General features: G+C 39.8%; 2 protein-coding genes and 1 long non-coding RNA gene across 13 annotated transcripts; 1 reads left to right on the plus strand and 2 right to left on the minus strand.

Annotated features, from left to right (window-relative positions):
• Nucleotides 1-11,318: 11,318 nt before the first annotated feature.
• Nucleotides 11,319-11,962, minus strand: LOC307015417. Its single transcript, XR_013801520.1, has 2 exons — nucleotides 11,875-11,962; nucleotides 11,319-11,824 (listed from the first exon to the last, which is right to left on the minus strand). It is a non-coding gene; the product is annotated as an uncharacterized lncRNA (long non-coding RNA).
• Nucleotides 11,818-20,686, plus strand: LOC307015416 (uncharacterized protein). Its single transcript, XM_079643997.1, has 17 exons — nucleotides 11,818-12,029; nucleotides 12,220-12,340; nucleotides 12,719-12,793; nucleotides 13,093-13,482; nucleotides 13,709-13,807; nucleotides 14,040-14,131; nucleotides 14,258-14,436; nucleotides 14,600-14,693; nucleotides 14,789-14,876; nucleotides 15,148-15,273; nucleotides 15,387-15,501; nucleotides 15,615-15,677; nucleotides 16,165-16,282; nucleotides 16,424-16,525; nucleotides 16,621-16,791; nucleotides 16,965-17,141; nucleotides 17,506-20,686. Exons 1-9 carry the CDS (start codon nucleotides 11,979-11,981, stop codon nucleotides 14,843-14,845), a joined length of 1,158 nt encoding a protein of 385 aa, XP_079500123.1. The 5' UTR covers nucleotides 11,818-11,978; the 3' UTR covers nucleotides 14,846-14,876; nucleotides 15,148-15,273; nucleotides 15,387-15,501; nucleotides 15,615-15,677; nucleotides 16,165-16,282; nucleotides 16,424-16,525; nucleotides 16,621-16,791; nucleotides 16,965-17,141; nucleotides 17,506-20,686.
• Nucleotides 20,687-35,224: 14,538 nt separating this feature from the next.
• LOC307015781 (uncharacterized protein) lies at nucleotides 35,225-59,907 on the minus strand. 11 transcript variants are annotated; one of them, XR_013801639.1, is made up of 8 exons: nucleotides 59,852-59,907; nucleotides 58,713-59,133; nucleotides 57,781-57,952; nucleotides 43,477-43,992; nucleotides 42,809-42,873; nucleotides 37,403-42,421; nucleotides 37,195-37,238; nucleotides 35,786-35,911 (listed from the first exon to the last, which is right to left on the minus strand). XR_013801639.1 is itself a non-coding variant. In XM_079644611.1 (7 exons), exons 2-7 carry the CDS (start codon nucleotides 58,761-58,763, stop codon nucleotides 35,278-35,280), a joined length of 1,101 nt encoding a protein of 366 aa, XP_079500737.1. In that variant the 5' UTR covers nucleotides 58,764-59,133; nucleotides 59,852-59,907; the 3' UTR covers nucleotides 35,225-35,277. The 11 variants fall into 11 exon arrangements, 5 of the variants coding, with proteins under 5 accessions (XP_079500737.1, XP_079500740.1, XP_079500738.1 ...); XR_013801641.1 differs by having other exon boundaries at nucleotides 37,195-37,268; XM_079644611.1 differs by lacking the exons at nucleotides 35,786-35,911; nucleotides 37,403-42,421 and adding an exon at nucleotides 35,225-35,530.
• Nucleotides 59,908-63,313: the final 3,406 nt, after the last annotated feature.

Raw genomic sequence — 63,313 nt, forward strand, 5'->3', positions numbered from 1 at the left:
CACTACATTACGTTACACTGCATTACACTACACTACACTACACCACACTACACTACACTACACTACATTACACTACACTACATTACACTACATTACACTACACTATACTACATTACACCACACTACATTACACTACACTACAATACATTACACTACACTACACTACATTACACTACACTACATTACACTACATTGCACTACACTACATTACGTTATACTACATTACATTACACTTCACTACACTTCACTTCACCTCACTACACTACACTACACTACATTACACTTCACTTCACTAGACTACATTACATTACACTACATTACATTACAATACACTACATTACATTACAATACACTACACTTCACTACACTTCACTTCACTATACTACTTTACATTACACTACATTACATTACAATACACTTCACTACACTTCACTTCACTACACTTCACTACACTACACTACGCTACAGTACATTACAGTACATTACACTACATTATACTACATTACACTACACTACATTACATTACAATACACTACACTTCACTACACTACATTACGTTACACTACACTTCACTACACTACATTATGTTACACTACATTACATTACACTTCACTACACTTCACTACACTTCACTTCACCTCACTACACTACACTACACTACACTACATTACATTACAATACACTTCACTACACTTCACTACACTTCACTTCACTACACTTCAATACAATACACTACACTACACTACATTACAGTACATTACACTACATTATACTACATTACACTACACTACACTACATTACACTACACTACACTACACTACATTACACTACACTACATTACACTACACTACACTACATTACACTACACTACACTACACTACATTACACTACACTACATTACACTTCACTACACTACACTACACTACATTACACTTCACTTCACTACACTACACTTCACTTCACTACACTATACTACACTACACTACATTCCATTACATTACAATACACTACACTTCACTTCACTACACTACATTACGTTACACTGCATTACACTACACTACACTACACCACACTACACTACACTACACTACATTACACTACACTACATTACACTACATTACACTACACTATACTACATTACACCACACTACATTACACTACACTACAATACATTACACTACACTACACTACACTACATTACACTAGACTACACTACATTACACTAGACTACATTACACTACACTACATTACACTACACTACATTACACTACATTGCACTACACTACATTACACTTCACTACACTATACCACATTACACTACATTACATTACACTTCACTATACTTCACTTCACTACACTACACTACACTTCACTACACTACATTACGTTAAACTACATTACATTACACTTCACTACACTACACTTCACTACACTATACTACACTACACTACAATACATTACATTACACTTCACTTCACTACACTACATTACGTTAAACTACATTACATTACATTACACTTCACTACACTGCACTACACTACAATACATTACATTACACTTCACTTCACTACACTACATTACGTTAAACTACATTACATTACATTACACTTCACTACACTGCACTTCACTTCACTACACTACACTACACTACACTACATTACGTTACACTACATTACACTACACTACATTACATTACAATACACTACACTTCACTACACTACATTACGTTACACTACACTTCACTACACTACATTACGTTACAATACACTACACTTCACTACACTACATTACACTTCACTACACTTCACTACACTTCACTTCACTACACTACGTTACGCTACATTACAATTCACTACACTTCACTACACTACATTACGTTACACTACATTACATTACACTTCACTGCACTTCACTACACTTCACTTCACCTCACTACACTACACTACACTACACTACATTACACTTCACTTCACTATACTACATTACATTACTATACATTACATTACAATACACTTCACTACACTTCACTACACTTCACTTCACTACACTTCACTACACTACACTACACTACAGTACATTACAGTACATTACACTACATTACACTACATTACACTACACTACACTACATTACACCACACTACATTACACTACACTACAATACATTACACTACACTACACTACATTACACTACACTACACTACACTACACTACATTACACTACACTACACTTCACTACACTACACTACATTACACTTCACTTCACTACACCACACTTCACTTCACTACACTATACTACACTACACTACATTACACTACACTTCACTTCACTACACTACACTACATTACACTACACTACACTACATTACACTTCACTTCACTACACTACATTACGTTACACTACATTACATTACACTTCACTTCACTACACTACACTACATTACACTACACTACACTACATTACATTACATTACACTAGACTACATTACACTATACTACACTTCACTACACTACACTACATTACACTACACTACATTACACTACACTACAATACACTACATTACACTTCACTTCACTTCACTACACTACATTACGTTAAACTACATTAACCTACACTACATTACACTTCACTACATTACGTTACACTACATTACATTACACTTCACTTCACTAAACTACACTTCACTTCACTACACTACACTACACTTCACTACACTACATTACGTTAAACTACATTACATTACACTTCACTACACTTCACTACACTATACTACACTACACTACAATACATTACATTACACTTCACTTCACTACACTACATTACGTTAAACTACATTACATTACACTTCACTTCACTACACTACATTACGTTAAACTACACTACACTACACTTCACTACACTTCACTACACTACATTACACTACACTGCATTACACTACAATACAATACACTACATTACACTTCACTTCACTTCACTACACTACATTACGTTACACTACATTACACTACACTACATTACACTACACTACAATACACTACATTACACTTCACCTCACTTCACTACACTTCACTACACTACATTACGTTACACTACATTACATTACACTTCACTACACTTCACTTCACTTCACTACACTTCACTTCACTACACTACGTTACACTACATTACACTTCATTACACTTCACTACACTTCACTACACTACATTACGTTACACTACATTACATTACACTTCACTACACTTCACTATACTTCACTTCACCTCACTACACTACACTACACTACATTACACTTCACTTCACTAGACTACATTACGTTACATTACATTACATTACAATACACTACACTTCACTACACTTCACTTCACTATACTATATTACATTACACTACATTACATTACAATACACTTCACTACACTTCACTACACTTCACTTCACTACACTTCACTACACTACACTACACTACATTACACTTCACTACACTACACTACATAACACTTCACTTCACTACATTACGTTACACTACATTACACTACATTACACTACACTACAATACATTACACTACATTACACTACACTACAATACACTACATTACACTTCACTTCACTTCACTACACTACATTACGTTAAACTACATTAACCTACACTACATTACACTTCACTACATTACATTACACTTCACTTCACTAAACTACACTTCACTTCACTACACTACACTACACTTCACTACACTACATTACGTTAAACTACATTACATTACACTTCACTACACTTCACTACACTATACTACACTACACTACAATACATTACATTACACTTCACTTCACTACACTACATTACGTTAAACTACATTACATTACACTTCACTTCACTACACTACATTACGTTAAACTACACTACACTACACTTCACTACACTTCACTTCACTACACTTCACTACACTACACTACACTACACTACATTACAGTACATTACACTACATTACACTGCATTACACTACATTACACTACACTACACTACATTACACCACACTACATTACACTACACTACAATACATTACACTACACTACACTACATTACACTACACTACATTACACTTCACTACACTACACTACATAACACTTCACTTCACTACACTACACTTCACTTCACTACACTATACTACACTACACTACATTACACTACACTTCACTTCACTACACTACATTACGTTACACTACATTACACTACATTACACTACACTACAATACATTACACTACACTACACTACATTACACTACACTACATTACACTTCACTACACTACACTACATAACACTTCACTTCACTACACTACACTTCACTTCACTACACTATACTACACTACACTACATTACACTACACTTCACTACACTACATTACGTTACACTACATTACATTACACTTCACTACACTTCACTACACTTCACTTCACCTCACTACACTACACTACACTACACTACATTACACTTCACTTCACTAGACTACACTACGTTACACTACATTACACTTCACTACACTTCACTACACTACATTATGTTACACTACATTACATTACACTTCACTACACTTCACTACACTTCACTTCACCTCACTACACTACACTACACTACACTACATTACACTTCACTTCACTAGACTACATTACGTTACACTACATTACATTACAATACACTTCACTACACTTCACTACACTTCACTTCACTACACTTCAATACACTACACTACACTACACTACATTACAGTACATTACACTACATTATACTACATTACACTACACTACACTACATTACACCACACTACATTACATTACACTACACGACACTACATTACACTACACTACACTACACTACATTACACTACACTACATTACACTTCACTACACTACACTACATTACACTTCACTTCACTACACTACACTTCACTTCACTACACTATACTACACTACACTACATTACATTACATTACAATACACTACACTTCACTTCACTACACTACATTACGTTACACTGCATTACACTACACTACACTACACCACACTACACTACACTACACTACATTACACTACACTACATTACACTACATTACACTACACTATACTACATTACACCACACTACATTACACTACACTACAATACATTACACTACACTACACTACATTACACTACACTACATTACACTACATTGCACTACACTACATTACACTTCACTACACTATACCACAAAACACTACATTACATTACACTTCACTATACTTCACTTCACTACACTACACTACACTTCACTACACTACATTACGTTAAACTACATTACATTACACTTCACTACACTACACTACACTTCACTACACTATACTACACTACACTACATTACATTACATTACAATACACTACACTATACTACACTACACTACACTACATTACGTTACACTACATTACACTACACTACATTACATTACAATACACTACACTTCACTACACTACATTACGTTACACTACACTTCACTACACTACATTACATTACACTACATTACACTACACTACACTACATTACATTACATTACACTTCACTACACTACATTACATTACATTACATTACATTACACTACATTACACTAAATTACACTACATTACACTACATTACATTACACTTCACTTCACTACACTACGCTACACTACACTACATTACATTACACTTCACTTCACTACACTACACTACACTACACTACATTACATTACACTCCATTACACTACACTACATTACATTACACTTCACTTTACTACACTACACTACACTTCACTACACTACACTACACTACATTACACTACATTACACTACATTACATTACACTACACTACACTACATTACACTACACTACACTACATTACATTACACTCCATTACACTACACTACATTACATTACACTTCACTTTACTACACTACACTACACTACACTTCACTACACTACACTACACTACATTACACTACATTACATTACACTTCACTACACTACATTACACTACACTACACTACATTACATTACACTCCATTACACTACACTACATTACATTACACTTCACTTTACTACACTACACTACACTTCACTACACTACACTACACTACATTACACTACATTACATTACACTACACTACACTACATTACATTACACTACATTACACTACACTACTTTACATTACATTTCACTTCACTACACTACACTACACTTCACTACACTATATTAAATTACACTAATACACTACACTACACTACACTACATTACACTACATTAAACTACACTACACTACATTACACTACACTACATTACACTACACTATATTACGTTACACTACACTACATTACACTACACTACACTACATTACACTACATTACACTACACTATATTATACTACACTACACTACATTAAACTACATTACACTACACTACACTACATTACATTACACTTCACTTCACTACACTTCACTACACTACACTACACTACATTACACTTCACTACATTACGTTACACTACACTAAATTACACTTCACTACATTACATTACGCTTCACTACACTTCACTTCACTATACTATACTACACTACACTACACTACATTACATTACATTACATTACACTACATTACACTACACTACATTACACTACACTATACTACATTACATTACACTACATTACACTACACTACATTACACGACACTACATTACATTACACTTCACTACATTACATTACATTACACTACATTAAACTATACTACATTACACTACATTACATTACACTTCACTACACTTCACTACACTACACTACACTACATTACATTACACTTCACTAAACTTCACTACATTACGTTACACTACATTACATTTCACTACATTTCACTACACTTCACTACACTACATTACGTTACATTACACCACACTTCACTACACTACATTACGTTACACTACACTTTATGTTACACTACATTACATTACGCTTCACTACACTTCACTACATTACGTTACACTACATTACATTACACTTCACTACACTTCATTACACTACATTACGTTACACTACATTACATTACGCTTCACTACACTTCACTACATTACTTTACACTACATTATATTACACTTCACTACACTTCACTTCACTACACTATACTACACTACACTACACTACACTACACTACATTACACTTCACTACATTACATTACATTACACTACATTACACTATACTACATTACACTACATTACATTACACTTCACTACACTTCACTTCACTACACTACACTACACTACACTACACTTCACTTCACTTCACTACATTACACTACACTACATTACATTACACTTCACTACACAACACTACAATTCACTTCACTTCACTACACTACACTAAACTACATTACGATACACTACATTACACTTCACTTCACTACATTACATTACACTACACTACATTACACTACACTACACTACATTACACTTCACTACATTACATTACATTACACTTCACTACACTTCACTTCACGACACTACACTACACTACACTACACTACACTACACTTCACTACACTTCACTTCACTACACTACATTACACTACATTACATTACACTTCACTAAACTTCACTACATTACGTTACACTACATTACACTTCACTACATTTCACTACACTTCACTACACTACATTACGTTACATTACACCACACTTCACTACACTACATTACGTTACACTACACTACATTACGTTACACTACATTACATTACGCTTCACTACACTTCACTTCACTACACTTCACTTCACTACACTATACTACACTACACTTCACTACATTACGTTACACTACATTACATTACACTTCACTACACTTCACTTCACTACACTATACTACACTACACTACACTACATTACATTACATTACACTAGACTACATTACACTATACTACACTACACTACACTACAATACATTACATTACACTTCACTTCACTACATTACATTACACTACATTACACTACACTACATTACACTACACTACATTACATTACACTTCACTACATTACACTACATTACACTATACTACATTACACTACATTACATTACACTTCACTACACTTCACTTCATACACTACACTACACTACACTACACTACATTACACTTCACTACATTACACTACATTACATTACACTTCACTACACTTCACTACATTACATTACACTACATTACACTATACTACATTACACTACACTTCACTACACTTCACTACACTACATTACACTACACTACATTACATTACACTTCACTTCACTACACTACACTACATTACACTTCACTACACTTCACTACACTACGTTACACTCAACCCGATATCACGGCAAGACGTGAACATGTGACGATTAACCATGCTGGGAGACGTGAAGATGTCATGATTTCATCCCTTCAAACGTGACAGTTACACGGTATTGTTAACCCATGTTAACCATTGGATAAATAACCGGAAATGCAAAGCAAATGCTACCCCGACGGTCGGTTGTTATTGTCAATATTAATATAATAATGATTTATTTTGTAATAGTCACACTCGATTACGCCAATTTTCTTGTTGCCCCAGCTGGTCGACACCTCTTTTAGCAGAAACAAAGGCTACATTATTGATGCGTGTTGATGTGGAATTAACGGACGTGACGTTGTGCGATTGAGTTGCCAGGCAACAGCTTCGGTTCATGTTAATTTACAAACTCTTCAACTACAACCGTAGTTATATTTAAAAGCATGTTAGAAGGCCTCACGAAATACTTTAATGCAAATTCAAATGTAAATGTGAAGGAATGTGTGTATAACAAAATACATCGGTCAGAAACGAAACCGGAAACAGACGTAGGCAAGATCCTCAGCGGTTAGTGCTAGATCGTATATCTCCTGGGTTTTGGGCGGCGGAAGTGACGTAATCGTGGATGAGAAATCGGCAAGTTTTGCAGCAACTGACAGTTCATCTGGTAGTAAAAGTAGACACATTTAATTTAATTTAGCATGGGCTCTTCGCAACTATGGAGTCCTACAGGAATCCGGAGGACAGTGAACAGGAGTGAGAGGGAGCACACTCCTAAAAAAATCTCCCCCCTTTTTTTAAATAAACCTCGTACTGTGTGTGTCACTTGTAATCCAAAATCAAATGCACTCGTGGCTTTCTGAGTGTTAAATCCCATCTGTGCTTTTCTTATTGTGAGATGTCATTTAAAAAAAATATTGGTATTGCTGTCCTCCAAAAGTTATGAATTCTCAAAATATTTTATGATATTTCTGTGGAAAGATTCTGTATTTATGCTCGTCTCTTGTCCTGGGTGGCAGGTTACGTCACTTCCGCCTAAAACCCAGGAGGTATACGATCTAGCACTAACCATCCTCAGCTCAATGATTGGATGGTTAGCCGCAATGCATGCTGGGATTTGGCCTTTATGTGATGGGAATTCTGAAAACGTTTTTTAAAAATAAAATAATACTTTATTCCGAGTGTGCTTGCTTTTTTCTTTGAAAGTCATCATTTAACGGCATTGTAATACACGGTTCGGCTGCATTAAATATGACATATCTGCCGTAGTTCTCTATTTATAGAGCCCTGCTGAGAAGACTATAGACAAACAGGAGAACTGCCGCCAAAACTGAAAACGTGCCGTGGATCATAAATATATAAGCAATTAAACAGCATCTTACATTTCTTTTCCCACAATACGTCTCCTGCAGTATCAACACTAATTCGGCTGACTTTTAAATTTGATCCAATTGGTAGATAGGCTGTATTTACACCATAACGGTGCAGAGCTGATAGAAAGGGACACCTGGTGGTTATAGCACGTTATTGAATTGTATTATTTTATTATTAGATATTAATAGGAGGATGTGCAAAACAGACAAACTAATAAGGCTTAATTTAAGCATTAAAGAGTACTTTAGGTTAAGGTCTTCTTTTGAATAAGAAAAAAGCATTGTATTCTATTAACTGTAAAGCACTTACTCATCACTGTACCCTGTATGCCAAGGCAGGTCTGCCTTCACTAACTGTACGGAGGCTCAGTCATTGGTACATGTTAATTTACAAAGCCATGTTGGGTAAACTACCTTTTTATATTTGCTCTCTGATGTCTCGACAAACTGAAAGTACTTATTGCCTGAGATCTCATGATGTGGTTTTATTAAATGTGCCAAGTGCTAGGACTATCTTAGGGAAGAAAGCTTTTTGTTGTGCAGCTCCACTAACTTGGAACAGTCTGCAAACATGTTTAAAACAACCTGATCTCACCAGAATGCGTGACTCCTCCACGACTCCTTAACACCGCATTGCGTGGTGGAGTCACGGAATCTTTTATCTTTGCGTGTCGGCACCACGCAAACAACCCCAATGTAAGGTGAATGAGGCTCCTTTGTCGTGGTGCACACACACCATTTCTACAACTTCCAGCACTGAGCTTTTATTCTATAAAACGTTTTTAAAATCTACTTTATAGCTTGTAGTAACTCACGGCAGGCTTCTTTTATTTTATTTGTATTCATAATAATTTTTATTTTTCGTCAGAATGTATTATGGTGCATTATTTACCAATGTTTGTTCTCAGAAAACGGTGCATTTTTATTAAATTAGTTATTTTATAAGGAAGGCCAGAGCTTCAGCTGTGTCAAATAGATTGTTCCCTTTAGTTTCCGTTATTTAAAAGACAATTACATTCATATTTGATCATTAATAGTAATAATAATCATTTTTTTTATAACAACGATAAACCAGAAGAAGATGCCGTCGTTACCACGGCAACGTTATGTCGCGCTTGACGGCATTGACGTAGCCACGTGAGGTTGCCCACGATCAAGTCCCTTTAATTCATTTCATCTCACAACGGACTACAGTAAGTATCTAAAATCAAGGGGAGTTTATTTCTTTAAAACACGAAATGATATTACTTTTATTTATTCCAATGTAGCACAGTCTCTATAGCGTTTCATTCCTGGATGTTATGTTGAGTTTTGTAGTGTGTTTAGCTTTTACAATAGGCTACGCGCAAGCTAGCTGCCACGTTCAGCTAGCCTCCGGCTTTCCGGTCAAAGTTTGTAGCTGGGTAGCATTTATAGTTTATACAGCTAAATGACATTAGCTGTCCCCGGCACAGTAGGATAGTGGAGGTGCTTGCTAGAAAAATATGTTTCAATGCTTGTATTTGCCCATGTGTTATAAAGACAGCTTTCAACACAGAATTGTAATAGTGGAATCGGCGATGGAGTGGAACAAAAATGTGGACCTGGAGTTTTTCCAGAAGATTTGACTGGCCAGTGGGGACATTGGGATTGTTACATTGTAGAATTAAAAATATATAGTAGAAGATATAAGATATATAAATTATACTAAATTATTATAGAGTAATGCACAGATTAATTATTATTGCACTCTCTTTATTTTGTGTATTGTTTGTATATTGTGTCTGTATTGTTTGTATGCCATGTCCCTCATAATATAACAATATTCACAGTATAAATTATACTAAATTATTATTGCATAATAGAGTAATGCACCGATGTTACTGTTATTCTAAATAATCCTAATCATGTTTTTATTTTTCCTGTTTGACAGCTTCTTTACAACTCTTATCACCAACACACACATATCCACACACACACACACACACACACACACACACACACACACACACACACACACACACACACACACACACACATATAAAACCAACGGCACTTTTAAGAGCCACTCTCTCTCACTGTCTCTCTTTCTATCACTCTCTCACTTTCTCTTTCAATCACTCTCTCACCTTCTCTTTTTCAATCACTCTCTCACTTTCTCTTTCAATCACTCACTCACCTTCTCTTTTTCAATCACTCTCTCTCACTTTCTCTTTTAATCACTCACTTTCTCTTTGTATGCCATGTCCCTCAACCATGAAGTGAGGATCTTTGAGGATCCCAATGAGGCCAGGATGCACATTGATAAGCGAGGCTCTTGTCCATGAGGCCAGGGTGAGGCTTTTCATGATAAGCAAATACCCAAGTCTGTAATATAATCATTGCTATTGCTTTTTATTGATGTAATGTAAAGGGTCCGTTAGACCTTTTTATGCAACCGTTAAATAATTGCTCAAATATAAGTGCTGCTGTCTTATGTTGTATTACAACTTTGTTGTTGATCTCAACCTCTGAAAAAATATAGGCTACTGAAACCCCTGCCATCCCTCCGAAAAAGAAAAGAAAAAGCAGGAAGAGACCCCTTTCTAATCCAGTGGTCACACGCAGACGTGAGAGACAACGGGAAACTCAACGCTCCGCATCAGGTTTGTTCTTTACTATATCATGATTTCTAAATCTAAGAATAAAGATAATTTATAACAAAGTTATTTTGGTGTACACAGTAAGAAATTATGTAATGTAAAGATACCTCTTGACAAATCTGTTGCAATGTTTAAAACATTTTCAAATTAAATCAAGATATTGTAAGAGCCTGTGACTGATAATCCTTGCTTGTGTTGTATTTTTGAACTTGTGTACCTCGATTTGGATAAAAGTATGGCAAATGTAAATTGTCATTGTGATGCTGTGGTAATATGTTGAGTTTCATTACCTGCAGTCCTTACAGAGCATTTTCATATTACAATTAATTGGTGTAATTTTAGATTGATTGAAGGGTTAAGCAAAAATGAGTGTCTCTGCAGCTTCACAAGCCAGAAGAGACGATCCTGTGCATGAGGAAGGCCTTCAGCTAGAACATCAAGAGTTCGGTAGTCTTGGTGAGTATATTGATTATAACAGCAGTTGACTGGCACTACAGTTTTTCCCAATTTTTCAATTTTTATACTCATCTAGTTAATCATAATAAAGTATTGAGTGTTGACTGTTTCATGACAAGTGAATGCATATCTGGTATAAGTATCACTTGCTAATATTGCTTTGGATGCATATAATGATTCATAGCATGTCGCTATTATTAGTCCGCATATATTTTTCCAACTCAAAAGTGTTTCAGTATACTACCTTAATATCCATCATACCAGTTGTAGGGTGTCTTAACAGCTGTTTTATTTTTTAGAAACGTATCTCCAAGAGTTAAGAGACACCCTAACTGCAGTCCAGGTCCTGGAGGCAACAGACGGAACGGTTTCTGCCTGGGCACAAAGGCAGCTTCTCACAGATGTGAGAATGAAAACTGCTAGGCCAATGCTTTTTAATGCAAAACTTTCAGCTGAGAGAATAGCCATTCAGAAGTGCCACAGATGCTGTGCAGAAGAAGCGGCTATTAGGTGCCTGGACTGTGTTCCACTGGACATGGAGTTCCTCTGTGCAACCTGTGACATTGAGGCCCACAAGAGGAATATCTTCCATGACAGAGAGGCTGTGTTCAATGGATTTCTGGAGCCCATTCCCCCTACAACTGCTGTGGTGGTGGATGAAAATGGCCAGCCTCAGTTTTGTGAACAAATTATGTAAAGATTAACATTACATTACAATGTCCCATTATAGTGTAGTTCCCAAAATTAAGTGTGAATGTGAAGTGTACATAGCTGATTGAAAAAAGTATGATTGGTTTTGACTAGGGCTGCAAGATATGTGGAAATTATGCAAAATGTTATTGAATATCTTGATAATCTGGAGAATTAAGGAAAAACTGTAAATACACCCTTCCTAACTTATTTTCTATATTGCAGTATGTCAACTGCCTGTTCCTACTCCAAGGTCAATCTGTGAATGCTCTGATGACGTCACAGTTACTCCTTGGAAGCATATTTCTGTGGTCACCATCAATGGTATGTTGTTCTGAAAGCCCTTCTTTTTGTACAAGTAGTATTGTACAGCAGAGTTTTACCACTTTGTGCAACGCAAAGATTTTTATCACCTGGTCATTTTCAGACAACACCCAAATGCCATGTCAAATAGCTAATATATCATATATGCACATCTATGTATAAAATACAATATGTTAAGGCAAACTCACAGTTTGATGACCGAAATACCTTTACTTTGTCCATTTGTTCACAGGACGATACAATGTCATGAAGGTGACAGCAACAGCCATGTCCAGGCAGGCATTTCTGAAAATGTTGGAGCACAGATCTGTTCAAGCTGGACGGGTAAATCTGCCTGAATCACACGGAAACATACAAAAAACAATATCATATTACTGTATACCATATCATTAATTGTTGGCATTGCTTTCAAAACATTTACTAATCCACTTTTTTTAAATCAATATTCAGACAGGTAGTATCTGTGCTGATACATTTCAGCGAAGCTTCTTCGAGTTTTGCTTCTGTCAGTACAAACAAGAGGATATGTGCCAGGTCCATCACTTTGTTTGTCCAGCATGTTCTCCAGACATGTTGGCTGTCTGCTGTGATGGAAACCGCAAGCATTACCGCTTTTCCAAGTCAAAAGGGTAGGTATGGTATTAATGAAAATGATAACGAACACACCGCAAATACAAATAGTAGCCCTTGGGGTTGTGTTTGAGTAGCCATAACAGACATTAAAACAAATCATAGTAATGTAGTGCTTTGTGATTTTTATTATTGACTTGTATGTTAACTTATCATGGACAGGACTGAGGAGCCGCCAATCTATGAGGGCTTGTTCCTGGCCAAGGATGAGGAAGTCGCAACATTTGTTGACCTTGTCAGAGGCAACATGAAAAGTGTACGTTTTTTTTCTTATTAAGATAGTTGCAGTTACACCTGTGGTGTTCTTTTTTATATATGTCAAAACTTGTGTGTAATAAACTGACTTTATAGGGAAATGACAGTGCCGTCTGTGGAGAGAGATGTCAAAAAGGTCTGGTGCCCAGATAGACGAGGAGGGCATTCGAGTGGCAGTTTGCAGGTATGTATTTGTAAGTGTGTCTGTGTGTGTATATGTGTTTGGTTCTTGAGTCCTGTCTCATTATTTCAGTTTTAATAGCAATCAAAGTCTAAGTCTTTGTAAGAATTGGAAGCATTAAACACTTTTGATGGTGAAGCGGAATTTATCCATCATTTGTAGCATCCAAGTGTTTTTTTTGTTATAGCCACCTAGATGACAGAGATGAGTGCTTAAGCCAGGCCTTGCTGTGTCAGTTTATTATTAACCACTAGATTTTCTTCTGATTAATCAGACATGGGTTTCTCTTACGAGGACTGAACCACTTCCGTGGAGAAATATACGCTTACCCAATGTTTCTCCAAAAAGAGATGTCGAAGAAGGCAAATGTTGACTTCTTCTGTATGGATGTAACATGCAGGTAATCCTCACTGTCATATTGCACATCCACAACAATGTTTAAAATGGCCTATGCCTCAGCAGTCATTTTAGATGATATTGATATTGTCACAAAATGCTGCTCCTGCTTCTTAGGTACTGGCCATACCTTAACAAAATAGCCGAGGGATTACCGGAGCTTCTGCCGTTGACCGAAATGAGGCCATTTCTTAGCGTGATGCATGCTAAAGCCCATACAGCAACATGCGAGGTACATAACATCTTTAATGCAAAGGATTTTTAAATGTTGTGCATGGCATGCCTTATTGGATATCAAACACTTCTAAGGAAATGCTACATAACACTACTTGCGCTGTTTTGCAGGTGAGATGGGGTGACAGAAGTCAGGACGGAGCAGGAAACACAGTGGGAGAGGAAGTAGAGCAGGTATGTTATTAATGGCATTATTGTAACTGTATGGTTGAAGAAGTCTTAATAGAAAGCAGTACAAATAGGTATGTGTCATCTCAGTGACAAGCCTGTTGATTAGTTGAAAGCATATCTTTTATGTCTGAGTTAAAATGAAAGATAGGCAGTTCATATGTTCAGCAACACTACATGCATGCATATTGTAGGAAGTCAGTACACAAGTTTTCAACCTTCATCAAGTTTTAGCCCACAGATATGTCAAAGTAAGGGCAAATTACAATTGTCTTCTCATCTGACATTACATATTTATGAAGGATGTCTGCAATGTAACCTCATAGCTATATACATGATGTTCTCCCTTATCCACACTTCCTCTTGCAAGTCAGATGGTGTCATGTAATGTTTCAACTGTTCTTCTGAAGGTCTTGTACTGAAAACTGGTGTTCTTTGCATTATGGTGTTGCATGGTGCTTTTGGTGATGGTGATTTTCTTTTTTTTGTAAAGATCACAGAGAAGGCAAAGGTGGAAGCTGCCAGCTTCAGCGACTTCAAAAAGGAGCACAACTTTGATCAGGAGACCATACAGCAGTGGGTGTATGATGTCAGGCAATGGGCGGTCACAGGTAAGACATACCAAAGGTTTTCCATATATACATCTGTTCATTACTGTAAGTTAAGACACACAATATAAGTTGGCCATATGTTGAAACTGAGACTGTCACTGATTGTATCTCTTCTCCAATTGTTTTTTTGCAACTATTTAGAGAGAGTCTACGCCCCAGGGTGTACTGAAGGACTGAGGGTGGATATTGAGAACATCACCCTCACTCTTTTGCGAAGGAAGCAAGATCTGTATCGTTAGCATGGTTTGTTGTCAAACGTAGTTATTGAAATTACCTTTCGAAAACAACAAAAACATTCTGGCACCATGACACAGTTTTGTTTCCGTTTCACTTTGCAGACAGCAACCAGACAAGGCAAAGGAAGAGGAAGAGAATGAGAGAGCTGAAGAAGAAGCTTCGCGAAAAAGTTGTGCAATACAACACAGGAGTGCAGGAAGAACAGATCGACGAGGAGTTGGCTTGCAGTCTGACAGAGGGCTACATCCTGCCATGGGAGAGGCATGCAAATGGTAGGATAATTGCTAGTTTGGCTTGTTGTTTTTTTAGTCTATACCAAAATATGAAAGAACCAATGCTATCGCTACAAAGATTTGTGTCTCAGAAATGAAAATCATTCTGTAATAATATAATATATGAATAAATATTCCTTGTCCACTACTCCATTCCTTTCCTCAACCTAAAGGCAACACCTTCAGGTTGAAGAGGTCTGTCTTTGACCAGGTAATGCTGGTCAGACGTTTGGAGGAGGAGCAGAGCATCCTGGTGAAAGAGATGTCGCAGCACATCATGTTCCTTCTGAAGGAAGTGCAAGAAGTGGAAGCACTCAGAGGACAGACTTTGGAGGGCATCAAAACCAGCAGTATGTCTGAGATCTTAACATTTGAATATTTTCATCACCTCTTCAACACATTGCTTGTCTTACATAAGTAGAACACATCTGTCACTGTGTCAGGCTGAAGTGAAATAATCAATTACTGAAACTATTCATTATCAAGATCATAATCGATTATTTTCTGTCTATTGACTATTTGTTAAGCACTATATAAGCATTAATCAACATGTCCCATTTGGCACCCGATATATAGTAACATCCTTCAGTTTAACATGGATTTACCTATTTTGTAGTGTTTTTACATATGCAGCATTGTACAATGCAAAGAGATTTGCAATTGTCATGGTTTGTTTACATTCAGCCCTTTTTCTGTGTGATTATTCCTCGACAGATTTCGGTGACCTGACAGAGGATGCTGCACATGGGCTCAAGAGTGTCCTCAGTCGGAGGTGGCACTTCCTCAAAAGCCAACACAAACAGGCTGTACATGCGTACAGCGGTGTAGCCGCTTTGGAATGCCATGATCTTCAATTACAGCAGGACATTGAGGAGTCGGATGGCAATGGCTACACTAGCCCTGAGTCTGAGGAAGAAGACCTGTAAAGGTTTCTGCCAAGCAACACAGAGGCACTGGAGAGCTCTTTCACAAGCGACGTGTCACGTCCACATGCTGGTGCACGCCATAATAATGACAAAACACATTTAAAACACACTTAAAGACATACAAAATAAAGACAGAATGCAGCGGCTCGTCTGGTCTTCAACCTTCCAAAACATTCCCACACCACGCCGCTCCTCCGCTCCCTTCACTGGCTTCCAGTAACTGCCAGAATCCACTTCAAGACAATGGTACTTGCGTACCATGCTGCGAATGGATCTGGCCCTTCCTACATCCAGGACATGGTTAAACCGTACACCCCAGCATGTGCACTCCACTCTGCATCGGCCAAACAGCACGCTGCACCCGCACTGCGAGGGGGACCCAAGTTCCCATCAGCAAAAACACGTGGGTTTGCTATCCTGGCTCCAAAATGGTGGAATGAGCTCCCCATTGAAATCAGGACAGCAGAAAGCTTACACATCTTCCGGCGCAGACTGAAAACGTATCTCTTTAGACTATAATTATTAACAAAGAATTACTAACAAAGAATTACTAACAAAGTACTAACAAAGGGCTGGCTTATCTAAAGCCAGTTGAGTAGCAGTTTAAATGTTTTGGTTCTATGAAACCTGATGTACTTATATGATTCTGTTTTCTTCAAGTTTGTATCTTCCTGGTCGAATGCACTTATTGTAAGTCGCTTTGGATAAAAGCGTCAGCTAAATGCAATGTAATGTAATGCAGTGGCGGCTGGTGGAAAATATTTTTGGTGGGGCTGTTGATACAGATGTAGCACTGAATTTCAGACTCCAGCTTATAGCTTCCTGCCTACGACCTGCCTAAGACCAGTATAGAGGAATGTTCAGCCCTCCCACTATTTTCCAAGAGGGCGTTGCCAGATTTTCAATTTCAGGTTTTAACCAGGAGATGGCGCTTCATTCACAAATACAGAAAGACAAGTTTCATGGACTTTCAGTCAAGAGCATTTGAACACATCAATATTTTAGATCAACTAAAGTATATCTAATCTTGTAATTCAATAATATATAGTCTTTATATATTAAATTTATATTTATTTATATTAAATAATCATAATTATAATGTAAATGTTTACATTACACTTCTTTATTTGTTATGCTCATACTTTTACCTTTACAATCGTTTGCTTTAATATGCAGTATATTTGTTGTATATTTTTGTGTTTGCTTCCTCCTGCTCCCTTTCGGACACATACTGTATGATTTATTATTATTATGAATATGAAGATATTATTAAGATAAGATAAGATAAGATGTTACTTTATTGATTGAACATTTTAGTTTAGAATGTACTGTCCCACGGTAATTCAGAAGGCTCACAGGTCACATTCCGACCATTATTTAAAACAATAGGTGCTTTCACACCGTCTACAGTTTGATTTGTATAGAGGAGGGGTCTGCAACCTTTTTGACCAAAAGAGCCATTTTGCTCCTTTTTCCCCAAACATTTTTTGTCTGGAGCCGCAAAACATATTTCATAGCTTGATAGCTAATAAAGTTGTATTTATTGTTATATCAGACAAAAACTACAGTTTTTTTGCATTTATTAGGCTATTTATTAGATTATATAAAACTGCTAACCTCTAATAAGAAGCAAAGAACTCCTATAAGGAGAATTACAAATAATACACAGGCCTACTTTAAAATAAATTAAACACAGCACTTGGGGAGTCCTCTGCACATTTGAAGGGAAAAAAAAAATTATTAAAATGTGCCCACTTCGAAATAAATAAAACATATAGCTGCACCCTAAAAAGAGTTAAAGGTAGGGTAGGTAAGAATGGAGAAACCAGCTCGAGTGCGCTACAATTTGAAAATACACAACCGGAAAAAATCTGCCTCTTCCTTCAGACTTTCTTACAGAGTCCCTCCTCCAACACACACGAACACGCATCATCAATGAGGCCACGAGATAAGTTTGTGCACAGATGGAAGGCTGACAGGCAGTTAGGCCATCCAGTTATTTTAGCCGGGCCTGCTAAAATGATTGGTCGTGCTTTTTACAGCGCTACGGCTTCCAGAGATTAATTTTTGTATGTATTTATTGTCAAAGCATTTAATATATTCATTGCTATCGGGACGTTAAGAGCATTCCATGGAATATAACAAAAAGTGTTTTCTGAAATAAATGACATACCCCATTGAATTATGACTGAAGATTGTCAGCTGTCTTCCTCACCCGTGTTGTTCCTCGATACGTAAAGGCTGCAGCACCTTTGACAACTTCTCTCTACATATCAAACATACCGGTAAACCAGCATCGTTTGCTGTGAAAGCATATAACTCTGTCCACACAGAATTAAATCCTGTGTTCCTCCGGTACTTTTCTTTGATTTATCCATAGTTCGCTCATCGAGCCGGGGGTCCCCGCGCGAGCACCTCCAAGAAAAGGCGCTCGTGCGGGACCGTAGCAGGATGTGACGCATATTTTAGTTGACCTAATTAAAACCGTTTTGTTTTTGATTTATGTGTCACAGTATCACCTCAAAATACAAGATACGAAACATTTTCAACCATGCAACAAAATATAAATAGTCCTACAAATACTTTTATTTTATTTTCTTCTTATTTTTGTCTAAGCTCAAGGGAGCCAGAGCAGAGGGCTTAAAGGGCCGCATGCGGCCCGTGGGCTGCGGGTTGCCGACCCCTGGTATAGAGGGACCTCTGTGGCTGAATGGCCAGATTAGGTGTGACACATTTATCATAGGTGATCAGAGCTAACTGCCTGCCGTCAGATTTCATTTAAAAAACAGATCAGATTTTAAGACTACTTCAGCGCTCATAAAGAATGATAAGAATAAGAATAATGCGTATTGAACTGGTTTCATTAATTAGTGAGTTTATTTAACACAAGAACCGCCAATCGGGTCAATTTGTGTGATGTGTGTTGTGTGTGTGCAATGTAACTTTTTTTCAATAAAATATTAAAGTCTCCCAGTCCCTGACTTTTCCTGAAAGTGTGTTATGTAGCACCCTATTTTGTTAAAAATTGCATTCTAATAGCGGGATTTGACGGGTTTAGGTAGGCCTATACAAAAACCTCTGGCGGTTCCAGTGTTAATGTAATTAGTAGAAGCCCTTTTTTATCAGTAACGAATTTAGCAGTTGAACATAAAAGTCAACTAACTGAGGGTCACTTGCAATGACAGTGTTGTGTCTAACTGTAAGCTTGTCACTCAGAGTAACCTACCGTTAATTTAGCTGCTGGAAAAGAAAGATCAGGGGGGGAGGGGGGGAGAGAGCTGTGGTTGATTGGCCATTAGCTGTGTAAATACACAGCTGAGAGCTGCCGTTTCATTCAGACTGTTTAAAAAACGGTAACAACGGACTATTTTTCTTAGCGGATGCATGTCAATTTAAATCAATACATACAACTATTTTTTAAATCAATACAACTATTTTTTAAATCAATAAAAACATTTTCTAAATCCATAAAAGCATTTAAATGAATATTGGGAGTCATGTCGTTACTTTGTTGAGAATGTGGCCGTGTAATAAGTGGGATAATTTGCAGCGACTTGTTCCTTATGGGGAAAATAACACCCGTCATGTGTGTGTAGAGGTGTGTGTGGTTAAAACACTTTCATGAAGTGAAGGAGGTTTTCCTTCTATAAAACAGCTGTGGGCAGCAGTGAGTGTCACGGACATGAATTCATAGATCAAGGCAGACTGGTGCACACACTCTCCTGTCCTGCCAGGCGACACGCCCGTTCTAAGCCGTGTCCCTCACTCCTCACATCCCAAGCTGCATCCCCACAAGTGTATTATGTTGTTACATCGTTTCAGATGTTATGTTTCAGTTGTGCTCTGTCTATGTTCAGTGATGCAAACTTGTCACCTTTCGGCGAAATTCGCCGTTTTGAATCCAAAATAGGTCGTTTCTGTGATTCATGTAGATCTGCAATACAAATATTTTTGGGGTATGGGGGGTCTGGGACTTTTGGAGATTTGGAGGATGTTTAAAACCAACCTCGTCTCCGCGTGTCGTTTGATAAACTGGGTAAATTGGTAAAAAGGAAGGGATTAAGAAACACCAGAATGCAAGTGAAACAATAATCTTGTTTTAATGATACAAGGTAACAATACAAATACAAAGGAATCACGAAGCACTCTGCAGAGTACTCCGGGCTCAGGTTCTACCACGTGTGAGACAGGTCTCAGGAACGGCCGGTCAAAAACAAGAGCGCGAACCAAAGGAGAACACAGGCTTTCATACTAAAACACAGGAGGAGGTGTGTGCGTGCTTTCCCCCAGAGGTCATCTTATTGGGAGAGACCAACACATGGCCTGTCGCACCCAATCAGTGCGACACAGCAGAAGAAACCCGGAAACAAAAAGTCTCTTTCAGTTTGACGAAGACCAGACACCTTTTGGTGTCTGGTACGAACCTGCTCTAAACAACAAGTTTCCTTATCTTATTTCACATCTTGTAGCCAGCACACACACATCCCCTTTATGGCCCTTTGTCCATCTTCCCGCCTCAGGCTGCCACACACAAGTTACAAGTATGTTTTAAGATATAGTTGTTATAGTTGGCTAAATATACGTAATACATGTTAATTACTTTCATATCAATAATAACGAGGAACACATTACCTATGCTCTTAAGCAGTATTAGAGATGCTTTTCAAATAGTCAAACTTCACACAGGCCTAATATAGAGAACACACTCATTTGTCCTACCGCCTTTCCATTTGTTTGAGCTATCGTTCACATCTTTACTTCAATTAAAAAGGTTTCACATTGTATATTTCCAGCTTCCTTTACACATACTGTTATTATTCATACAAAGTAACCAACCACACACATCTATTGAAAACAAGTAGATTTCCCTGATAATTGACATGCTGAAAATGCTCTCTCGTCCCTATCATAAAAGCTGCTTCCATTTCATAGAGTAATAAAAAATGTTTAAGCTAATTTCTCCACAATGTTTGTAGCCATTTAGTACCCACACATGAAAGAATAAGAACAGAGGTATAGTTGAACAGTAATCATGCAGCACATATATTTACTGCAATGAAAACACACATATTTGCCCCAAGCATGTTGTAACGCACACTCTTCTTTTACGAGGGAAACATTCCAGAGTCTTGGAGCTATCCCCAAATTAGGATGTCCCCTGCTCCCATCCTTCTCTAAACACAAAGACTTCACCTCAATATATTGGGGAGGGAAAATATACTTTGTCCCTTCAAATTTAACACACATGAATATATATAAGGTGACATTAAAATGAATATACCAGATTGAACTTTCCTGCCATAACACGTTACTTTAATCCTTCAAATAATTCAAATAATCCTTCAGGACCCGGAGTAATCTGCGGCCGTGAGCTGTTATGTGCCATCATGACACGCATGGTGTTCTTTTTTATATATATTATAATGAAGTGCGAGCTGTTTGCTCGAGTCTTCCTGCCTGTCGGCTCTGCTCATGGTGGATGTATAATAAGGCTCTGCTGCTCCGACATGATGGTCTAGCTTCAGCAGCTACATTACCTACGGGTGCGTTCGTTAATATTAACTGTGCGTCCGGAGTCACTGTGGCACAGACTGGACCGCTGGTGAACAGCTGTTAGAACGGGCCGTTCAGGTGTTCATAGCAGAGCTCCCTGTTGGAGCGGCAGAGCGTGATGTGAACTGAAAAGTTTTTCTGTGGCAATATTATTTAAGGAATCGTTGAGCTAGCTAGCTAGCATACATTGTCACTATCTGCTAACGTTAGCTTTAGCCTTCTATTTCTAATAGTTTTTTTCATAGGCTATAAACAGAGGTGGTATAAGTATATATATATATATTGTACTTGAGTAAAAGTAGAAGTACTCAGATCTTGTACTTGAGTAAAAGTAGAAGCACATAGATCTTGTACTTGAGTAAAAGTAGAAGCACTCAGGTCTTGTACTTGAGTAAAAGTAGAAGTACTCAGATCTTGTACTAGAGTAAAAGTAAAAGTACTCAGATCTTGTACTTGAGTAAAAGTAGAAGTACCAGAGTGTAGGAATACTCTGTTACAGTAAAAGTCCTGCATTCAAAATGTTCCTCAAGTAAAAGTAGAAAAGTATTCTCATCAAAATATAGTGAAAGTAGCGACAGTAAAAGTAGTCATTATGCAGATTGGTCCATTTCAGAATAATAGATATGATATGTTTTATAATGATTGATCATGAAAGTGTTTTCAAAGCTGCTAAAGGTGCAGCTAGTTTGAATGACTTTGTATACTGCAGGGTAGCTTGTGGATTTGCTCCAGGTGGAACTAAAGTCTGATTTAACACTTGATTATATTTCACATCATTCATCCACATCTGTAAAGTAACTAAAGGGAATACATACATGTAGTGGAAGTAGAAGTACACCATGTACCTCTGAACTGTAGTTGGGTAGAAGAACAAAGTAGCAAAACATTGAAATACTTAAATAAAGTACAAGTATCTCAAAATTGTGCCAAGTATAGTACTTGTTGAGTTTATGAACTTAGTTACTTTACACCATGTGGCTATAAAGATAGAAAGACTAAGCCTTGCACAGAGGCATGAAAATACATTTTCAAAATGCTCAACAGTGCTGCCAAAATTATAAACTGACTGCTACACAATTTAAAATAAATGCTTTTATATATTTCTATTAGATGTGACTCTTTGGCGTTTCTTTTATTATTAACACTGCTGCTTTAGTTGTTCTGCTAATATCCTCTGTTATTCCTCATTTTAAAGCCGATATTCTGTGGGGTGGGGGAGCCGGGGGCTCCGATCCTTGTCACCTTTTTCATACAGATGAGTTTGCATCCCAAAGCCTCAGTCACCTTAATTCATGTAATAAAAACATCTCAGGTCAGTAACACTCAAAGCTAAATGTGCAATACCATGTTCAGCTATGTTACTATTTATAATGTTATTGTTGTTACATCAGAAGATGTACATATTGAAATGATTTCTTAACTTACAGTAGGCTATTTTTTACAATGTGTGTTGGAAGGATTTATTAAATTACTATGAATATTGTCATTGTTGAAGGCTTTTAGAGAAGGGTGAACTATAAGCCTGAATTACATAACATTTTATACCTAAAACCATAAAAGCCACAATAAATGAATCACAATTATTGTAGTTATTTTTACCTCCCGTATTGCTTTCAACCCACCAGCTTTTATGGTGTTGTTACGTCACTAACTGTAAGCTTATCACATACAGTCTATGGCAGGGGCAGCCAACACGGTGCACGCGGGCACTCAGTCGCCCGCAGGGGCAACGTGAGTATGTTCTAAAAATAGCTCGCCAAGCAAATCCAAAACAAAAAAGGAAATGTAATTAAAAGAATCTACTTTATGCATAAACGCAACCTAAATCATAGCGAACTCTATCTATTTACGACAACTCTATATCTATCTAACACCCCTCCTCCCTCACCCCCACAATGAATATCGACCAATCACGTTTTGCTTGATTTGCGGGACCAGCTTTGCAGTCGGGAAGAACAGCAATGTGGCACCTCCCTGCTGATTTTCCTTCTGGCAGAATCTACACAACACATCAGCCCCATTGAACAGCCTATAATGCAAGCCTATACAACACATGAGGAGCAAAGTTTTACTCTGTGTGTGTTGTAACTTGCAGATATATTTCTTCCACTTGACGCACACGCATGGCATAATCTCCACTGGGGACAGGGGGGACATGTCCCTCGCACTTTTTGAAATCCCGTTTGTGTCCTCCCACTTTACAAATATGTTTATTATTATTTTTTAACGCAACCCGTCATCGCCAAGGAGGAGCACACACCCTCTGTGAGCGAGCGAGAGAGCTAGGGAGAGAGATAGAGAGAGAGAGAGAGCGAGCGAGAGAGAGAGAGCTAGGGAGAGCACACTTTTATCTATTTAATATAGATAAAGTAAGAAGTCATTCCAGTGTGTACTATAGGACAGTACAAAAAACAGTTTAAAAAGGGAGTGATTAGTAAAATATGCATAAATAAAAAGAAAGAATGCTAATTAGGTCACATAAGATAAGAATAAACCAGTTTAAATGATTTGTTATTGGTTGTGATAATATTCTAAAGATGATTGGAGTATTGAAAAGTATACAGCTCCCTTTCATATGAGTGTTGAGAGCTGTATCCATAAATTCATTTTGTACTCAAAGTGCAGCAGATTGGTGCATTTCACTTCAACATTTAAAAAAAAATCTTTTCGAGGAGGTGAGGACCCCCCTAGAAGATGTGATATCCCCCCTGGAGGATGTGAGGCCCCCCCTAGAGGATGTGAGGTCCACCCCCAAATAAAGCAGGTTAAAATTATTAAATTGCATACATTCTCTTTTAGTAAATACTGAAAACGGGTCCCACAGACCCAAACAGCATACAAAGGTTAAAGGTAAGCATATAATATATAAATATAAAATATATACACTGCAAAAAAAAAAAAAAAGAGGAGTAAAAGTAGCCCCCGACTTGCTTTATTTTTTTTAAGTAGCCCTCATCCTAAAAAAGGTTGGTGACCCCTGGTCTATGGTCACTCAGAGTAACTGTTAAAATGTGTTCTTTATTCTCGCGTCCAGGAGAGAAGCTTTAAAATGAGACTAAATGGAGTCTCTGAAAAGATTCAAATGGGATACTTTAATTAAAAAAGGCGCGGTAGTGTTACAGACAGAATATTGTTCCGTCAGACAAACAGCTGTGGTCCGGTTCTCCTGAGCAAGAAAGACACGGATCTCTCCCCCGGCGCTGCTATATATATCCTCTGCTGGCTCCTCCCCGCCAGCCGGCTCACCTCGTCTCCAATGTCCGTTATTGCATTTAAACAGAGGATAGGTTCTTTTCACATTCAATATATGCTTAACACGCCGTTTCTCCTCATATTCTCTTTCATCACTTTTCATTTAACACATTCTAAACGCTGTAATCAATACTCTAAACAATACTTCTCGGCTCGTTTGGTTGCCGGTCATTCCGGATGTTGTCACATGCTACTCTCGTCTGTAAACAATAATGTATTCAAATAAACTGTACTTTCATTTAATATTCAACATGGTAGTATCTCGACATCTATCGTTGTAGTGTTAAATCAGTAGGTTTCGGTTTTCACCACACCAAGTCATTTCGCTCCTCAATTCACCTCTTTAGGAAATCGTATATTAGCCACATGCTAACCGGAGATGTAGGATTTTCAGAATAAAAGCTTAACTGCTTGTGCACAAGAATTTCTGGTTTTTCAGTATAAAAGAGCGTTTAAACTGACGGTATGTTTAAGCTACATTATACCATCAAAACATTGATTTAAATTTCTAACATAACCTACAGTTAATTTAGCTGCTGGAGAAGAAAGATCAGGGGGGAGGGGGGGGGGGGAGAGAGAGCTGTGGTTAATGGGCCATTAGTTAGACCCTCCAGAAAAACGTGATTCTGCGATCGCAGAATTTACCGCATAATCAGAAAAATGGCGCAGATTATCAAAAGGCCGCATAATCCCCGCATTTTTCCACACAAAGTTGAGAAAAAAAAAAGTTAACTCGTCTTGACGTGACGTCATCAGCTCGCGCATTCCAGAATGTAAACAACACTGTTTAGAGTGAACGTGTGGAGCTCACACAATAGAGAAAACACCAAGATAAAAAAATCTAATCCATCTCATTTACCGACGAACATTTCTACTAAAGACCGGGCAAAAAGTGGGGGGAAACTATTCTGCACCCCGTGCAACTGTGTGTTGGAGCCATAGACTGTATATAGGTTGGAGCATAAGAGAAAATCGACGGTGACGACCCACTTTCATTCATTCAAACATTCGAAAATGCTTTCTGCTGCTGCGGACAAAAAAGCCAAACAACTCACGTTCACCGAGGCATCAACCTCCAAAACCCTTTCGAGGGCTACAAGAAACGAAGTGAGTAGCCTACAAAATTGAAGCTGGTCAGATAACGAATGAGTAAATGAAAACAGAATGAGGCGGAGAAGTGTGTGTGTGTGTGGGGGGGCGTGTGTGTGTGTGTGTGTGTGTGTGTGTGTGTGTGTGTGTGTGTTTGTGTGTGTGTGAGATTAAAATAGCCCAATTGCTTTTACAATAAATAAACATTGAATCTGTTTAATTGAATAGTAAAGGGGTTTAACGTTAGTGGCAGGTTGTGTGTGAGAGAGAATAAATAAGACAGCCCAATATTTATTTATTTTTTTATTCTTTTCCCCCGCATATTTCGCAACTTTCCGCATATTTCGCAACTTCCCGCAAATTTCACCGCATAAAATCACGTAAAAAACCTGCATGGTTAATCGCATAATCAAGGATTTTAGCCCGCATAATCAAGGAATTTAGTCCGCATAATCAAGGATTTTTGCCCTTGTTTTTCTGGAGGGTCTAATTAGTTGTGTAAATACACAGCTGAGAGCTGCCGTTTCATTCAGACTGTTTAAAAAACGGTAACAACGGACTATTTTTCTTAGCGGATGCATGTCAATTTAAATCAATACATACAACTATTTTTTAAATCAATAAAAACATTTTCTAAATCCATAAAAGCATTTCAATTAATACTGGGAGTCATGTCGTTACTTTGTTGAGAATGTGGCCGTGTAATAAGCGGGATAATTTGCAGCGACTTGTTCCTTATGGGGAAAATAGCACCCGTCATGCAGATCAGGATCCCTCCGCAACGCTTTGGGATCCTGATCTGCCTACGAGGCTCCATTAAAATATAAATATTTTTAGTGAATTACTAAGTTTAGGCACGTTAATAACGTTTTAATGAAGTTGAATACAGTATATTCATATGTGTCAGTGATTTCATGTCAATTCGGCGAACATAAACATAAATGATCGTGGTAAAGATGATGATTAAATTAGGATTAAAAATCGAGAGCCGGGCTGCATTTCCTCCTGGTCGTATTTTTCGATTAAACAACATTATTTTGTTAAATAACAACATGGTGATGTTTTGTAAATGATTACATGTCTCTTATTTAGCACAGTAGTATGATATCCGTGACATATGGATCTTAACAAAGTTCCGCTGTACATCCAGCGTACTGTATCTGACTTTATTTCACATGAGCTCCAGTGTGGAACCCCACTGCACCCCCTGGTGGATCAATGATCCATTGCAGCTGGCTTCATTATAATTACATTTATCTATCACGGGGGCGGTCTCAAGTCAAGCTGGAGGTTTTCCCTTGAGCGAGGGCAGATCACGTACCAATCACGGCCCTCGCGTTTCAAACTGTCTGAAATGAATCGCTACATCTTTATAGTGAGTAAAAAAAAATTGGCGGGAGAAATGACCCCTTACATTGGGACTTCTGGTGATGTAATGGCCCCATAAAATCGTGGTTCTAGGGCCAAGAACAACCAGGCTGAGTCGGGCTGAGTATGCTAAACTAGAGAGAGAATCGCTGTCAAGGGGGCTACAACTACAACAAGATGAACATATTTGACCGTGATTTAATTGTAATACACGTTTCAAAATGATGCCGAAGTAACAACATACTGATACCGGATAGTAAAAACCATGAATTAAGGCTTTGACAAGTCTGCAGACAGACGGTAGGCGAAAAACCTTTTTAAATGCGTGTTTTCTAATGGAGATTTGGCTAAGCTAATGTTGTAAATTCTCCGACCGTCCACACTCACACCAACGGCCTATACAGACATAAATAAACCAGCGACTGTATTCGCCATGACACAGACAGTATGTGGTTTGTACGTGTTTAACTTTTGTCTAGTTTCTGAACAGATATGAAGAGCTGTGAGCTCTGAGTGCTAAGAGCTAACGGCTGTGTTGTTTTTCTGGGGAGCTCATTGAAGATGACGTCACGGCTCCGCCTACACTGCGTTACTATAGATACTACCCCAGTTCCTCACGAGTCTAAAAAACAACTCACGTCGACGCACGTAAGCAACGTGGGCGCCAACGTGAGCGCTCTCGTGACCAAAATATTTGACGGCGCTGATTGGCTGAAATTATGTTTCGGCGGCACAGTTTACTATTGAGACTTTTGCAACGTGCTGGTTGCTGCTGTTTGGCTCGGGGGCACCGCCCCGTAATGATAAACTAATGCCAAGGGCAAGGCCAGGCAGGAAACATGTAACTTATCAGTAACTTTAGACATCGTAACACAATTTTAAACAAGATTTTATTGTAGATTATACATTTTACTGATACCAATTGTTTGATATTTACCTTGTTCATTAAAAAAAAAAATATAAAATATATATATTTTTGAAATATATATTTTTTGAAATATATATTTTTTTATTTAATAATTTTTTTAATAATTTTTTTTGTATGTGGGAAGAGGTGGGGCGGCGCCCCTAGCGCCCCTATGGGCCGGCCGCCACTGATGTAATGTAACATTATAAAACAATATATATGAGAACGATATGAAACTATGCACTTGTTTCGCCCGACTGAGTTCATAGTAATTAGACCCTCCAGAAAACGCGATTCTGCGATCGCAGAATTGACCGCATATTCAGCAAAATGGCGCAGATTTTTAAAAGGCCGCATAATCCCCGCATTTTTCCACACAAAGTTGAGAAAAAAAAGTTAACTCGTCTTGACGTGACGTCATCAACATTACAGAATGTAAACAACACTGTATAGAGTGAACGTGTGGAGCTCAAACGATAGAGAAAACACCAAGATGAAAAAATCAAATCCATCTAATTTACCGACGAACATTTCTACTAAAGACCGGGCAAAAAGTGGGGGGAAACTATTCTGCACCCCGTGCAACTGTGTGTTGGAGCATAAGAGAAAATCGACGGTGATGACCCACTTTGATTCATTCAAACATTCGAAAATGCTTTCTGCTGCTGCGGACAAGAAAGCCAAACAACGCACGTTCACCGTGGCATCAACCTCCAAAACCCTTTCGAGGGCTACAAGAAACGAGGTGAGTAGCCTACAAGATTGAAGCTGGTCAGATAACGAACGAGTAAATGAAAACAGAATGAGGCGGAGAAGTGTGTGTGGGGGGGGTGTGTGTGTGTGTGTGTGTGTGTGTGAGATTAAAATAGCCCAATTGCTTTTACAATAAATAAACATTGAATTTGTTTAATTTAATAGTAAAGGGGTTTAACTTTAGTGGCAGGTTGTGTGTGAGAGAGAATAAATAAGACAGCCCAATATTTAAAAAAATTGTGATTATTGTTTCCCGCATATTTAGCATATTTCGCAACTTTCCGCATATTTCGCAACTTCTCGCAATTTCACCGCATAAAATCACATAAGAACCCAGCATGTTTAATCGCATAATGAAGTATTATTTGAATTATTTGAAGTATTAAAGTAACGTGTTATGGCAGGAAAGTTCAATCTGGTATATTCATTTTAATGTCACCTTATATATATTCATGTGTGTTAAATTTGAAGGGACAAAGTATATTTTTCCTCCCCAATATATTGAGGTGAAGTCTTCGTGTTCAGAGAGGGATGTGAGCAGGGGACATCCTTATTTGGGGATAGCTCCAAAACTCTGGAATGTTTCCCTCGTAAAAGAAGAGGGTGCGTTACACATGCTTAGGGCAAATGTGTGTGTTTTCATTGCAGTAAATATATGTGCTGCATGATTGCTGTTCAACTATACCTCTGTTTTTATTCTTTCATGTGCGGGTACTAAATGGCTACAAACATTGTGGAGAAATGAGCTTAAACATGTTTTAATACTCTATATGAAATGGAAGCAGCTTTTAGAACAGGGACGAGAGAGCTGGGGGAGGGGACATTCTTCTTGAGATTTTCAGCATGTCAATTATCAGGGAAATCTACTTGTTTTAAATAGATGTGTGTGGTTAATTACTTTGTATTAATAATAACAGTAGGTGTAAAGGAAGCTGGAAATATGCAATGTGAAACCTTTTATTTGAAGTAAAGATGTGAACAATAGCTCAAATGGCTGGAAAGGCTGCAGGACAAATGAGTGTGTTCTCTATATTGGGCCTGTGTGAAGTTTGACTATTTGAAAAGCATCTCTAATACTGTTTAAGAGCATAGGTAATGTGTTCCTCGTTATTATTGCTATGAAAGTAATTTACATGTATTACGTATATTTAGCCAACTATAAAAACTATATCTTAAAACATACTTTTAACTTGTGTGTGGTAACCTGACGGGGGGGAGATGGACACAGGGACAAAGAGCCATAAAGGGGATGTGTGTGTGCTGGCTGCAAGATGTGAAATAAGATAAGGAAACTTGTTGTTTAGAGCAGGTTCGTTCCAGACTCGTCAAACTGAAAGAGACTTTTTGTTTCCGGGTTTCTTTTGCTGTGTCGCGCTGATTGGGTGCGACAGGCCATGTGTTGGTCTCTCCCAATAAGATGACCTCTGGGGGAAAACATCCACACACCTCCTCCTGTGTTTTCCTTTGGTTCGCTCTCTTTTTCTTCAGGCTGACCAGAGAGTAAGACAGGAGAAAGAGCAGGAAGTACTTCCTTTGTATTTGTATTGTTACTTTGTGTCATTAAAACAAGATTATTGTTTAACTTGCATTCTGGTGTTTCTTAATCCCTTCCTTTTTACGAATTTACCCAGTTTACCAAACGACACGCGGAGACGAGGTTGGTTTTAAACATCCTCAATCTCCAACAATAATCAAGGATTTTAGCCCGCATAATCAAGGATTTTTGCCCGCGTTTTTCTGGAGGGTCTAAGTAATGTGAAAATGTGTTTATATTTTGTACTTCCGTTTATTTAAAGCGCTTTGACTTGATGATGTGTATGAAAATAAATTGCCTTGCCTTTATATTTAACTGCCTCTTATTACTCAAACAATTGCTATACAATGGTTGTTTTCTTGTCACTGCATTTTGTCATTCGTTGATTATGAACAACATTGTAAATAGAGTTCATTAAATAACATAATCCTTTATTAGTAACATGTGCATAATGCAGGGTAAATACCAACACATTCTCACTCCCAACTCGTACTTCTAATTTTGTATTATTTTCTAAACCACACAGTGTTATTTACTCAACAATAAGACACAATTATCCTTGTGTTTATTTATTTGTTTGATTGTATAATGTCGGACTTTTGGAGTCCGTCAGGACCGAGGGTCGGAGCAGCTCATATAAGTTGCTTTAGAGAATTTTACACCCGGAAGTAAGTATTCTCTCCGCTATGTTTGACAACCCCCGTGATTAGTCCCCAAACTGTGATTGGATGTTGGAATGCGCCGAGGGTTACGCCGGCTCCGCCGAGTGTCAAACAGCACTTTGAAATGGGATGGAACCACGGCAGACTATCCAAAACTGGACTCGGACGGGTCCACCCCCCCCTCCCCCACCCCGTCCCCAGAACTACACATGCTGGCTATTGTATGTTATGCAACATGTTCTATGGCACGTCTCTACTGGGAATTGTAGTTTTATAAGACGTTTTCGTATTTCCCATAATTAGAAGTTGCCAGTATTAAACTGTGTACATCCCTGGAGGTTTAGGGGATAGGAAACACTCCAATTTAAAACATATAATTAATACATGGGTGAAAATTGCTTGTGTCCATAATGGGCATCATTAATATATACCCACATGACAGCTAAGTTCAGAAGAGCTTTAGTTAACAGCTGGTCTTATGTCTGTGACCCCTCCTGTTGTTAATTGATAAGCCTTAAACATGTACTTGTCAAGGTTCGGAGGCACATTTAGCAAATATGGCAGTAGCCATCGATCATCTTAAGATAAGATATACTTTATTGATCCCAAGTTGGAAAAATATTCGTTACAGCAGCATGTGTAACAGTTGTAAATATGCGGTGGTGTTTATTTGTAAATAATTTAGTATAATCACACAAATTCTGTGTTTTATATTTAATAATTCTCTGTTCCTCATTTATTGAAAGTTCAATGTTTAACAAGGTCAGAGATGAAAAAGGTCGGAGATGAAAAACTTGGGTCGCAGGTTCCTACTATCATAGCTTTGTCTGCCACAAAAAAGTAAAAAAAGTAACCACTTTCATTCAACTAGGCCAGTAGGTAAGGGCTTTCCACTGGATAATAACTGCAGCGATGTATATGTTTTAGCTGAATAAACGTTTAACCCTAATTGATGCAGTTAGTCACTTCTTTAATGTTTGTTCTTTCTGATGTAAAGTCAAGGTTGTAACTGTTTGCAATGAAGTTGTGGGGCGCTGAACTGTTCCTTTGATTCTTTTGATATATGATAGTAGTATATTAGATAGCTTTTTTCTTATTCAAAAGAGGCCTTTAGACCATTAGTTTGTCTGTCTGTGTCTCCTATTAATATCTAAGCCTGACAAAGTAATGATATATTGCTTTCCTGCAATGTTAACTACTGTAGGCTATGTTTAAGCACTTATTTTAACTGATATTATACATATGTCTTATACTGTCAGGTATTGAACATTCAATAAATAAAGAACACAGAATTATTAAATATAAAACACAGAATTTGTGTGATTATACTAAATGATTTACAAATAAACACCACTACATATTTACAACTGTTACACATGCTGCTGTAACGAAAAAATGTCCAACTTGGGATCAATAAAGTATATCTTATCTTAAGATGATCGATGGCTACTGCCATATTTGCTAAATGTGCCTCTGATTGGAACAAACCAACACATTCTCACTTATTAGTTTGTCTGTCTGTCTCTCCTATTGATATCTAATAATAAAAATATTAAAATTCAATAACGTGCTTCAACCACTAGGCTTGCTTTCTATTAGCTGTGGTGTAAATACAGCCTATCTACCAATTGGATCAAATATAAAAGTCAGCCGAATTAGTATTGAGACTGAAAGGAGACGTATTGTGTGAAAAGAAATCTAAGATGTTGTTTAATTGCTGACATATTTATGATTCACGTCACGTTTTCAGTTTTGGGGGCAGTTCTTCCTGTTTGTCCAGAAGCCTTCTCATCAGGGCTCTATAAATACAGAACTACGGCAGATGTGTAATATTTAATGCAGCCGAACCGTGTATTATAATGCCGTTATGTCATGACCTCCAAAGAGAAAAGCAAGCAAACTCGGAATAAAGTATTCTTTTATTTTTAAAAAACTTTTCCGGATTTCACAGGAAACAGGGAGTCCGGCTGACTAAAATGTCCGTGCGGAAACAGCCGTACTCCCATAGATCCGATTACACACATTCCCTCAAAACTCACCTTTTCACTCTTGCCTTCAACTCCTAATCAACTAACCCCTTGCCTTTTTTCCACCTAGCTTAGCACTTTCTACTTTTGTTGTTATTTTGTTTTACTTGCTTATAAGCGCTTTGAGCACCAGGAAAAGCGCTTTATAAATGTAATCTATTATTAAATTAAATACAAACAGTGTATTCTCAAAGGATTGAAGCATTGGCTACTTATTTCTTGATGTTTTGTGCATTAAGCATTCTGTTATTAATGTTTTCAATAATGTACTATCATCTCAAGGACCCCTTGTGGGCTGCTTCTGTGTATTTCAATCAGGAGAGACTTCATTTTGTTTAAAGAACATTTATTGACACATGCCGTACGATAAATGTTAAGTCTTTGGCGATTAGACCCCGATCCTGAAATGGTATATCTAAAGGGGGAAATGCAGCCGTGAGCATACTGTATAGGGAACCCCCTGGGGTCTAGACACTGGTGATGATGCTGAAGATCTGGATTTGATGAGGAGATGGGATGAAGAGGAGGTGTGATGAGGTCTTTGGATAAGCTCTCCTGGCACTGGATGTGATGAAAGGAGGTGGATGGGGAGGAGGCGGGCGGCAGCATGAACACCTGAAATAACAGCTGACTGCCACTTTAAAGTTTGGCTGTAGCACGGTGATTGGCTGCTGGAGAATGAGGTGAAATGTAATATGTTAAAGAGGACAACTGTGATGAGCTGATTATATGCAGCTGCGGAGTGAATGTATATATATATATATATATATATATATATATATATATATATACCCAATCTTCCTGAAAGAACTTGCGCTGAGCTTCATTTTACATCAATATGCAATTCACCTGTGAAATTAATTGCCAGTGGCCATAAAACAATGCATACAGGGATCCTTCAAGTAAAATAAAATGTAAGTCTGTTGCAGTTGTTAAACTGTTGCACTTTAATTACATACAAACACCAAATCATTTTTATTTGAATTGCATTGGGATTTGCATGGGGTGGGAATCAGGCTGCTTGCCAGGATGGAGGCCAGGACATACCACTGACAAAAAAATAAAATAAAGGGAGGGTGAAGAAGAATTAGTGAGCAGTAATACACATTCAATCGATTTTCATTAGGCTACTGTAACATTTTTATACTGTTTTATAAACGTTTGAAGACAAGTGCAGTGTTGTATGAAGTATTTGGTATTCCAGTGTATGGATGCAGCGATTAAAGGTAGGGTATGTAAGTTTGAGAAACCGGCTCGAGTGCGCTAGGATTTGAAAACACACAGCAGGACAAAATCTGCCACTTCCTTACAGAGCCCCTCCTCCAACACACACGAACGCGCACATGACCAATGAGGGCACGAGATAAGTTTGTGCACAGATGGAAGGCTGACAGGCAGGTAGGCCATCCAGTTATTTTAGCCGGGCCGGCTCAGATGATTGGTCGTGCTTTTTACAGTACTACGGCTTCCACAGATGATATTTTTGTATGGATTTTTTGTCAAAGCACTTAAGATATTCATTGCTATCGGGATGTTAAGAGCATTCCATGGAATATAACAAAAAGTGTATCTCGAGCCGGTTTCTCAAACTTACATACCCCACCTTTAACCAGTGTAACTTTTAACAGTTCAGCTACACCGAGTGTTTTTGTTCTCACTCTCTAAACTACTACATTATGGTCCGTTAAGGTTCCTTACAGCAACTGTTGCTCATTGACAAATATGGAAAACTGGTTAATCGGGTTAATAAAGGTAAATAGGCACAGCAGCTGAAAATGCCAAAAATGTTGTGGAAAGATCCTATAAAACCTCGAATTATAAGAACACATTCATCCATCCTTAGTGTAATAATTGTAAAACCCTGACAAAGGTGATATTTCCTCAGACTATTATCATAACATCAAAATGTAAAATCATTGCATCCCTAGAGCCTTACAGCAGAACATTTCAAGTGAATAATAACTACTCCAACAGGCACATTGTATTCCAAGATAAGGGATCAAATAGCATTTGATAGATAACAAACAGTCTATAGATCCCCTTGGGGAAATGATATCATGATGCGTTTGTTACTTTACAATTTGATCTGCCCAATAATAGGGTACTGATATATTACCCTTTGTTGTAGTTTACGGTTTCACCACTTGATTGTCACTGTTGTTAATTTGCACTATCTGTAGATTAATGAACTTGTGTATAGCTGGTGTTACAGACAGCAGAACTTTTTGCATTTTTCTTTAACAAATGCCACCTAAGATAATGGCGTGCCAACAATTACCACAAATGTTAACAGCACACATAGATTTAATTGTACAAAAGCAAATTAACATACCAAATGGTGCAGGGCTCCCACTGGTAAAGGTGCTCCGTCACCCTCTGTGGCAGGCAGACAAAGACATTGTACATCTGTATGTTATTTGAACGTTGTACTTTCACAAGTACTTATAATATATGTATTGTTCAAATAGTTTGCATATATTTAAAAAAATAGTCATGAAAAAAGACATCTGACAGACTAGAGGGATTTACAGGATATTTACACAAATAGCTTGTGTTGGCTGTCCATTTCCAGCCGCCTCCTTGGGGATGTTTTCCCTTTGCCTGTTGTGTGGGCGTGGTGGCTGTCACTCTGGCTCCCGGCTCACCTGCTGCAATCAGCTGTTCACCCTCACACCTGATTCTCATCAGCCATCTACAACGGCATATCAGCAGAGGCTCCACAACCTGTCGGCGCCAGATCGTTGTTAAACCACAGTGGTAAACCTCCAGGCTACTCAGCATTATCAGCTACCTTATTTCTGGATGTTCTGACGCTAACGTGTTTTCTTCCTGTGCTCCAGGATCATTCTCTGACCGCCGTGTTGTCGTCACCAGCCTCCACTTCCTCGCCACTCCTGCCGGATTATCCTTCCCGCACCTTTTGTTCACTAATAAACCCTTTTTGAACACTCTGCCGTGTCCTACGTTTGGGTCCTCTCAGAGATCGTAACAGAACGATCTGGCCAGCATGGACCCAGCGGACACAGGCCACCAGTCCAAGACTGCGGACGAACTCAGCCAAGCCCTGGCCAGTCAAGGCGCTCTCGTGGGGCATCACGCTGTGGTTCTCCGTGAGGTAGTGGAGACTCTCCGGAACCTCTCCGCTAACGTGCAAAGGATCGGCACGCAAGTAGAACTGCTCACCACACAGTATTCTCCTCCGCAGCCCGCTGCACAGCCGGCAGCCCCTCCTCCCGCTCCTGCCGCACCTCTCTATCAGCTACGAGAGGCCGTCATTCCCACACCGGAGCGATACGCTGGAAATTTGGGGATTTGTAGAGCCTTTTTGTTCCAGTGTACGTTAGTTTTTGAGCAGCAGCCCAGTACTTATCATACAGATGGGGCTAGGGTAGCATACGTAATGAGTCTGTTGAAGGGGAGTGCTTTAGATTGGGCTACAGCTGTTAGGGAGAGCCAGCCACACATTTGCTTATCATTTGATACTTTCATTTCCGAAATGAAAAAAGTTTTTGATCACCCGGTACGAGGGAGGGACGCTTCCAGGCGCCTTCTTTCTCTCCGGCAGGGCTCCCGTAGTGTAGCCGAATTTTCAGTTGAGTTTAGAACAGTTGCTGCAGACTCAGGCTGGAATAACGAGTCATTGCAGGATATTTTTCTTCAGGGGCTGAACGAAGCAATTAAAGACGAGCTAGCTGCTAGGGATGATCCAGTTAGCTTGGATAATTTAATTGCCACAGCTATCAAGATTGATGATCGCCTCAGAGAGAGACGTAGGGATAGGAATAGCCGTCACCCCAATCCCAGCTACTCCTCACCTGATCCCCAAATTGGGACTGCCACTGCCCCAATCTCCAGATCCTTCCCGATTCCTTACACGGCCTCACCCCCAGAAGACGAGCCCATGCAAGTGGGAAGGGCCCGCCTCTCACCATCTGAGCGTGCTAGAAGGATCCAGGCTGGGGAATGTGTTTATTGCAGCCAAACCAGCCATCTCGTTTCCTCCTGTCCTAATCTGCCAAAAGGTCAGGCTCGTCAGTAGGTGTGGGGATTCTGGCGAGCCCTTCCTCCTCTCTCAACCCCCGACCCAGAACGCAGCTAGAAGCCGTGCTTTGCTGCAACCAACAGTTCCTACCTCTGCTCGCTTTAGTGGACTCGGGGGCGGACGAGAATTTTTTGGACATTAATATTGCAGTTCAGGCAGGAATTCCCTCCGAAGTGTTAGATTCACCTCTTAATGCTAATGCTCTTAATGGTAAATTCCTGGCCCAAGTCACTCACCGCACCTTGCCAGTAAACCTCATTCTGTCTGGAAACCATCGTGAGGTTATTCAGTTTCACCTAATTTCCTCACCTCATGCCCCCATAGTGTTGGGCCATCCCTGGTTAAGAACACACAACCCCCAGATTAATTGGGGAACTGGCAAAATCCTTAGTTGGAGTTGTTTTTGTCTATCCTCATGCCTGCAGTCTGCCCTACCGCCTGCAGAGACCGCCACTCCACCACCCAAGATCGAGCCGCCTGACATGTCATCTGTCCCCACTGAATATCATGACCTGGGAGAAGTGTTCAGTAAACAGCGAGCTCTTTCTCTTCCCCCTCATCGACCCTACGACTGTCCCATTGACCTTCTTCCCGGGGCCCCTCTGCCTTCCTCCCGTCTGTTCAACCTGTCTCGCCCTGAGAGGAAATCCATGGAGAGTTACATCCATGACTCCCTGGCTGCCGGTGTCATCCGCCCATCCTCCTCCCCGGTCGGAGCTGGTTTTTTCTTCGTGTCCAAGAAGGACCGCTCACTGCGGCCCTGCATTGATTACAGGGGTCTTAATACCATCACTGTAAAAAACAGATATCCATTACCCCTCATCAACTCTGCCTTTGAACCCCTCCAGGAAGCCACAATTTTTTCCAAACTGGATCTCCGCAATGCCTACCACCTCGTCAGAATCCGAGAAGGGGACGAGTGGAAGACGGCCTTTAACACACCACTCGGTCACTTCGAGTATCTGGTAATGCCTTTTGGACTGATGAATGCCCCAGCAGTTTTCCAGTCGATGGTTAACGATGTGCTCCGTGACCTCCTCAACCGATCAGTTTTCGTCTACTTGGATGACATCCTTATATTCTCTTGTAACCAGGAGGAACACATTATCCATGTCAGGCAGGTGCTGCAGAGACTCCTGGAAAACAGACTCTTTGTGAAGGCGGAGAAATGCGCATTCCATGTCAACACAGTCTCATTCCTGGGCTACATCGTTGAGGGAGGAAAGACTGGGCCGACCCTGAGAAGATCCAAGCAGTGGCAGGGTGGCCAAAACCAACCTCAGTGAAACAGCTTCAACAGTTTCTTGGTTTCGCCAATTTCTATCGGCGCTTCATCAGAGACTACAGCAGAGTGACGGGCCCTTTAACCAGACTCACTTCCCCTACAACTGGCTTTTCTTGGACCCCAGAGTGCGATGCAGCCTTCTCGGAGCTAAAGAGACTCTTCACCACTGCCCCTGTGCTCATCCACCCTGATTCCTCTCGCCAGTTCGTTGTGGAGGTTGATGCCTCCAACACCGGGGTAGGCGCAGTTCTTTCCCAGCGCTCGGAAAGAGACCAAAAATTACACCCTTGTGCATTTTTCTCCCGCCGCCTCACTCCAGCTGAGAAAAACTATGACGTGGGTAACAGAGAGCTGCTGGCTGTCAAACTTGCCCTAGAGGAGTGGAGACACTGGCTGGAGGGAGCTGAGCTCCCTTTTATTGTATGGACAGACCACAAAAACTTGGCTTACATCCAAACTGCCAAGCGCCTTAACTCCCGTCAGGCTCGATGGGCTCTGTATTTCGGTCGCTTCTCATTCACCCTTACCTACCGCCCAGGGTCACGGAACCTCAAGCCGGACGCTCTCTCTCGCCAGTTTGCTTCCGAAGAACCAGCTGCCGGTCCAGACACCATCCTGCCTACCTCCTGCGTGGTAGCGGCTGTTACTTGGGAGATTGAGTCACTTGTTAAGGAGGCTCAGCGGGCGCAGCCTAACCCAGGTAACTGCCCAGCTAATAATCTCTTTGTGCCTATCTCTGTCCGCTCCAAGGTCCTGCAGTGGGCAAACGCCTCCCGTCTCTCGTGTCATCCTGGTGTCCATCGCACACTGTTTATCCTCAGACAGCGGTTCTGGTGGCCTTCCATGGCTCAAGACACCAGGGTCTTTGTTGCTGCCTGTACAGTATGTGCCCGCGCCAAGTCCTCCCACCAACCTCCCTCTGGTCTGCTTCGCCCGCTGCCAGTACCTAGTCGCCCTTGGTCGCATGTGGCCTTGGATTTTGTTACTGGACTTCCACTCTCACAAGGTAATACCATCATCCTAACTATTGTGGACAGATTTTCCAAGATGGTAAACTTTGTTGCTCTCCCCAAGCTTCCCACAGCCCGAGAGACTGCAGATCTTCTGGTCAACCACGTTGTTCGACTACATGGAATCCCCACCAACATCGTTTCTGACCGGGGTCCCCAGTTCATTTCCCACGTTTGGAAAGTCTTCTGTCGGGCTCTGGGAGCATCGGTGAGCCTGTCGTCGGGTTATCATCCTCAAACAAACGAGCAAACGGAACGGGCCAACCAGGACTTGGGAGCGGCTCTCCGCTGTGTGGCTTTCAGGAACCCCTCTTCATGGTGCCCACATCTGCCATGGATCGAATATGCCCACAACTCCCTGTCAAATGCAGCCACAGGTATTTCACCTTTTCATTGTGCCATGAGTTTTCAACCACCCCTGTTTCCAGCACAGGAAGAGGAAGTTGCTGTTCCTTCCATTCAGACCCACCTTCGACGCTGTCGTAAGGTGTGGAAGGACACCCGAGCCGCCCTGCTCCGTTCCGCTGCCCGCAACCGCCTCATCGCAGACCGTCACAGGACCCCGGCCCCCAACTACTTACCAGGTCAGAGTGTTTGGCTTTCCTCCAAAGACCTCCCACTCAAGACAGAGTCTAAAAAACTCACGCCACGTTATGTCGGCCCCTTCATCATCGACTCTGTTGTTAACCCATCTGCAGTCAAGCTCAAGCTTCCCCCACACATGAAGGTTCACCCTACTTTTCATGTTTCTCTGCTAAAACCTGTTGCCAGCAGCCCCTTGTCTCCTCCAGTGACTCTTCCCCCACCCCCCCGCATCATCGATGGTCACCCAACCTACACCGTCAGGCGATTGTTGGACGTTCGTCGCCGTGGAAGGGGATTCCAATATCTCGTGGATTGGGAGGGCTATGGCCTGGAGGAGAGGTCTTGGGTTCCCCGGTGAAACATCGACGATGCGTCCCTGGTACGGGACTTCCACCGGGATAACGCTGGTAGACCTGGTGGACCAGGTAGGCCGCCTGGAGGCGTCCCTTAAGGGGGGGGCTACTGTGGTGGCTGTCCATTTCCAGCCGCCTCCTTGGGGATGTTTTCCCTTTGCCTGTTGTGTGGGCGTGGTGGCTGTCACTCTGGCTCCCGGCTCACCTGCTGCAATCAGCTGTTCACCCTCACACCTGATTCTCATCAGCCATCTACAACGGCATATCAGCAGAGGCTCCACAACCTGTCGGCGCCAGATCGTTGTTAAACCACAGTGGTAAACCTCCAGGCTACTCAGCATTATCAGCTACCTTATTTCTGGATGTTCTGACGCTAACGTGTTTTCTTCCTGTGCTCCAGGATCATTCTCTGACCGCCGTGTTGTCGTCACCAGCCTCCACTTCCTCGCCACTCCTGCCGGATTATCCTTCCCGCACCTTTTGTTCACTAATAAACCCTTTTTGAACACTCTGCCGTGTCCTGCGTTTGGGTCCTCTCAGAGATCGTAACATAGCTTAATATTGTGAATTGGACAACAGCATTCATTCAAGGTAAGATAAAGTAATTGCTATACACATTCAGAAAAGTTATCCAACAGCAAACACTGTCATCCAGGTAATCATTATCCTACCTTTCGGTTCCTTGTCCTTAGTATTTCGCGGACAGGGAACACCTCGAGTTGCTTGTGAGAGCAATCTGTAATTGTATGGAATACATTATTTGCACAAATGTGCAGAACAGGTAAAGTACGTTTTGTATAGGGCTCAACTCAGAATGCACAAACATTTCCACTGTGTGACATAAGCACATTTAGTGTTTCTTACTGAGAAATCACAGAAGTTTCAGAGTCTACACATGCTTTTATTCAAAATCTTAGCTTCTCTGCCATTCCTTTGGGATGTTGCTGTGTCTGCTAATGGACAGATTACATCTTACATTGCTTGCTACTGAGTGGATATGTTTTAGTCTTATATTCATTACACTGGCTCTGTAGCACTATATTACATTAAGCAAGGATGTGCAAGCTTTCCATTCAATTATAAAGTATAGAAAGGTTTTAATGAATGTGACTTCAGCTTATCAGACAACATACATACAGGTTACTCTGTTGTGTCTTTGTTTTAACTCCAAAATGTGCATGTGTGCTAAACATTAATATAGCATCCATGCATAACATTTGAAGGCAAATATGAGTCCGGCCTTTAATAAATCAATGTTTGGAACGTCTACAAAAATCGCAACATTAACTTACTGATGCTTATGTGGCATCTAAATGAGTAGAATACAAACTAAACATACCTTTCATGGGAGCCTGGTGTGATGGTGGGTGGGTGATGGGAGCCTGGTGTGGTGGTGGGTGGGTGATGGGAGCCTGGTGTGATGGTGGGTCGGTGATGGGAGCCTGGTGTGATGGTGGGTGGGGGATGGGAGCCTGGTGTGGTGGTGGGTGGGTGATGGGAGCCTGGTGTGATGGTGGGTGGGTGATGGCAGCCTGGTGTGATGGTGGGTGGGTAATGGGCGCCTGGTGTGATGGTGGGTGGGAGATGGGAGCCTGGTGTGGTGGTGGGTGGGTGATGGGAGCCCGGTGTGATGGTGGGTGGGTGATGGGAGCCTGGTTTGGTGGTGGGTGGGTGATGGGAGCCTGGTGTGGTGGTGGGTCTGCTGTTTCCCCTGGTTGCTGATCACATGGCACCAAATGTAAGATATAGCTATCGGTTGGGTTGGGTGGGTCTTGGGGTGGTGTTGGTGTGTCAGGGGTCTCTTCTTGATCTGGGTTGAGTGTTGTCCAACCTACAAAGGGTTTGCAGGACAAATCTGTTTAAAAGCCAATATATGTATTTATTTATTATGTATATTATCAAAATGTTGCATTGGTTAGTTATCTGTTCATATATATTTATACATATCCACATCAGGAATTTAGCGACGCACATAAAGAGGCGAGATGGCTGCGGCTGAAAAGAGAAACCTGAAAGTTAGACATGAGTTAAATCACTCAGTGAGGTGTTCTGTCAGAGAGAGTGGTGTTTAGTTTACAGCAGCCTGTGACGGTCAATAATAATTTAAATGTCTTCCTTACTGTAAGCAGTTATGATAGAGCTTTTTGTGAAAGGTTATTTGTATTCTTTATTGTTCCTATAGAAACCACTGCTTTCTGCTCACTGGTGAGTTAGCCTATGAGTGTAAAGCACATGAGGCTGGCAGCTGTATGGGCATTGCACTATGGTAGCTGTTATCTGCACATTGTTAATCATGGGCAATGCATCCTTAAATTGTTTAACTGTGAGGTGTTATAGAATTGTACTCTGCAGAGTTTTTTAAGGTCAAAAAGGTAAAAAATAAACAGCATGATGGGATGTGCAGTGCTAGTAGAGAGAACCAAATATGTAAAGCACTTTTTTGTTAATGTATTATTTACTTAATATGAGGAATAAAAAGAAAATCCTCTGTCGTACCATATTGAAGTATCATTATTTTGCATTGTGTAGAATCGCATCGTATCGCCCCGTATCGCATAATGTTGAATCAAATCGTATCGAACTGTATCGCAACAGGGGTGAATCGTATCGTATCGCATCGCCTGGTGTTTCAAATGTATCGTTAATGTATCGTATCGTTGGCAACGTATCGAGATGCGCATCGCATCGGCCTCAGTGATGGAGATGCACATCCCTACTCCCCATATTAGTATTTCATTTTACTTTCTGTTTCATCTTATTCTATTTTAGATGTATATATTTGACTTATTCCTGCATGTTAGTTTTGTACCTACGTTGTTGAACTAGTTTCTTCTTGTACTATTTTATTTCTTCTTGTACTGTTTGTATGCTGCATGGTTGGAGGAGCCTGGGAGTTAAGATTGTCATTGGCAACAACTACGCTGTAGCTGTGCATATGAATGTTTACAGCAATCCAACTGATCGCTTCAATATTTGCAAAAGTCAATGGTATTCCCCACACTGGGTTATCATTGGAAAATGGAAGTTTGATAAGTGAACAAAATGTATTTATTTAAGTTTTGGCCTGCAATATAATTAGGGCTCATATGTGAGACTGTGCGAGAGCTGTCAATGGCTTTATTTCTAGACTTTGCTATCCATATGTGTAGGTGGGAAAGATGTGCTGGGTGAGGTCACTTGAGAAGACGTGTGTGGGGGCCAGAGTGTCTTCAGTGCGCTCTTTGTGCACCACAGAACGCATTGGAGACACAGTCTGGTACTTGCATCTGTTCTGCTATTTTTTATTGCTATTTCATGTTATCTTGGATTTTTTTCATCAGCTGTGATGCGCTCCACAACTGACCACGAGTGTCAGTACTATCCTGTTTCAACCATCTCCTCTGCGCTCCGATGGTGGGGAATGTGATGGCGAGACAGTGCTGATGAAATATTAAGTGGAATTTGATTTACTTCTTTTACAATTGAAAGATAGTAGTAATATTCATCCCGCTTTCGTCTCATTAGTATGCATAAAAAGTGACAGGTGCTGTGACAGGTCACACCTCTCCCTACTTATGCTAATGAGCTAAGTCCCGCCTCCCCTTTGATCGAGGTGTGAGATCTCAAGTAGGTGTGATATCCCAAGTAGGTGTGAGATCCGTCGATAGGAGGGGGGTGATGTGTATTCACAGGTGTGAAAAGCCCCCACTGTTGCGCCTTATGGTGTATAATAAAAAATATTTCAATCACATTAGTATGCATAAAAAGTGACAGGTGGGCCCACCCCCAAGTGTGTGTGTGTGAGTGTGTGTGTGTGTATGTGTGTGTTTGTGTGTGTGGGGACCTTCACTGATGTCCTCCCAAGGAGGTGTGTGTGTGTGTGTGTGTGTGTGTGTGTGTGTGTGTGTGTGTGTGTGTGTGTGTGTGTGTGTGTGTGTGTGTGTGTGTGTGTGTGTGTGTGTGTGTGTGTGTGTGTGTGTGTGTGTGTGTGTGTGTGTGTGTGTGTGTGTGTGTGTGTGTGTGTGTGTGTGTGTGTGTGTGTGTGTGTGTGTGTGTGTGTATCAGTCACGGATGTCTTCACATGGAGATGAAGACTCATGTCTCTTAACACCCAAGGTCCTGCAGTCGGCTGAGGCTGTAAAAGCAGGTAGGAGGGGGTTGAGAGGAGACTCTGGGGTGTCAATATATCCAGACCAAAATATGCGGATTCAGAGCTGATCAGAACACAGAAAGGCTTGGAAATTCTTTTTAGTTTTTGTCTACTATCTACATGTTTGTAATGTGTATGTACATATTTTCAATGCCATCTCTCTCTGTTTCTGCTGATGTGTAAAATATAGAAAATAACGTTTTATATACTTACTCTCTTGTTAAAAGGCGATGAAGTTTGCAGCGTAAGCCAGCCATCAGTGTTCTAGTTTTTAAGGCTTTGCATACCTCAAAGTGTGTCTAAAAGTATCTTGGCAAGAGAAAAAAAAATTGTTTCCGCCTAGGCCATTAAAAAGAAACCGAATTGCTACTAAGAAATAAGTTCAGAAAGCTATGCTCCAGTGGAACACTGTTAGAGTCAAAAGTAACTCTCAATGTATTCAGACAGAGTATGCAGATTGGGGCCGATCAGAACAAAGAAAGCACCTTCCTAGTCAAAAGTTAGTCACACACTCCCTTACTGTCACCCTTACCTCTTCCTATGGCTGTCAGGCCTTTTGGCGTGTGTGTGTGTGTGTGTGTGTGTGTGTGTGTGTGTGTGTGTGTGTGTGTGTGTGTGTGTGTGTGTGTGTGTGTGTGTGTGTGTGGCACTGCCCCTTCCTGCCATCTTATCACTAGACAGAGGGGGGAGGGGTTCTCTCTAAAACACAGTGTCTGTAAAGGTGGGGGGAGACTGTCTCTCCCCTTCCTGCCATCTCTCTCTGTGTTTCTGCTGATGTGTAAAATATACAAAATAATGTTTTATATACTTACTCTCTTGTGAAAAGGTGATGAAGTTTGCAGTGTAAGCCAGCCATCAGTGTTCTAGTTTTAAGGTTTTGCATACCTCAAAGTGTGTCTAAAAGTATCTTGGCAAGAGAAAAAAAGCCAAAATCCGCCTAGGCCATTAAAAAGAAACCAAATTCAACATTTTACAAATGAACAGACACAAATGCAGACTTGACTACTTGGCAGTTGATTAAAGCAGATGTGTCCTTTTCATCTCTCAAAGGTTTGGGTCCTGTTCAACAGTGGGTACAGAAATACATTCAATATACAGTCATTTGTACGTAAAGATTTTTTAAGTTGTAAGCAGTTAGAAATATACATTTGATTGCATTTAAAGTGGCTGTAGACAACTTATCATAATGAAGTAGTTGATTGCACAAATTTGTAAAGGATGTAAAATAAAGACGACATTAGCATTTTAATTGGCTCCCTATAAGACTCGCTTTCTCTATGAAATTATGTCTGGCTCTGAGTAGTGTTCTCCCTTTCACAATAAAAAGCCCAAACACAATACTTTCTGAATCACTGCAGGAAGTAATGTGCTAAAATGCAAATACAAATAGCTTACAGTAGCTCCCAATTAGTTGAACAATTGGAAAACCGCAAGGACTATGGAAACACCTACTGCCAAAGGATTGTGGATGCAAATTAAGCAAAGAGGAAGAAAAAACATTCTATATAAAGCTATATAACACAATCTGCATATTGACAGTATGAGTACAACAAAAACAGTATGCATGTTGATGCAAACGACGATGTTCAGTAAACGATCAATCAAAATCGAAGGATCCAATGTATTTTTAAATGGAGCAGAAATAGAACTAGTCTCCCAGTTCAAGTATCTTGAACAGGGAGTCTCATATTGGACTCGCACTTGACTTTTTAAGAAACATATCCAGAAAGTATCCAATACCATTAAATTCAACTTGCAACATTTTAAACAAATTAGACCCTTTCTTAACTGTCAATGCTGCAAAGTCATACCTCCACTGTATGATTCTATCCCACATTGAATACTGTTTTACAAACTGGTCGTTTGCTTGTGCCACACACCTGAAACCCATAGAACAGCTGTTCAAGAGAGCTATCCAGGTGTTTGACAGAAAGCCACAGTCATACCACCACTGTACCATCCTTGAAAATCACAATTTCTTGAGTTTTTGACAATTCTATGTCTTTTAAAAGTATGTGTTTTTAAAAAAATAATATTTACATGTGCTGGCCCCCCTCCCCTTGGGGGAATTCCTCCACAGAAAACACACTTGACCCAGCACTAGGTCAGAAACTAGAGGAGACTGTGAAGTCCACCACAGACGGACCACCTTTGGACAAAATGTCCTCTCCATTAAAGGCAGCTCATTGTGGAATAGCCCCCCAACTGAGATACAGGATTGTCCCACTCTCAATAGTTTTAAAGGTCAACTTAAAGAATGGTTGAGCAACAAACAGACGTGTAATCACCGCTAAATAAATGCACTTTAACACAGGGGTATCTCCTCTTGCACTTTATGTAGCGCTTTTTATCTTATCTTGCACTTTATATATCATAGCTGCTACATTGTACTGCCATGTGGTAAATGATTGTATGCTGCTCATGCTCTTTCTGCATATCATGTATTTTATTTTTGCTGTATATATATAAATGTCATGTTCTTATATGCTGTATGTGACGGGACTATAGATGGAAATTAGCTCAAAGCTAAAATCCGGCTCATTTACACTTGTAAGCATTATTTTTGTTTTAAAGTGTTCATCAATGTGCACTACGGTGGCCCTGAAGAAAATTAAACATTAAAATATGTTATCGATGTCCCCATTCCCAGTTTGTTTAGGGAATACTTGCGATGTTTACTATGTTTTGGTAGCTCTTAACAAAACAGAATTTTTGTAAAAGACTGCGACTCTAAAAGGCAAGTTTGTGATTTTAACACTGTTTCGATGAAACAATACATTATACAATATTACGACTTTTTGCCATATTTTTAACACAATATACTTGTACCTTTTTTTTTTTTGTGGTTGTAGGGCTTCAAGATATTTTGCATGTCATGCACAAACACGGTGTCATCTTTTCCTTGAAACTGACGTGCTGCCCGTTTTACAAAACAAGTTATTTTTCTGCTTCTTCATCCTCTGAATTTTCCTACCCCGTCCCTCTTCCTTCAGCCAGCACAACAAGAATCAAGGTGGATCTGTCAAATGAAACACCTCTTCCCAAAGCGTGACTTCCCTATTGAGAGCATGCGTCTTCGGCAGTAGGGTCTAAACCAATTGGCCAGATATACTAACATTCAAAACGTACGGTATGTTTGAAGACTAACCATTTATCCAGTTCAAGCTGTCTTTAAGATGTGACATTGCGATATGACTATTTCCCGTAAAATGGTGACAAACTATTACTTATTCTTAAATTTGACCTCTTGCTGCTTGGTTGAAAATGAGAGAGGAAAAATAACTTTAAAAAAAAAAGACTCAAACAGTGAGGGACATTATACTGGTGAAAAAAACTCTCAATTCTACAGATGACTCCCCCCACTCAACGCAATAAGTCCCTCCCTCCACTCACCAAAGCATCTAAAACGAAGGACCCCACTAAGACGACAGTTTGAAAACTAGCTATGGATCTGAGAAAAACCAAGTCTCCCCCCGTGAGTTGCAGCCAGGAACAAACTCCTGGACTACCATCATCACCACCATTCTGGACACCCAAATCTTGCAGTACTACTGCTGCTTATTTTTGCTCCTTGGGCCAAGACGTCTCTGTTTATGGACACAGTGAAATCAGTGTTGGTTGATATTGTGGAGGGGGTGATACATCGGTACAGAGAAGAAATATGCAATGGATGCCGAGTCAGTCACCCCGGCCAGAGGCAACACGATTGTCTGAATGACATGCCCGATTTTTTCTTCAGAAACAATTACAACGCATTAATGAAAAGACTCTGGCTTCACCGACTTCACTGAGATGGACCAGACTCTTATTGATAAAGAAATGTGCACGGATGATTGGAGGATCCAAGGCGCTTCGGAGGCTTTTCTGCACAATCTCAAAAATTGCAGACGCCTCAAGGAGAGACTTGAAAAGATCCATGCCGAGTTGGATGGAGAAGAAGAAGATTAATAACCTGCGGTTGGTTGAAGCCAGGGATTTTTTCTTTTTCGATACATTGACTTTTTCTTTCAAGTAAAATAAAAATGGGGAACTACTATGCAAAACGCTCTGTATATATTGATCAGAATGTAGTCAATACCCTTTTAATAAGTGTGGTGATGAGGACGATTGAAAACAGAGTGAGTAGTGATCCCCGTGTAAACAGAATGGCTGAAGTTTGTAAACTAGAAGACATTTTGGATATCGTTCGTTCTGGCAGTACTATTCCTGGTCATTGGGAAACGATTGTAAACGAAACATTTAAAGTGGTCCTGGAATCTTTATTTTCCGAAACATTCTGTAACATTACCGAAGAAATGAAACAAACATCAAAAGTGTATCATGTGCTCTCATTGTATGCTCTGTTTTTAGATGTAATGCATCTTTGTGTCAAAAACAGTATACAAATGAATATTTTGACTGAAGTGAAAAAACTCCATCATGATATTTCCAGTAATCGGGGGAATTCTAAGCTGGAGACGGTCCTGGGGATGTTACAATCAGTATAACTATTGATTTTGTGTGTGAACATTTTTAAATGTAAATAGGGCATTTTTTTTTTAAAAGTGTTTTTTACATTTTAAAAACTGTTGTCTTCATTATAGCAAGGGGAGCATGTTTGATACATGTGTATTACAGTTCTTCACATGCACTGTTGTCTTCATTATAACAAGGGGAGGGTAACAGTGAAGATGTATGATACGTGTGTATTGAAACGTGCGTATTATACCCCCACAGAAACACAGAAACACAGAAACACAGAAAACACTGAAACCACTGAAAAACTGAAAAAACACAGAAGCACTGAAACACCGACACACAGAAACACAGAGACACAGAACCACGGAGACACAGAAACACAGAAACACAGAAAGACAAAAACACAGAAAACACAGAAACACAAAAACACTGAAACACCGACAAACCGAGACACAGAACCACAGAACAGAAACACAAAAACACAAAAAAACACAGAGAAACACAGAAACACAAAAACACAGAAACACAAAAACAGTATCAAATAGTATCAGCCTCCCATCGACTTTTTAAAATACTGATGTGTTTATTCAAAAACCAAACTAGCACACAAGCCTGTTTTTTGTGATTTCAGTGTTTTCGGTGTTTCTGTGTGTCGGTGTTTCAGTGTTTTTGTGTTTTTGTGTTTTTGTGTTTCTGTGTTTCTGTGTTTTCTATGTTTCTGTGTTTCTGTGTGTCTGTGTTTTCTGTGTTTCTGTGTGTCTGTGTTTTTGTGTTTTTGTGTTTCTGTGTTTCTGTGTTTTCTTTGTTTCTGTGTTTTTGTGTTTCTGTGTTTCTGTGGTTCTGTGTCTCGTTGTGTCGGTGTTTCAGTGTTTTTGTGTTTTTGTGTTTTTGTGTTTCTGTGTTTTTGTGTTTCTGTGTTTCTGTGTTTTCTGTGTTTTTGTGTGTTTTTGTGTTTCTGTGTTTCTGTGGTTCTGTGTCTCGGTGTGTCGGTGTTTCAGTGTTTTTGTGTTTTTGTGTTTCTGTGTTTCTGTGTTTTCTGTGTTTTTGTGTTTTTGTGTTTCTGTGTTTCTGTGTCTCTGTGGTTCTGTGTCTCTGTGTTTCGGTGTTTCTGTGTGTCGGTGTTTCAGTGTTTCTGTGTTTTTTCAGTGTTTCAGTGGTTTCAGTGTTTTCTGTGTTTCTGTGTTTCTGTGTTTCCATGTTTCTGTGTTTCTGTGGGGGTATAATACGCACGTTTCAATACACATTTATCATATATCTTCACTGTTACCCTCCCCTTGTTATAATGAAGACAACAGTGCATGTGAAGGACTGTAATACACATGTATCAGACACGCTCCCCTTGCTATAGTGAAGACAACAGTTTTTAAAATGTAAAAAACACTTTTTTTTTTAAAAATGTCCTATTTACATTTAAAAATTTTCACACACAAAATCTATAGTTATACTGATTGTAACATCATCAGGACCGTCTCCAGCTTAGAATTCCCCAGATTACTGGAAATATCATGATGGAGTTTTTTCACTTCAGTCAAAATATTCATGTGTATGCTGTTTTTGACACAAAGATGCATTACATCTAAAAACAGAGCATACAATGAGAGCACATGATACACTTTTGATGTTTGTTTCATTTCTTCGGTAATGTTACAGAATGTTTCGGAAAATAAAGATTACAGGACCACTTTAAATGTTTCGTTTACAATCGTTTCCCAATGAGCAGGAATAGTACTGCCAGAACGAACGATATCCAAAATGTCTTCTAGTTTACAAACTTCAGCCATTCCGTTTACACGGGGATCACTATTCACTCTGTTTTCAATCGTCCTCATCACCACACTTATATTAAAAGGGTATTGACTACATTCTGATCAATATATACAGAGCGTTTTGCATAGTAGTTCCCCATTTTTATTTTACTTTAAAGAAAAAGTCAATGTATCGAAAAAGAAAAAATCCCTGGCTTCAACCAACCGCAGGTTATTAATCTTCTTCTTCTCCATCCAACTCGGCATGGATCTTTTCAAGTCTCTCCTTGAGGCGTCTGCAATTTTTGAGATTGTGCAGAAAAGCCTCCGAAGCGCCTTGGATCCTCCAATCATCCGTGAAAATTTCTTTATCAATAAGAGTCTGGTTGATCTCAGTAATGAAGTCGGTGAGCCAGAGTCTTTTCATTAACGCGTTGTAATTGTTTCTGAAGAAAAAATCGGGCATGTCATTCAGACAATCGTGTTGCCTCTGGCCGGGGTGAATGACTCGGCATCCATTGCATATTTCTTATCTGTACCGATGTATCACCCCCTCCACAATATCAACCAACACTGATATCACTGTGTCCATAAACAGAGACGTCTTGGCCCAAGGAGCAAAATAAGCAGCAGTAGTACTGCAAGATTCGGGTGTCCAGAATGGTGGTGATGATGGTAGTCCAGGAGTTTGTTCCTGGCTGCAACTCACGGGGGGAGACTTGGTTTTTCTCAGATCCATAGCTAGTTTTCAAACTGTCGTCTTAGTGGGGTCCTTAGTTTCAGATGCTTTGCTGAGTGGAGGGAGGGACTTATTGCGTTGAGTGGGGGGAGTCATCTGTAGAATTGAGAGTTTTTTTCACCAGTATAATGTCCCTCGCTGTTTGAGTCTTTTTTTTAAAAGTTATTTTTCCTCTCTCATTTTCAACCAAGCAGCAAGAGGTCAAATTTAAGAATAAGTAATAGTTTGTCACCATTTTACGGGAAATAGTCATAGCGCAATGTCACATCTTAAAGACAGCTTGAACTGGATAAATGGTTAGTCTTCAAACATACCGTACGTTTTGAATGTTAGTATATCTGGCCAATTGGTTTAGACCCTACTGCCGAAGACGCATGCTCTCAATAGGGAAGTCACGCTTTGGGAAGAGGTGTTTCATTTCACAGATCCACCTTGATTCTTGTTGTGCTGGCTGAAGGAAGAGGGACGGGGGAGGAAAATTCAGAGGATGAAGAAGCAGAAAAATAACTTGTTTTGTAAAACAGGCAACACGTCAGTTTCAAGGAAAAGATGACACCGTGTTTATGCATGACATGCAAAATATCTTGAAGCCCTACAACCACAAAAAAAAGGTACAAGTATATTGTGTTAAAAATATGGCAAAAAGTCGTAATATTGTATAATGTATTGTTTCATCGAAACAGTGTTAAAATCACAAACTTGCCTTTTAGAGTCGCAGTCTTTTACAAAAATTCTGTTTTGTTAAGAGCTACCAAAACATAGTAAACATCGCAATTATTCCCAAAACAAACTGGGAATGGGGACATCGATAACATATTTTAATGTTTAATTTTCTTTAGGGCTATCGTAGTGCATATTGATGAACACTTTAAAACAAAAATAATGCTTACAAGTGTAAATGAGCCGGATTTTAGCTTTGAGCTAATTTCCATCTATAGTCCCGTCACATACAGCATATAAGAACATGACATTTATATATATACAGCAAAAATAAAATACATGATATGCAGAAAGAGCATGAGCAGCATACAAGCATTTACCACATGGCAGTACAATGTAGCAGCTATGATATATAAAGTGCAAGATAAGATAAAAGCGCTACATAAAAGTGCAAGAGGAGATACCCCTGTGTTAAAGTGCATTTATTTAGCGGTGATTACACGTCTGTTTGTTGCTCAACCATTCTTTAAGTTGACCTTTAAAACTATTGAGAGTGGGACAATCCCGTATCTCAGTTGGGGGGCTATTCCACAATGAGCTGCCTTTAATGGAGAGGACATTTTGTCCAAAGGTGGTCCGTATGTGGTGGACTTCACAATCTCCTCCTTTGTTCTGATCAGCCCCAATCTGCATACTCTGTCTGAATACATTGAGAGTTACTTTTGACTCTAACAGTGTTCCACTGGAGTCAGAGCTTTCTGAACTTATTTCTTAGCAGCAATTCGGTTTCTTTTTAATGGCCTAAGCGAATTTCTTTTTTTTTTCTCTTGCCAAGATACTTTTAGACACACTTTGAGGTATGCAAAGCCTTAAAAACTAGAACACTGATGGCTGGCTTACGCTGCAAACTTCATCGCCTTTTAACAAGAGAGTAAGTATATAAAACGTTATTTTCTATATTTTACACATCAGCAGAAACAGAGAGAGATTGCATTGAAAATATGTACATACACATTACAAACATGTAGATAGTAGACAAAAACTAAAAATAATTTCCCAGCCTTTCTGTGTTCTGATCAGCTCTGAATCCGCATATTTTGGTCTGGATATATTGACACCCCAGAGTCTCCTCTCAACCCCCTCCTGCCTGCTTTTTCTATAATTTTACAGCCTCAGCCGACTGCAGGACCTTGGGTGTTAAGAGACATGAGGACATCAGTGAAGGTCCCCACACACACACAAACACACACATACACACACACACACATACACACACACACATACACACACACACACACACACTTGGGGGCGGGCTCACCTGTCACTTTGTATGCATACTAATGTGATTGAAACATTTTTTATTATACACCATAAGGCGCAACAGTAGGGGCTTTTCACACCTGTGAATACACATCACCCCCCTCCTATCGACAGATCTCGCACCTACTTGGGATATCACACCTACTTGAGATCTCACACCTCGATCAAAGGGGAGGCGGGACTTAGCTCATTAGCATAAGTAGGGAGAGGTGTGACCTGTCACAGCACCTGTCACTTTTTATGCATACTAATGAGACGAAAGCGGGATGAATATTACCACTAAAGATGCTTATGGAATTATTTATGGCTCACAAGCATATGCACAAATAACACTGATGGTTTGAATGTAGGATCTTTAAGAAACGTGTGATATTAACTGAAATTAAATATGTGAGCGGTTATATCTATAATGATGCTTATAACATGTATTTATACAATCTGGCTTCAATTCACCACCTCACCATCTGCATAGACAATTTCCCCTGTCACCTAGGCATGGGCGGTATCATTTTTTTCATACCGTCATACCTTGCTGACATCATACCGTGGTATACGGTATATGACGGTATCAATCCCAATTTAAGGGGTAATTTCTCCCCTCAAAATTTTTTTTACTCACTATATCAACAGCCAGCCCCACCAAAAATGTTTTCCACCAGCCGCCACTGACGGTATGACTTGGGTCGACTTGAGTGAGGTGGCGTTCGGCGGCAAATAGATGTTTCGAACGGTATATTATATGTTCGGTGTAAAATGCAGCCCGAGCCGGTAGACGCTCGCAAAGTGCCGCGACGTGCGCGCAAGTGCAAAACAAGGGCTGCATACATGACACATTGTGCAAATGGCACATTTTGAGATCGGATACAGGACGCGTTTGTAGATGTCCGACGTTGTTTCCATAGTGAGCTAAGTTAACAATATATCATCATACATAAACATTTAACGGGAGTAAATACTTGACTTATGTAAACTGTATTCGTTATTCTCCCGTCCAGGAGAGAAGCTTTAAAAGGAGACTAAATGGAGTCTCTGTGAAAGTTCAATTGGGTACTTTAATTAAAAAAGGCGCGGGTTGGTCACAAGCATGATATTGTTCAGTCAGACAAACGGCTGTGATCCGCTCCTCGTTAGGGAAGCCAAGAGTTGGATCTCTCCTCCGGTGCTGTTATATATCCTCTGCTGGCTCCTCCCCGCCTGCCGGCTCGCCTCGTCTCGAATGTCCGTGCATTTAAACAGAGGATTGGCTCCTTTCACATCCAATATATGCTCAACACGCCTTTTCTCCTCATATTCTCTTTCATCACTTTTCATTTAACACATTCTAAACGCTGTAATCAATACTCTAAAAGATACTTCTCGGCTCGTTTGGTTTCCGGTCATTCCGGATGTTGTCACATGCTACTCTCGTCTGTAAACAATAATGTATTCAAATAAACTGTACCTTCATTTAATATTCAGCATGGTAGTATCTCGACATCTATAGTTGTAGTGTTAAATCAGTAGGCTTCGGTTTGCACTACTCCATATCATTTCGCTACTAAATTCACCTCTTTAGGAAATCGTATATTAGCCACATGCTAAATGCTAACCGTAGATGAAGGATTTTCAGAATAAAAGCTTAACTGCTTGTGCACAAGAATTTCTGTTTTTTCAGTATAAAAGAGCATTAAAACTGACGGCATGTTTAAACTACATTTCCCCATTAAAACATTGTTTTTAATTTCTAACACTTATTGAATAAAGTTTGCTATATTCACCAACTAGTTTGGCAATATTATTCCGTGCATGTGTTAAAAACCTTATTTCCATTTGATTCATTGGATTACTCGCGTGAATGTCTAGCACGTAAATGCTTTCGTTTTTAAAACCGTCCGACCTCGACTACAAAACCATCAACCAGTTGGATAGGATTAAAAAATGTCAACACTCACTCACCCCGTCTTAAACATTCCCAAAGAAGTGCCTCCGTCTCTCGTTGTGCTGGATGAAGTCACTGGCGACGAGTAAACCCAAAATAGTCCTAAACAGGCGCAGAGGCATTTTTCTTTTTTACTAGTTGTCCGAGTTCGGGGCCGGCAAATGCTGCCGCCATCTTGCTCAGCTCAGCTCTGTGCTGAGCTCTGAGAGCGGGAAAGACGGACTGCCCTCCCCTGCCCTCTGCTGGCGCGTGCTGTGCATTACAACCAATGTCGTCCCTGTCAAAACTCCGTGTCAGTGTAATAGAATGAAACGCATCTATGATTTGGCGCACAGTCTGTGACGTCACGGTATTGAAAATCATACCGATGGTATTTCGAAATACCCTGGTATACCGTAATACCGTCATACCGCCCAAGCCTACTGTCACCATAATCTTCTGTGAATTAAAACATATATATAGATTACAACTTTTGCATGGGAAGTGGCATAGACCTCTTTCAAGCCTGTTTTGTGCATACATAACAGTTATAAATGAGACCCCAGCTCTTTAAAATGACTCTCTTTGTTGCTTTGAAATAAACAGGACAAAGCAACACCACACATTGTATAACAGATAGTCAATATATGCATGAGTGACTCGTGCAGATGGTTATTAAATAAATGCAATCTCACCTGCAACCATCAGATTGTAGATGACCTCCACATTTTCGAGGCATGTCTTGGCGTATGTGGTCAGCTGGGCATGCGTGGGCATCAACACCTTTGTTTTAGATGCCAACCTCTTGGTAGGGGGATACGCCAACAGCAGCAGGGGCTTCAAGCCAAGGGCATGCAACTTCTCCAGCTGGGAAAGTAATTGTTGAGAGGTAGAGAGATCAATTAGATAAATACACAAAACTGTTGTTTACATTAGAATTTATCTGCAAGCTTGCCCTGAATTAGCATCAAAATATATCATCTACACTAATATCCTGGCATCATAATAAAAACAATGATTTGTTCATAATGTTTTGTTGAATACATTTGGGATTTTTAACTTATGAGACATTTCCTAAACTTCCTACACATAATAGTTCATTCTGTTTGAAAATCATTAATCATGAATTATATTCTCATTAAAGGTAGGGTATGTAAGTTTGAGAAACCGGCTCGAGATACACTTTTTGTTATATTCCATGGAATGCTCTTAACATCCCGATAGCTATGAATATATGAAGTGTTTTGACAAAAGATCCATAAAAAAAATTCATTTGTGGAAGCCGTAGTACTGTAAAGAGCACGACCAATTATTTTAGCCGGCCCGGCTGTATAACTGGACGGACTACGTGCCTGTCAGCCTTCCATCTGTGCACAAACTTATCTCGTGCCCTCATTGGTCATGTGCACGTTCGTGTGTTGGAGGAGGAGCTCTGTAAGGAAGTGGCAGATTTTTTACGGCTGTGTATTTTCAAATCCTAGCGCACTCGAGCTGGTTTCTCAAACTTACATACCCTACCTTTAATGATAAAATTAATACTGTGGATTTGAATTTATAATCCTCTGACAAAGTAATAAAACTACTTTTCACACTTTTGGTGAATGAGATAATTCTGTAAACTACATACCAGAATGGCGGCGTCATCAATAACGTGGGACTTGATTCGGTTTTTTGTCATTGATGACAACCACTGCTGCTGCTGGCTTTGGAATTTTTCTATTTTCTTTTTCAGTCTCAAATGGTTGGGCTGTGTATGGTTACATACTGGGCAGATTTTATTACCACAGTAAATACTTTGCCTACAGCTTGGGCAGGTCTTTTTTGGGACCCTCCAGCCATTTGTAGGAGTGAGAGAGTGAGTGATTAAAAGAGAAAGTGAAAGAGATTGATTGAAAAAGAGAAGGTGAGAGAGTGATTGAAAGAAAAAGTGAGAGAGTGATAGAAAGAGAGACAGTGAGAGAGAGAGTGGCTCTTAAAAGTGCCGTTGGTTTTATATGTGTGTGTGTGTGTGTGGATATGTGTGTGTTGGTGATAGAGTTGTAAATAAGCTGTAAAACAGGAAAAATAAAAACATGATTAAGATTATTTAGAATAACAGTAACATCTGTGCATTACTCTATTCTGCAATAATAATTTAGTATAATTTATACTGTGCATATTGTTATATTATGAGGGACATGGCATACAAACAATACAGACACAATATACAAACAATACACAAAATGAAGAGAGTGCAATAATAATTAATCTGTGCATTACTCTATAATAATTTAGTATCATTTATTTGTCTTATATCTTCTACTATATATTTTAATTCTACAATGTAACAATCCCAATGTCCCCACTGGCCAGTCAAATCTTCTGGAAAAACTCCAGGTCCACATTTTTCTTCCACTCCATCCCCGATTCCACTATTACAACTCTGTGTTGAAAGCTGTCTTTACAACACATGGGCAAATACAAGCATTGAAACATATTTTTCTAGCAGGCACCTCCACTATCCAACTGTGCCGGGGACAGCTAATGTCATTTAGCTGTATAAACTATAAATGCTACCCAGCTACAAACTTTGACCGGAAAGCCGGAGGCTAGCTGAACATGGCCGCTAGCTTGCGCGTAGCCTATTGTAAAAGCTAAACACACTACAAAACTCAACACAATATCCAGGAATGAAACGCTATAAAGACTGTGCTACAGTGGAATAAATAAAAGCAATATCATTTCGTGTTTTAAAGAAATAAACTCCCCTTGATTTTAGATACTTACTGTAGTCCGTTGTGAGATGAAATGAACTAAAGTGATGTGATCGTGGGCAACGTCACGTGGCTACGTCACTGCCGTCAAGCGTGACATAACGTTGCCGTGGTAACGACGGCATCTTCTTCTGGTTTATCTTTGTTTTAAAAAAAATGATTATTATTACTATTAATGATCAAATATGAATGTAATTGTCTTTTAAATAACTTAAACTAAAGGGAACAATCTATTTGACACAGCTGAAGCTCTGGCCTTCCTTAAAAAATAACTAATCTAATAAAAATGCACCGTTTTTTGAGAACAAACATTGGTAAATAATGCACCATAATAAATTCTGACGAAAAATTAAAATTATTATGAATACAAGTAAAATAAAAGAAGCCTCCCGTGAGTTACTACAAGCTATAAAGTCGATTTTTAAAACGTTTTATAGAATAAAAAGCTCACTGCAGGACGTTTAGAAATGCGTGTGTGCACCACGACAAAGGAGCCTCATTCACTTTACATTGGGGTTGTTTGCGTGGTGCCGACCGTGGTGCAAATATAAAAGATTCCGTGACTCCACCACGCAATGCGGTGTTAAGGAGTCGTGGAGGAGTCACGCATTCTGATGAGATCAGGTTGAACAAACATTGGTAAATAATGCACCATAATACATTCTGACGAAAAATAAAAATTATGTTTGCGTGGTGCCAACACGCAAATTCACCTGGTTAAATAAAGGCTAAAAACAATTGGGGGTATAGAACAAGAATATGGAGGGATGAAACCCTCTTTAATGGTCACACTTGCAGAGCACACAGCACACACAGTGACATCTGTATCTACAGATAAATATTAAGCCTGACAAAGTACTTAACGTCTAATATATTGCTTTCCTGCAATGTTAACTATGTTTAAGCATTTATTTGTTTATTATTTGTTTATTATTAAACTGATATTATACATATGTATTATACTCTTATATGATGTATGTAGATAGTATAAGAAATGTGCAGAATGACAGTTTAATGGTGGAGCTATACACACATATTGATAGATGTCTTGTAATGCACTGTTGAGGAACCTGCGACCCAAGTTTTTCATTCATTGCCTAACTACACCGTAGTTGTGTATAATATGATATGTCAATAAACCTTAGCTTAGAAAATCTTCAAATCTTGAAAGGGATGTGCAAACTAGTCATTGTATACAGTCTTTAATTAACTATCAGTAGAGAATAACGAGTAATGAATATACTTTATAGGGATCCTATTAATATCTAATAATAAAATAATAAAATGCAATAACGTTCTTCAACCACCAGGTGTCCCTTTCTATCAGCTCTGCACCGTTATGGTGTAAATACAGCCTATCTACCAATTGGATCAAATATAAAAGTCAGCCGAATTAGTGTTGATAGTGCAAGGAGACGTATTCTGTGAAAAGAAATGTAAGATGTTGTTTAATTGCTTATATATTTATGATCCACGTTTTCAGTTTTGGCGGCAGTTCTCCTGTTTGTCTAGAAGTCTTCTCAGCAGGGCTCTATAAATAGAGAATTACGGCAGATATGTAATATTTAATGCAGCCGAACCGTGTATTACAATGCCGTTATGTGATGACTTTGAAAGAGAAAAGCAAGCACACTCGGAATAAAGTATTATTTTATTTTTAAAAAACGTTTTCAGATTTCACATCACATAAACAACAAATCCCAGCATGCATTGCGGCTAAACCATCCAATGATCGAGCTGAGGATCTTGCCTACGTCTGTTTCCGGTTTCGTTTATGACCGATGTATTTTGTTATACACACATTCCTTCACATTTACATTTGAATTTGCATTAAAGCATTTCGTGAGGCCTTCTAACATGTTTTTAAATATAACTACGGTTGTAGTTGAAGAGTTTGTAAATTAACATGAACCGAAGCTGTTGCCTGGCAACTCAATCGCACAACGTCACGTCCGTTAATTCCGCATCAACACGCATGGATTAACATCGATTTAATACATTAATGTAGCCTTTGTTTCTGCTAAAAGAGATGTCGACCAGCTGGGGCAACAAGAAAATCGGCGTAATCGAGTGTGACTATTAAAAAATAAATCATTAAGTCGGGGTAGCATTGGCTTGGCATTTCCATTCACGTCTTGCCGTGATACCGGGTTGGTTACACTACATTACATTACACTTCACATGCTGCAGCCATGCAGCTCACAGGAACTCCTCAGGCCTTTATGCAGGCCCTGACGAAGGATCTGGATCACCCGAGGGTTAGGCTGCTCTCTCATACTCACTCATAGCGCTCGTAGTTGCATTCCTTGAAGTGGCGCACAAAACCTTTGCCGGCCTTTGTTAATGCATACACTGTGGGTGTAGGTCTTCTTTTTTTAAATTATTTTGTTTTTTTCTCCAAAAGGACACCTTGAAAAAGGCATTTTCAGTAGACAGGCAACAAGATCTGATTGCAGTGGAGAAGACGTTTTCAGGCCCAGCCACACCAATACACGTCATTAAAAATACTTGGGGACCAACACATAAAGTCATGTGCGAAGTTCATCTATCTTCTTCTTTCCTGTAACATTAGAGGTCCAACTCGGTGTCGTGTAGCCATGCCCGCATCTCTGGTCCTAGGTCGAAGAGACTGGCTTCCGAGGGTGGTCTATATAAGGGGCAGATGGTGATTATATGGTCAGCGGTCTGCTCAGGGTCACCGCACTCGCATGCCGCACTGTCCGCCAAGCCCCACGTCTTCATCGATGTTTTAAAGCGACCGACCCCAGTTCGTAGACGGTTCAGAGTGGTCCACTGCCGGTGCGGTAGGTCGTCTCCTCCAATGGCGCCATCTCCTGGGTCCCATATGTAAAGGTTGATTCGGGAGGGCCCGGCTGACTCCCACTCCTGCTTCCAAGCTGCTGCCAACCATGCATCTCTGGAGATGTCCTCAGAGGTGGAGTTGAGCATCTCTTGTGCTCTTGACTTGGGGCCTTCTGCAGATTTATTTGGCTTCGGCAGAGCTATGACAGAGGCACGGCGCCAAGTCTTTGGGAGCTTTAATCTCTGGTAGCATGATGTATAGAAAGCACAGAGCCAGCCAGATGTTGTTGTGCTCTGGTGGATTACGAACTCCGGGTGGATGTTGTCACGGCCAGGGGATTTGCCTGGCTTGAGCTTGCTCATGGCCTCACTGAGTTCCTCTGCTGTGAATTCTCCCGAGAGGTTGGAAACGACACTGGCCGCTCCCGAGATGCAAGACACCCCACGCGATGTCAGTCGGGCAAAGGCTTTGTCAGCATCCGGGAAGCGGTCCGTTCAGGAGGTGGGATGCGATGGCGTTTGCTGTGACTGGGCATCTGCGGGGTGTTGTATTTCTGCCTGTGAGCTGGTTGATGGTCTGCCACCCCTTGTGACTAGAATGGGTGAAGTCGATTGATTCAACAACCTCTGTCCATCTGGCCCTGCGGGTGATATCCAGCTTCTCGAGCAGTGC

Source organism: Notothenia rossii, assembly GCF_949606895.1.
Source record: "Notothenia rossii genome assembly, chromosome: 8".
NCBI lineage: Eukaryota > Metazoa > Chordata > Actinopteri > Perciformes > Nototheniidae > Notothenia > Notothenia rossii.

Bases quoted from the DNA above. Each gene is read 5' to 3' on its own strand.
- LOC307015416 (XM_079643997.1), top strand. From the start codon at position 11,979: ATGAGGCCAGGATGCACATTGATAAGCGAGGCTCTTGTCCATGAGGCC. The intron at 12,794-13,092 runs GTGAGTATATTG...TTTATTTTTTAG, and splicing joins TCAAGAGTTCGGTAGTCTTG to AAACGTATCTCCAAGAGTTA. The intron at 13,808-14,039 runs GTATGTTGTTCT...ATTTGTTCACAG, and splicing joins TTCTGTGGTCACCATCAATG to GACGATACAATGTCATGAAG.
- LOC307015781 (XM_079644610.1), bottom strand. From the start codon at position 58,763: ATGACAAAAAACCGAATCAAGTCCCACGTTATTGATGACGCCGCCATT. The intron at 43,993-57,780 runs GTGAGATTGCAT...GCTTTTAAACAG, and splicing joins CTACAATCTGATGGTTGCAG to ATTTGTCCTGCAAACCCTTT. The intron at 42,422-42,808 runs GTAGGATAATGA...TGGCGCCGACAG, and splicing joins TAAGGACAAGGAACCGAAAG to GTTGTGGAGCCTCTGCTGAT.